Source organism: Oncorhynchus mykiss, chromosome 17 (genome assembly GCF_013265735.2).
Source record: "Oncorhynchus mykiss isolate Arlee chromosome 17, USDA_OmykA_1.1, whole genome shotgun sequence".
In the NCBI taxonomy this organism is placed as follows: Eukaryota; Metazoa; Chordata; class Actinopteri; order Salmoniformes; family Salmonidae; genus Oncorhynchus; species Oncorhynchus mykiss.
In genome coordinates this window covers 58,424,825-58,496,913 of record NC_048581.1, presented here as the reverse complement: position 1 = coordinate 58,496,913, position 72,089 = coordinate 58,424,825, and the positions used below count along the sequence as shown (strand labels likewise).

General features: G+C 38.6%; 5 protein-coding genes across 5 annotated transcripts; all 5 read left to right on the top strand.

The window, feature by feature from the left end:
* The first annotated feature begins 7,968 nt into the window (after nucleotides 1-7,968).
* On the top strand, nucleotides 7,969-11,306 carry LOC110494233 (homeobox protein Hox-C12a-like). The gene is made up of 2 exons (XM_021569140.2): nucleotides 7,969-8,748; nucleotides 9,834-11,306. The coding sequence occupies exons 1-2, from the start codon at nucleotides 8,154-8,156 to the stop codon at nucleotides 10,070-10,072; spliced, it is 834 nt and encodes a 277-aa protein (XP_021424815.1). The 5' UTR covers nucleotides 7,969-8,153; the 3' UTR covers nucleotides 10,073-11,306.
* A 12,848-nt stretch (nucleotides 11,307-24,154) lies between these two features.
* LOC110494232 (homeobox protein Hox-C11a) lies at nucleotides 24,155-27,491 on the top strand. Its single transcript, XM_021569139.2, has 2 exons — nucleotides 24,155-25,080; nucleotides 26,363-27,491. Exons 1-2 carry the CDS (start codon nucleotides 24,378-24,380, stop codon nucleotides 26,593-26,595), a joined length of 936 nt encoding a protein of 311 aa, XP_021424814.1. The 5' UTR covers nucleotides 24,155-24,377; the 3' UTR covers nucleotides 26,596-27,491.
* A 7,406-nt stretch (nucleotides 27,492-34,897) lies between these two features.
* LOC110494231 (homeobox protein Hox-C10) lies at nucleotides 34,898-39,722 on the top strand. Its single transcript, XM_021569138.2, has 2 exons — nucleotides 34,898-35,742; nucleotides 38,595-39,722. The coding sequence occupies exons 1-2, from the start codon at nucleotides 35,013-35,015 to the stop codon at nucleotides 38,867-38,869; spliced, it is 1,005 nt and encodes a 334-aa protein (XP_021424813.2). The 5' UTR covers nucleotides 34,898-35,012; the 3' UTR covers nucleotides 38,870-39,722.
* Nucleotides 39,723-54,293: 14,571 nt separating this feature from the next.
* LOC110494230 (homeobox protein Hox-C9a-like) lies at nucleotides 54,294-61,008 on the top strand. The gene is made up of 2 exons (XM_021569137.2): nucleotides 54,294-54,952; nucleotides 56,273-61,008. The coding sequence occupies exons 1-2, from the start codon at nucleotides 54,382-54,384 to the stop codon at nucleotides 56,515-56,517; spliced, it is 816 nt and encodes a 271-aa protein (XP_021424812.1). The 5' UTR covers nucleotides 54,294-54,381; the 3' UTR covers nucleotides 56,518-61,008.
* A 52-nt stretch (nucleotides 61,009-61,060) lies between these two features.
* Nucleotides 61,061-64,821, top strand: LOC110494229 (homeobox protein Hox-C8a). Its single transcript, XM_021569134.2, has 2 exons — nucleotides 61,061-61,820; nucleotides 62,398-64,821. The coding sequence occupies exons 1-2, from the start codon at nucleotides 61,385-61,387 to the stop codon at nucleotides 62,736-62,738; spliced, it is 777 nt and encodes a 258-aa protein (XP_021424809.2). The 5' UTR covers nucleotides 61,061-61,384; the 3' UTR covers nucleotides 62,739-64,821.
* Nucleotides 64,822-72,089: the final 7,268 nt, after the last annotated feature.

The window sequence follows — 72,089 nt, the reverse complement described above, 5'->3', positions numbered from 1 at the left end:
TGGGTTTAGTCAGTCTATAGGTTATTGAGAATATCTCCGTGAAACCTAAATTAACTGCATAACAGATTCTGAATATGATTTTCAAAACGCAATGATAGGCTAGATATTTTGTCGAAAGAAGAATTGTCTGTGTAGATTATTAGCAAAGAGTCATTTTAAGAGTAGCCTTTAAAAAATCTGATTATTTACGTGTTTAGTGTCTGCAGCAATTTCATTCACTCATTTGTGCTCCAAGGTGTGGCATGAACTAATTTATTCCGGAAGCCTTCATAAGCTCTCTGTGCATTATTTGGTCGAGAAATGTTTATTTTATTTGATCATTTAAAACAAGGTACACATACCGAATGACACACTTGATTAATAATCATCGAGGATAATCACAAAAAGGTCCATTGTGGTTGATTATACCGAAACATCAAATTTGACTCTCCAAACGAATTTCGAAAAGTGGTCTATTCAATCTTTTGTAACATATGTTGGTCAACTTGACGTTATTAACTACAGTGAGATTCTCATGACGCTTATAGTCTTCTAAACTATTGTCTAAAGGCTATTTGTAGCCTACATTTCCCTTTGATATAATTTTGATAATGGAAATAAGTCGCACAATAGCTTTTGAAACAATTGGTGAACAAATTACAAATGTACAGTATTAAGGAAATAACGCACGTGTTTAGTTGTGCATAAACTACTCACTCTATCTCTTGAATAGTGTGCATTTTACATGCTAGGCTATTCATTTTAAAATCTCAGCTAAATACTAAATTATATTGCTTTTGGCATGTTGGTGAGAATGCTTGTGAATGACGTATGATTAGAGTACACGTTTGAGGGATCAATCATTGGGTTATACTTCTCTTTAAATATGCTATCTAAAGTATCTTGAGTTCTAATTCAATCGAGCAAAACGTCTTGCTGACGTAGGCCTACACGAGTTTCCTTTTCAAATATCACGTTGACTAATGAATCTTTGTCTCGAAAAATGTGCTCATGGAAATTGTATAATGAGAACAGACCCATCGGCGTGACCACTTGTTTTCATATTGGTCAAAAAAGTAGCCTAAATTGGCATTTTGGTAAAAAAGACAAAAGCAAACCTACCCCGTTTCAATATTGAATCGTAGGCTGTATGATGTTGGTAACATGCCTTACAATCAGGAATATCGTTGGTTGGATTGTAGCCCAAATGCTCAAATAGTAACACAATCTGTGCCATCGTCGTGTTGCTTATTCGTGTAACGCAGCAAATTCGTCTTGTTTGAACCTTAAGCCTTAGCTAACTTGTAAAACGTGATCCGACCAAACGCATTTAGGAAATCTTAAAATTGGACAAACCTTTCTATAGCTCTATTGTCATAATTGTTGCTTGATATTTTGTTAAATTAACTTTAGGCCCAATCAAAAGTTGTTGGCCTAGTAGTAGGCTGGAATGTAGCTGCAGAGCTCCTCGTCTATTGTGTCTGTACGTCACTTCTTGACTACCCTTGACCATGACTATGCAGTCACTTTGACCTTGACATAACAACAGCTCGTGCATAGCTAGGGACATAACTAGGGAAGGGTGTGCTTCCTCTCTCTGGTGAGGTGGGGGTGGGTACCAGCCACGCGATTTGTTTGCAAGGCAATATAATAATTTTTTTCGAGTCTAGACAGTAGGTTATCACTATTTAGCATACCATAAACGAGGATACTGTCAGGGATTATGCCCCCCCCCCCCCCCCCCCCCCCTCCATGACTATTTGATATCACCCCCAAATTCCAAGCATTTTAATCTGTTCCTGTTTTTCATTTATATTTCTTACACTTTTTCCTTATGCTTTGCCTGACAGTCTTACAGAATTATCTCGCCCCGATCTCCAGACCTTAAATTATACAGCACACTTACACAGTCATCATTGGGAGTGTGTGGTATTTTGAGCGTGGATAACAGGTAGACAGACCATAGACGTCTTGCAAGTCCATCACGTTTGACACCGACAAGTTTGAGCTGTGTAGCGTTTTTTTTCAAGTCGAGATTTAAAGTGTGCTCCTTGCGATGAGCTGTGCATCTGCCTTAAAGGAAAACAGACGTGGCCCATAAAATCATTTTGAAGGTATGTAGGCTGTTTTTATACTACCTTGAGTTTAAATCGATGTGAAGAACTGTATCGCTATATATCAAGAGCTTACCTACCTACCCGTTTCAGATTTAGGACTGTAATAATGGCAAAGAGAACATTTAACCCTAGTGCCATGAGACTTGTCCCCTTACGATGTAACTGTATTTTTTGTTTGCATCCACCCCTATGGTCGTATTTTAGCATGTGGTGAGTGCAGTTGCCTAATGTTATGAATTATCACGATTTTTTCTTCCGCACTTTCATGAAGTAGGCTAACCTAGGTAAGGCACTGTTAGAAGACAACCTTAAAGGTTCTGTAGGAGTCGCCTTCTTTATTTAGTATTTTATGGCTTTGTATAATATTGTTGCAAGTAAAATGGGCAGCTTCGAAACTATTCCATTTGTTGTTTTTTTTTATTTTAAACAGCAAGCGAAAACTCTTTCATTTGGAAGATATTGGAGACAATCATACATGGGCATATATGGAGACGTTTAGCGCACACTTTTGATAGACTGGACATATTGAATAGCACGGCCTAATTCCTGCTTGATTTCGAATATAAGTCACACACACAAACATTTTAAACAATTGCTGAACAAATGGCAAACATTTTATGGAAATTAGTGAGCCTTTTACGCACTTGTTTAGTTGCGTAAAATAGTAACTTTCGTGTAGCATTTATCCAATGAAATATAATACACTATGGATTTATTTGTATGAAATATTGAAAACTTTCACGTGTATTTTCAATTTAAGTTTTTCTAATGTTTTTCAAATGCATTTTCTGAGCTGTGTAATCCGCTTTCCTTAGATCCTCTCTAGGTTAAATTGCACATTTCCGCATCGTTCCCAGAAATTTGAAATGGCTTTTATTTTTTATTTCCCGGTAAACCACGTAGTTGAGCTCCTTTCTTGTTTACCTTTCAAATCACAGGGCCTCTATACCTTAAAACTGTTGTTTTTGTCTCACTTCTAGAGTAGCCTCCCTACAATTGAACAGTGTTCCTTAAAACGTTCACAATATCGTTTTTGAATCATCAAATGTTATATTTCTTTGTTGAACATCTTGACATACTCGTTCATTGGTCACATGTCTTATCTGACATAATTTACATGATAGAAATTACATTAAAACAGGAATTTTATCCACTCGTGTGTTAGTGTCAATATCTTAACTTAGAACCGTGCTGACCGATCTAGGGAAATAACTCCCAGAAAGAGAAGGTGGCTGTCATTGTCAGTCAACCAGGGTTTAGGCCCAAGTATGAGTGAGTGAATGTGTGCTGTCCTGAATGGGAATGCTGAGCACCGAGAAGAAGGAATATAACAGCCTCTGGTGGTGGATAGATGGAAATAGCAGGAAGTTGGAGACGGGATTGTGGATTCACCCTTTTGCAGCATATAGCAGGTGAGCAGAATTTGAAGAAGAACAACGTTGTCTCGTGTTTTAGTTTTTTTTATCAAATGATTGTGCTAATGATGAGAGATTCCATCACATATTGCTTTACCCTAATCCAAACAACCACCTCACCCACCCATCCGGAAATGTTTCCTTTTTATCAACAGTAGTTGATAGTAGTAGCCTTACGAATAATATTTCAAGTGACATTCTTATAGCATGTGTCAGTGGTCATGTTGCGTGATTTAAAGCTGGTTTGTCAGCCAGAAGAACTGTTTTTATCCTGAACAGCTGAACTGTGCTCGAGTGGACGTTGTATCAGATATAGCTGCAGCCGTTCATTGCTGATGATGCATTCTCACGCAGGAGAATATAGGACATATTGTAAGATATTATGGCGGGTTAGAGTCTTTTTCAAGCAACATTGCTTGGCGACATAATATGACTAACAGATTTTATTGTAATAACTCATTCTGGATTAGTAAATTGGCAGGTAGTCGGCAGTCCTTACACACACACACACACACACACACACACACACACACACACACACACACACACACACACATGCGGAGAGAGATTTATGAGATTTGCATCACAGTGCCAAAACCGCATGTGGGTCCATATTATGCGGCTGTGCCTTACCAAACAAATAACACGGACTGTTGCAATAAAGTCCATAGCCTATCAAATAGAAAACAGAATTCCAAAAGTACATCACAGGTGATGTATTTAGGCTATGTATTCGTTGTGTGTATTCGGTTTAGCTTAGCAATAAAAAGTAGCCTACCAAATAATGTATTGACAGTAGTAAGGATGAAATTGATTCTATATTAATGTTTTCCAAGTCGATGCCATGAAGTAGACTAGGTATATGACTAGGTATATTTTGTGCCCATGAAGTAGCCTATATTGTGTGGTAATTTTGATCTTGCGTTTTGTTCTGTTTTTATTGAGTTGTAGACTAATCAAAGTTGATTGCATTTAAAATAGCATTATAATCTGTGTAAACGCAAATTAAAATTGCACAATATATCGATGCCATGTTGATTAAGTATGTTTAAATAATAAATAAACAACTAAATACAAACAAGTGTTGTGAAGGCGCCCGGAAACCCGTCAGTCAGCATTAAACATTATTAAGGAATTTAAGTTGCAGTCCTTAGCTTGAATTCTTTCACATTCCATTCCAGAACCAGTGTTGCCTCGACCAGTTTTGTTTATTTTAGATTGCCAATTTAACATTACGATTGGCCTTAGCTTGCCTGTAAGCTATAGACTGAGTTGGCTATAGACTGAATCATTCTATAATTAGTCTACTCAACAATTAGAAAACTCAAGTGCGATACTTTTTATATTCTACCACCTAAGTATGACCATGCTACCATCTAAGTATGAGGTATAGTGTCCTAATGTTAATAGGGTTGACATTGATATTTGGCTTCAGTGTGATTGTTTGGGGGACTTAAAAGAATCATTCATGAGTTTCACAACCGGGCTGTAACTCTGACAACATGTAACGAACTCAAAGGAAGGAAACGCTCTTTGTTTACGCTATTGCCCCTGTCTGGACATGGCGAGGGATTCCAAGACAGTTGTGTCAATGAGCCAGCAGACATCAATGCACTAGACAGTGACCTTGAACTGCCGAAGCGCCAATTGGTATAGCGTTCTTCACTAAAAAAGCGGAAAGAAAGAACTTGATAGAAGAGAAACGCGAAAGTTTCAGCATATTTTTTACAATTGCATGTTAAAGTGTTTAAAATGTGATTCCTGAGTCTTGTCTTCAATAGAAAATACCTGTGGTGTTTCTAAATTTTGCGTTTCTTCTATATACACAATCATGTTGTTTTTTTCTACCTCCTGTCGAGACGTCAGGGTTTGGAGTGATTTCTTTTTTTCAATGGCCGTCATTATGGGGCATGGTTATCTATCTTCTGTTTCACCAAGGTAACACATGTGATTGCCAAACGGACTGTTTTTTAACCTCATCATTTGTGATTAGCACTGTGTGCGCTGAGAAATGTATAGGCTAATTAGCATAACTTCAAAGATGTATTGGCCTGTGTGTTTGTGTTCCTAGATATCATAAACTGTTGTTGAGATTCCCCTTGCTACTTTGGTCAATATCATCCTAGTAAGAGTACACTAATCTGTGCAATGACTGAAGCCGTGGATGACTGGAGGTCGATGACTAGTGTTCTTTTCTGATAATGATTATAATATGCCTACAACATTTAGTGAACTTGTGCAGCACATAGGCAGGCCTACTCTGCTTAACTAATCCAAAAATTAGGCTATTGATCATGGAAAATCAACGGCAAATTTGTTTTTATACATATTCGTTTTGTGAAGCAGAACAAAACATGTAATAAGTACAAGACCACAAACAGACCTAAGAAATGCATGTTATGTGTTTCATTCATTTGCATTTGCAGTAATTTGTTTATGAAAAGGGTCCTTTTGGGTTGACTATTACGCACGATTTAAAAAAAACATACTGTATCTGATGGCAGTTCAGAACAATGGGCTCTAAAAAAAATCTCTCAACTCTAAAACTAACTGAGTATCAATTTTAGGATAGTGTTACATAATACGCAAATGCTCTACATATTAGGGCATTTTATTAACACGTTATGGAGATACACATACTGTAGACCTACTGTAGACCTACTGTAAACCTAGGCCTATATGTTTAAATATGTCTGTTTTCGTCGATTGTCTTGTCTCATTTGTAAAAAGGCAACATTGATTGACAGCTAAAACAGGCTATGCGTGCTCTTGGAATGACAGAATGTATGTCTCACATGCAGTTTCATTATTCCAGACCTGTGGCGCTTTTTCAACACGCATGTCCCAAATATTAAGGATTTCACGTATACTGAAGCCATATTTTAACTGCTTCTGTGGCCTTCCTTCCATAGCTCTAATGCGTAGCTTGTATTATCCCATTTCAAGTTTCAATGGGCCATAGACAATTAGTGTGAAATGCACTTGCAAATGCACTGCCAGCCTCCAAAGTTTACGTTAGGCCTAATTTACAATGCCATATTTATAACTGTCTTTCCATCCTTCTTGATGAATATGAATCCTTACAGACACTATTATTTCATTTTTGTCGCATAGCAGCAGCTGCCGCAGAAGCCAAGGCTTCTATTATTACACATTGATAAAATAGCAACTCCTCTCTGTCCTGTCCTATGCACACTATGGCACTGTAATAACAATGGTAAGTAATTTAGTAATTATATAATAAGCAATGTTTTGTTGACATCTTACGTAATTGCTATCGCCTGGCAAGTAGGCCAATGATTTGAACGCGGTGAAGGTTGTCAGGCATTTCGAGAATAACAACATTACACGAGGAATGTAAATAGTTAAAATGAGTACTGGGTATGCCTGTCTTAATCAAAAATCAAGTCTTAAATTCAATTTCCTTGTTATATTTAGAGGACCACTTTCCACAGTGGAACACTCCTTATGGGACCAGTCAGTCACCCATTAAATGTTATCATTCCTCTGTGAGCCCTTTTTTCGCAGTAGGCCTATCATACAGATACCTAAAAATTAGATACCTGATCATTTTTTCGATACAACTTTATTCAGTTAATTAAGAACAACTTCTTATTTTCAATGACGGCATAGGAACAGCCTTGTCCAGGGGCAGAACAGATGTGTACCTTTTTAGCTCGGGGATTCGAGCTTGCAACCTTTCAGTTACCAGTCCAACGCTCTAACCACTAGGCTACCTGCCGCCCTTCATCGCTCACTTTACTCAACTTGATTGTGACAGGGGTGCTCAGTTGAATATCAATTAATAAAAATGCACTGTGATTAATTTCGACTAATGAAGCGCATTTAAGCTCCTTCGACCTCCTTGTTAAAATGGTGAGTTTATACCGAGCTACACAGCGCATAGCCACGAACGTTTAATAGGGTATCTGTTTAAGTTTTTCCTCAGAGAAGCACGAGTATCAGTTGAAATATACGCTCTTAAAATAACCTTATTGCAGATCGTCTTATGTTTTACTGAGCCAACGGTTTCAACCTACTGACCCCGTTACTGTAAATACGAGAGGAGTGAGGCTGTGGGCATCAGTCGTTCCTTAAAACAGGCCCGTAAAGTGGAGCATCACAGCTTTATATGACACTCGATTCATCTGTAATTTGCTCTAAAATAAACTCGGACAAGCACACCCAACAATTGTAGATTTTTTTTGTGCGTCGGAAACAATAGAACACGTACAGACATTTTTGCAGCTGCCTTGTAACTGTTAAATGACATATTAAAAAGAAAAAGCAAGCGCTGGGAAAACTTTACTGAGATCAAGATGGCCTGTAATATTAATGGATTGGGGTATCACTTAAAAATGAAAGAGTAGAGTATTTTGAAGCACAAGCAATAAGGAGAAAACACAACCCAGATTTCCTTTTGCATAAAATGTTTATAAGTATTTTAAAAAGCATATAAAACCCGTAATACAGAAGCTAATGTTTTGTTTGGTCAGACATGGACATAGTGGGTGGTACCTTCTGTAAGGCAAATTGGTGGGGACATGTGACACTAGTTCGACCAATCAGGCCCGCCGCTCGGTTTAACTATGTTAAATGTCAGATTACTATAAACTAGAAGCTCTTGGTCGGGCCCGCCGAAATGGGCGAGCATAATCTTCTTAATCCCGGGTTTGTGGGACCGTTGGTAAACATCCACACGGGAGACACATTTTACCTCCCCAATTTTAGAGCGTCCGGGGGACAACTGGCGGGTCTACCCTCTCTCTCCTACCCAAGAAGGGACAATGTATGCTCCCTTCCTTGGACCGCGTCGGAGCCGTGCAATGGATATCCTCAACCCTACTTTAGCAGTGCCATGTCCATTAACCCCTCTTTCAACCGTGCATGCGAAATCACCAGGCAAGATGAAGGCAAATGTTTTTACAGCAACGGTGGCGGAAACAGGGAACCCTGCGCTGAAAGCGCGAACCTCAAACGTGAAGAGAGGGCAAGAGGAGACTCCTCTTCCTCCATAACGACGGAGCATGGACTGCACAACGGGATTGGCAACAACGGTACATATTCCAAGTACGACTATGGCGTGGAGCAGTTGACCCAAGATCCGCTATCCTGTCAATCCCTAGAATCTGACTCCAGTTCATCGCTGCTCAATGAAGGGAGCAAAGCCTCTACAGGCATCGCTCAGGCGTTGACATCCCCTGGCAATCACGCACCAAGCACAGCAGCGGGCGGAGGTGAGGGTATTTATTTATATACGACAATATATTGCCTTTTATTTGATGTTAACAATGGAATGTTATACGCTTGTTTTTCCATTAAAATCGTATTTCTTTATTTGTCTATATAAATGATTAGGATGCTGAATTGACACGAGGCTTGCATGTTGGGGTGAGCGCCGCTAGGGGAAGCATTCAAGAAAGGGTTCATATGTTCGTTTACACTCAGCCTTTACACACCAGGAAACCCTTACAGCACCATAAAAACTAGATATTGTTTGTGAAAAAATAAAATAAAATAATAATACGAGACAACAGTATTTGATTTTGAACCATTTCAACCTATGGAATTTCAGGATAAAGTCTGCAAATACAGACTCATGTTTTTTGAGAGTTTGTTGATAATTGCACCAAAATTTTAACAAAATCATACATCGAAACAATAAATGTTATTCACAAGAACTTTCGTTTGCATGCCTTTTGGCAATTTCATATGCTTGCAGGCTCGAGAGAGATTGGCGACCATAACTGCCACTGTAAACCTTGTGTGACACAGAGTATTGTGAATTATAGCTAGTGTCTCTCCACAATCAAATTACAAGAAAGATGTGATCTGTCCCCCTGTCGTCCCACACATTATTTAGTGAACTTCTAAATTGATAAACAGTAGACCTACTTGTAGAACGTAGCTAATTTGTTTGTGTCCATATTCTAATCTGCAATTTACATGTTGGTAATTGGTCTGCTATACGACTGGGTCAAGAACAGCTTACTTTAGTGACAATGTCGTTCAAAATACGTTTGTGCTTTGAAAAACGGGTAATCAGCTCTGTAGAACCAACCCATTGGTGCAGCGCAGGATTTTTACCTTAACTTGGCGATGCATGCTAAGTTATATAGCTACCCTCCTGTAGGTTTTCACTCCAAACCCAGTTGTATCTAACCTGGTTCCGTTTATGAAGCAGCTAATTATTAGAATCAGGTGTGCCAGATTAGGGTTTGAGTGAAAACCTACAGGACAGTTGCGCTCCGGGAACCGGTTTGGAGAGCCCTGCTATAGAGCCTCAGCCCATGCTCACCCATCCACTTCTCCCTCTCTCCAGGCGCCCCGTGGTACCCAATGCACACCCGAACCCGAAAGAAACGTAAACCCTACTCCAAACTCCAGCTGGCGGAGCTGGAAGGCGAGTTCATGCTCAATGAGTTCATCACCAGACAGCGGCGGAGGGAACTCTCTGACCGCCTGAACCTCAGCGACCAACAGGTTAAGATATGGTTCCAGAACCGGCGGATGAAGAAGAAGAGATTGATGCTTAGGGAGCAGGCCTTGTCCTTCTTCTAAGAGGGAGAGATATATTTTAAAGGGGAATATAGGCAGGCTGTATTCTCTATGAAACATACTGTTGATTATTTTGGTGTAATCAAATTCGATGGCCTATAGCATGCACAGTATGACGTCTCACGTCCTTTAGAAGAATGATATTTTCTGAAACAAAACGACCTCATCTGAGTTATCACTACATCTATCTCGAAAAACAAATCAAGAGACCAAATAATATCTTTATCTGACCTTATATCGCATAATACGTTTATCAATACAAGTAGTGACAGTGCAAGAGCTTCCCTATATTATATGTTCTTTGATATGGAACATTCGAAATAGTCAGCGCCCAGGAATGAAAGGCAGGCACAGTGCAGTCTAAAGCAACACAAAGTTTCAATTAACATTATTTGGGAAAATATAATTTGGTATTTGTAACTTTTTTCAAAGATTTCTTTGGCTATTTAGTTTCCCATCCTTTTACCAATGCACTAACACTTGTGACTCATTCGGTACAATCATTTCAAACATATTTAACTAATCAAATTATATATATATCGGATTTTTACAAATTGATTTGATTTAAGATATGAACAATTTCAGTAATAAGCATATGCCTGCTTGTTGAGAATATGAAGCTAATGGAAAGTTACGGAATCCATACTAATGGATATTCAATATTAAAGAATAACTCAATCAAATTTACGAATGCATAGCATGTATTTATAAACCTTTTTAGTCTCATGAGTGGAAATAAGATTGAACTGACCCAAGTTATGTTTCATAAGTTTGAGTTCACTTAGCTACTTCTATGTAGGCACGGTGCATCAATATGGCTATGGCCCATAATGGTTTACATCCAATCTACATTTCACCAGTATTAAATAAGTCATGACATGATCGACCCCAGAACTCCTAAAACAAGTGTTACAACGTTCATGGAAGGTTGAACTTGGGCTTTGGCATATTCAACCATTTTTTTATTTGTTTTTTATCTCAGTGGATCTTAAGATGGTTTTGGGGCATGCAATTAAAAGCCTACGTTATTCATTTTCAATCAATCATGTGCTGTAGGAGACGTGCATGGCCACGGTCAAGGACAACAACTGGCCATACAGCCTACTGCGTCTGTCAGAGCCATCCATTCTAGAGCCATTTTCATGAGTGCATTTCGATATTGTTTGTAAATTACAACACTTTGATTTACAAAAGTCGATTATCTGCTATTACATTTCTCATCCCGCTAAAACACACACACACACACACACACACACAAAGATTCCGAGTTGCGGTCTTAAAGGCTAGTGGGGGGATTGCGATAAGCTATTTGAGTTTGTTTTGGGGAGGGGTGGGCAAGTGTACATGCTGCTATTTCTGTGCTGAATGATCCGCGGATTCTCTTGTCGCTTGGGTGCAAAGTAATAGCCTATGTACCGTCATGACTATTTATGGACTGCGATCTGTTTACTGCAATAATAATTGGGGGCTTATGGAGACCAATATCTTTTTCGTAAACACTCGGATCCCTCTTTAAACCTGTATAAATAACTGAGCAGTTATCATGGAGTAGGTGAACGTGTTCTGATTTAAGTGCGTCCCCTAGCCCTACAAGGGCAGGAATGAGAGCAATGAATCTGGGAATTGCAATCAGTTTTACTCTATTGTACTGAAAGTTAATACAAAAAAGGCTAATACATGTTTTGAGAAGTAGGCCAAATTCCTCAAGGCTTGTATAGCATATCCATTGTGACATGTGAAAAAAGGCCTAGAAAGTGGTCAACAGGATTCATTCAATATTATTTGGGCTCATCCGTTCCAACACCAAATACTGAAACTCACTTACCTTCTATGCATTGATGATTATTGCTTGTTGTCTGTTATATATTTTCTATTACCGTTATAATAATTTTCATAATGAAAGCTATAAGTAGATTTTAATGTTATCAAAAGTAGTACCTATAGTCAGTAGCTGTATTATTGTCAACGTGACAGTGTTTGTAAATAATTGGGAATAAATTCTCCCCTAGGAATTTTGTTCATGAAAATATAATTGTCCTGAATGGCTTGTGCTGCTCTGTTTCCCTCTCTATCATCTCTCCAGTGTTATTCAATATGTTCCCCTTTTGTCTCAATGAAACCAACTCACGTATGCTATATTGTAAAATAAGAATGTTTACAATAACTGCATTTTAGAATGAGCAATATGATAGATTTTCGTTTTGTCTGTGTTATGTAACATCTATATCCACTTTATAGAATAAATGTGCCTATACCAATATGAATTACATGAATGTTTCATATGTGTACGGTTTACTATGTCTATTAAAATATGTTAACTTTTATATCATTATCATATTGTTGGTGTCATTATACTCATTGGTATTATTTAGTTGGGGTTATGAGTAGCATCAATATGGCAACAGTGGAGGGGTTGCAGACGTTGTGGTGTGCATGTAGGTCTAACTGCAGAGCGCATGTAAGCCTAGAGCACACGCCATTCTGTTAATCCTCACAACTAACAAAATAATGCAGAAGAATTCAACTTAGATACCCGAGGCAAACTCACAGAAGTAGCCTGGTGCCTTTTTTGATTCTCAGCCTCACATTTCAAGCAAATCATTTTATAATGTATAGTAGTACAAGAAATGCTAACAAGAAATCCAGTTATATTTCCTTTTTTGGTCAAGTTGGCCATCGCAAGCTACGCTTTTACAAGGTTGCGAAGAGGATGCAATAAAATAATATATTAACAATGAAACACTTTTCCGCTGCTTCCACCACCACATAACAATATGGTTCAGTGATATGGGCCGATGATTGGAAATTACAATATGGCGATATTTTTAGGAGGGATGCCTTTGTTTTGCTTTGCTCTTTAATCTGTAGGCCTAATTTAACTCCAACCATGTGTGTATGTATACACGTTGCTAAATACATAGACTTTTATGATAGGAACTTTAAGTTGTGAAAACATTGGTTTCTCAGCGCGGTGGTTATAGGTTTAGACCCATTGAATTGAGCTGTTACAGTTCCGGAGGCCAGAAACATTCAAAGCCACCATCACTTTGTGTTCAGAATGTTCACGCTTTTACGCAACTGGATTTCTCGCACTGAACTTCAGTTTACTTAAAACTTTATTTATAGAAATGCATTCAGATTTCCACATTCACACATAGGCTTACCTCTGATCACAGATATGTTCACCTTGACATCGGGTTTAGCAAAAAGTATATTCTAGTATTTATTTCAACCTCGTTTGACTTTAGTAATGTATGCTTACAATTCTTCTCAGGTCAGGTCATCGAGTAGGCGAAAGGCCATCAATAGGCTTTTCATTAATTTGGCAAATAATAGAATATAAACATTTCCCGAAGGTTTTGACCATATTTGCGTTCTACAAACATATTTAGTTAAAAGCCTTTTTGAGATGTAGTTAAATGTTTTGATTTCATGGTGAGCGGTTGTTCAAATCGAACCGACATATTTTGATGTCTCCAAAAAAGAAACGGGAAATAGACTGCAGTGACCTTCCAAAACAATTCGGTAGGCTATAGCGCTAGCTCTGACCGAACACAAGCCTATCTATCACGTCAAGGTCAAATGCACTAGTTTTAGCCATGCATGTTTAGCAGGGCGCACAAGTGGTACAAATGGCAGGAATTACTCTTTATTCAGAGCTAGGTGTGACTGCACGGTATAGTCTCCTGTTCCTGCCGTCAAACAAGTCGTGTGGAATTTAGATTTATTCTCAGGGTTACAATTCCTCAAGTATTCAAGCACCAATATCTTAATCTCATTATAAATTCAGAAATCCTATAACATATTGCTATATCCCCCTATACGCACTGAGACACTGAATGCGTCTTTTCACATTTCCATCAAATGAGTTTGTATTAACCTCCCTTTTGCATCTTCTACGTCCAAGTGGATCTGCTAAATGTATCATGTATAGAGAACGCAGACGTAAATGTATGACAGATATCATATTGGATAACCAACAGATAGTTTTGACTTTGAGACGGTCTCCAGGCTCTTTTATGGCAACTTGTCTGTGGGGATCAAAGGTCAGAGCTGTGTACGGCGTTGATGCAGACCTTGAATGTGGGACCAAAGCCTCCCTCTGTGGAGGGAGACGGGCTAGGGAGAAAGGGAATAATAAATAGCCTACTGTGTGTGTCTCTGCGCTACGTACCATTGCGTCACATGCTAAAGGACCTATTCTGAAAATTGGTCTGAAGAAACTATTTGTGAACGTTTCTGTTGTGTTTATAGGTTCAGTCTGCGTATCCACTGTCCTAAAACGAATACTCAATCAGTTTTTGAGTTGAGCCTACTGTTTTAAACTATCATGAGATATATTTACAAAAAATAGGACAGAGAAACCCAATAGTCTTTAAAAACGTCGTGCGTAATCGTGTACTCAAAATCTCTCTCACACACACACACACACACACACACACACACACACACACACACACACACACACACACACACAGCGACAAAGAGCATGAGGGACACTAAGTGCATGTCATTTCCGTCTTTGCATGCTCAGGATATTCTTCTTATTAACTATGACATGAGTGAGAAATGCATCACTTTTTTCCCATAGTTTCGGTTGATTTTAACTGATTTGTATGATATTTTTTGTGACCGTTTATGAAAGGAATGTCACATTAACTTTGTAGTTAGGAAATGCAATCTATTCCAAGCTTATTTCTTATATTTTCCACGTTAATGTTAGAATTGACTGATTGGGTGAAACGTAAGCCTAACATATTAAACAGACCATGGTCTAGGGATGGACAAATTAACAAGAGAAAATACATAGATAGCCTAGTTCTACAATAAGTGAATATAAACCATGTCCGTTTTTACGCGTAAGGTTTGTGCGTAAAACATGATTTTCTGTTGGGCTTTTTGAACTGTGCTGTAAGCAAAAACATGAATGGGTTTGCCTAAAAGTGTTATTCTGTTAATTCAGCATATTGATCGAAAAAATAGAGACTTAACATTTGCGTGCTTCAGTATTGGCCTGATCACTAACTAGTATTTAGAATTATCAAACGTCTGACATTTCAGGATGAAAGGCCGTCATTGTAAATAAGAATTTGTTCTTATCTGACTTGCCTGGGTAAATAAAGGTTAAATGAAAAAATGAAAAAAATGAAACTGCAAATGGCATAGGCTACGTTAATTTTAAGAAAATGCGTTTAGTTTTTTGTTGTTGTTGCTGTTAACGTTGCTGTAGTATAATTTCCCAACCGATAATAACGACTGTTTAATAGGCTATTTATGAAATTATTGTTCGACGGATTGTGTGTAGTCGTTATCCATGCTACATGCTAATAAAAAGTATTTGAGAAAATAAAAAAATACCCGACATAATACAAACAGTACAAGTAAGAAAAATACAATGTTTATGCCAATAATGTTTGCTATATTCAGTAGGCTATACAAACATTTTAGTTGCTAATTAAACACAATAGTTTAATTAATGAAAAATAGCCTAATCTTTAAATTTTTATGAAAAACAAGGACTGATTATAGATCCATGTGCCTTTATATTGCTTGAAATAATGTACATTTATTGATACGTGGTATTTTTAAAGAAGAAGTTGTCTTCATTCTTACGCATTTCCCACCATTTGCTTTTCACTTCCAAAGCCATTTGCCAAGTTCAGACACCATTGTTTGTTTGTGTCTGAGTGTGTGCGAGAGAGAGAGATAGAAAGAGAGAGAGAGAGTGCGTGCATGTAAAAAATAAAATTAAGAGAAAGATGATAGGTCACGATTTAGCCTGGCGAATTCACTGTGTCTTTTGTTGTCATATCAATATTTAACGAGTGTCTGTGTCAAACCATGAAGTTGTAGCCTACATAGCTAAAGTCTTCAGATTTTCACCACTAAAGTCGGTAACTCAGTGTCGAGGTCATATTTGGAACATGTGCTGCTTATATATAGACATGGAAACACAACTCTCTTTCGAGCAACCAATAGATCTCCAAATGTGGCTTTGTGAACAATATATCAGACAGTGATATCTGAACCACGAATCTGACATGATATTGGATTACACATGTCCAAACCTCACGCGCAGGTGTTATCCCACCTTTTGCAGTGACAACAAATGAACTGATGCAAGCATTTTTTGCGGTTTTTGTTTCATCACCCATATGGGCGTTGTCATTTTGCAATGAAGATGGAAAAAGTGCTTAAACACAATGAAAACAAACAATGGAAGGAATTTACATTTTCGAATTTTCTGAGGTGGCCTAGACCTATTTCTTAGCTGTTTTTATTTGTATTTTCACAGATAAAATGCAAACAACAACTGAATTAGAATAGGCATGTGAATGTCTACACCCCAATATAATATGGGAGCATAGTAAAACTAAAAGGTTGCCTATGCCAAATTAAGATTGGACCTATTCTTTAAAAATGGGTTTTCATTTAATTTGCGTGCTTTGTTTGACATCCTCGTTCTTTTAGGTAGTTTTCATTCAGATTTTGCTTAGATTTTTCCAAAGATTTTTCTAAATACATCGTCCAATATAAGGCCTACGCCTAAACCACGGTGCATTCATTTCAGTAAGACCAACCGCGCATTGGTTCGGCATAGATTCAACTATATTAAACAATTTAAGCTAAGTTTAAGGTGATGATGTTGTGACATAATGGCTGTGTTTATATGTTTAGATAAAAAAAGGTTTTATACACACCTTTTGTCCATTTTTTTTACTATATTGCAAGCTTATCTGAAAGGCCTATGTGTAACGAGCACCATTTCTCTATTCTTAAATTCAAAGTAGGTATGTTGTTATTATTATTAAATAGTATATGTCTATGTTGGTATGTTTGATATGTTCAGATTCAGTAGGTTTTACGCACGACCTTTCTCTAATCTTTTTTGCGATATCGCTGTTTAGACATCCCATATCATGTGCATCTCCTCATAGAATATCGACCTTTATGCACGCTGAGAATTTGGACTTTTACGCACGTTTATCAGATAGGTTTTACGCACACCTTATGTCTATTTTTACATTCAAAATAGACCTGCTATTAAATTGCCTATAGTTAATGTCTATAATGTCTTGATGAACTAAAACCCATCACCTGAGTTTTTTTGAGTAACTACTGTCACTTGATGTGGAATCTTATTTGCATTTTATTAGAAGCCTATTTGCCAAATAAAGTTACTGTCGGTTGTTCCGTGTGCTTGTGGGGCTCATGGCTTAGCTTTGCGACATAATCCTTCGTCATATTTGCCATTAGGCTATAGGCCTATATCTACCTACTACATGCCAAAAACGAATTCAGAGGCGTAAATCTGAGAAACTTTTAAAACTTTCCACATGAGTGCGCCATACATATGGCTGTGCATTGTTTTGATGTTAAAGATTTCCACACAGCTGCGCTTGCGGACGGTGTGGCACATTGTTCGTGTTTTTCCTGCGGTCTATGTGGGCGGAAACCCCCCGACAAATTGAAGGTCAAGTTAGTAAGCTCCTTATATGGGGCTCCATTGTCCATCGTCAATGTTTTGGGAAAAGGGCAAGAATGACCGGTAAAAAAGAGGGGGAAAACTGCTCCTATAAGTCGTATAGTGGTTGTATTTTATAATACATTTCTCGTTGAGTGTAAAGTAAGACTTACAACTTAGGTGGATAGAGAGGGACAGGAGAGGAAAGGTTCTAGGGCGCGTTTTTGAGAGAATAAATTGTTTCTCAATAAGAATAGGAGGTGTAATATATCCAATGTGATCGGGATGCCAACTTCAAAAGCGGCAGTCTCCGCTAGATCTGAAGGGAGCAGTGTCTAGAGTTGGAGAGGAAATTAAACGTCATAAAGAGAGAGGCTTAATTAGGGGCCCAATGCTTATGCGCTACCGAATCCTGTAGGAAACAAAGACGGATATTTGGTAAGAAAATACAGATTCTATTTCCTTTCTCATAAATCTACTTTACCTTTCAGATACTTAAGAAAAAAGTTTTACTGCGTTTTTTGTCTGATCTCAGATAGTCAAATGCCAAATGTCTCAGATCAGCTAAAGTTCATTGGGTATTTTGGACATGTCGTGATTTTTGACCTAGGCTATAAGCAATTTGATCCCAGTTTAGAGGATAAAATAGCCTACGATTGTAGATACACTAGCCTAGTAGCAGGCATAATCTGAGCAACGCAAATTTGCATCTTTTTTTGAAGAAATTCACACGTTGATTATTTTCAGAATAGTAGCAGGTGATTTTATAAACCCTATCCAAGTAAATAATGGATCACCTGAATTACCGTGAAGGCCTGCTTGTGGTCATCCGAAGTCATGCATTGGTACCCATTGAAACCTCTGGTTGATATTCTATCAGTTGATTTGAGGGTATGCCATGCAAAATGGAGACATTGCTGATCGTGGGATATCGACCACATGGCTTATCATCTGAACACCACACAAATATGTGACGAATAATACTCAATTCGTAAGCTTACATGACGTCTGCCATCAAATATTGGACCAAAAAATAAACACGATTTGGGGCCAATTCCAGTTCCACTCAGGCAGTTCAGTAAATTCAATGATTTTATGGAAACCATCCTTCAAAAAATATGTATATATGTAAATATGTGTATATGCATGTATGATGTATATGCATTTGTCCAAAGCGATGTACTGAATATCCATTCGTATGTTTCCAATGCGGGAATCAAATATAGTTTACACAATCCTGGTGTTGCAGATACCCTGTTCCAACCAACTGAGGCCTCATAGCCCTAATATTTGACAATTTCCAGTTGAATCTCAACTCATTACCTGAATTGGTGTAACCATCGCTTACTTGTATGCTCATATTGCGTTTGAGAGCTCCAGGGCACATGGCACATCTAGGTTATACCAGTTTATTATTTTTGGCTCATTTACGAATTTTTGTTTTTTTTGTTCAGTCGTAGTATAGTGCCGTATAATATAAAAGTGTATAGTACTTTTATATTAGGTGGTTATCTAGTTTGTTGTTTTGATGCGCTGTGCTTTCCACTGGATGTCAGTTTTATATCCAATTTGATCAATATGTGTTTGTTGTGTCATTGGCCTAAACTGCATGGCATTGTATGGCCTGGCCTAAGCTCTCATAGTCTTACGTCAGAATTAGACCTTCATCCACGTTTCTCAAAAATCACATTTCGAAGTTGTTCCAAAGTGTGATTACTTCTCTGTATTAATCCAAGGATAAGTTAAAACAAAAATATCTATCTCTGGATTCGAACATGCAACCTTTTTACCATCCACGAAGCCCTGGCAAAACCAAAGCCTACTTGAAGGTAACAGCGCTCACTGTTGCCTCTAGTGGCCGGTTTCCACGTCATCTCCCGACGTCCTCCAAAATGGATTGAAATTAATACTGACTTGTATCATGGGTGACCTGCCTGGTTGTATTTTGTTTTGAAACAAGGCAACATGTGTATTGTGCTAGTCGATTAATTTGTAATCCTCTAATTAGTTTTCAACTTTGATGCGACCTTATCACGTTGATGATTTGTTGATGAAATAATGTAGAACTAGCTACGATTAGAGTTTTTGACGAGTTGATTAATTCTCATTACCGCACAGACATGTTGCATTTATTCCCGTACATGGATGTGCAAACGAAATCGTGACACTTTAATGAATGTTTAACCCTTTCCAAATACTAACCATTTCCAAAAATAGGCTATATTGGAATTGAACACATTGCCCAAATTCGGTTTATTCCTGCTCCAATTGTTATTTTGATAATCTATCAGTTTACAGATATGGATTGGTTTTATAATCGTCAACATTTGATAAGCCTATATCATAGCTTCCTCGAACAGTGTCATCACTCAATGGACCCACTTTATCCAAGTATTTGTAATGTTCTGAGGTGTCTTTTTTAACGAAATAAGATGTGCCTACTCAAAATGAATTCATCAGTTTGTATGCATCCTATTTCAGACAGGTAACGAAATGAACCACAGCTTGATAATATTAACTTGTTGTTGCTTTTTTTTTTTGCATGTTTGGGATTCAAATTAGTATTTGGTAACGACTATAAACCAGCTTCCAATTTTATTTTTAAAAACAAGTGTACAAATCCCACACTCGAAAAGAAAGGCGAGTTTAGTTATAACGTTGAGTATAGTTATAACGTTTTCAGTGTTCGTGGATACTAGCTGTTCCTGTCAGCACCTGGAAACCGATTACTGTGCAGAAGGTTTTCTTAATTGTTTCCTTATTTTTTTTGCCTAGGCTGTCCACGCAAGTCGTGCAGATTCACCCCACAAATTACAGACAAATCTCGCAAATGCATCGGTAAATGTGTAGCCTGTAATATTTTGTCTTCTTCATATAATGCAAAAGTGCACAAAGTGAAATGACACTATAAATTCGACTCTATATGCCTACACACGACTCTACCACACACGTGGAGAAAATAGTCCTCAACACGCGCAATCCAACCACTTCACTGGGTTTGTAGGCTACATTAGGCCCTATTGTAAGTGACAGATGGCAGCCATGATTAAAAACAAGAAATGAAAAAAAAACTTTACTATATGAAATTAGCATTTTAAATGCCCTCAAAATTGTTTGTGGAATGTATGCTGTTGCAGTTTTGGTTTTCATTTCCCACACATAAGCATAAAGCAAATATAGCTTGTTCGAGGAGCGTGTTCTGTCAACGCTGGGCTAGACCACACCTCAGTTAACCCTCCAAAATATTTTTTCATAGCACATTTGGGTTTGTTATATCCATGAGGTAGGCTACCCTCGCCACAAATTATCCCCAAAACAAGACGGCAAAATCAACACATTTAACGTTACGAACTTTATCGTTAAGTGTTTTATTCATGGTTTATTATTGTGTTAAGCTATATGGTATAGGCAAGTTATAGTATCGTTTATAGTATGGCTAATTTCCACAATAAATTGGCTAGCACGTGATATTTGTTAGCATATTTAGAAGCTATTTATTTCTAATGAATAGTAGCTTTATGTAACCTTCAACCTTTCAAAATGCTATATCCTGAAACTGACTTACCAAAAAGTAAGTTATAGCCTATACCTAACTCACCTGCAGTCCTTGTATTTTAATTAGGTTATTTATTGATAAATCCACTTTCCCACTTTAGTGGTTTGCAAAACAAAACTTGCACAATGAAATGCGTAAGGTTGTGTGCTTACTGCACAATGAACTCCTGATATTTTCACCTAAGGGCATATGTGTTAAAACCTGCTTGCCATTCTCAGTTGCTGCGGCTCGTTGCTGCAGCCAGGACCTCGGTGTAACCATGGCCTTTTTTTGTCGATGCTTGAAACTGTTCACAGCTCATACAACCGGATTTAATAGGTTGGCTTACATCCAATTAAAATGATCTAGGCCATGAGGGGACAATAATATTATTTCACACGCTTGCCACATTGAGCGATTGTTTCTGCTCTATTTTTTGAGGGTATAGACATTCACGGAGCTAACTTGACCACTGTCTTGAGAGAACATTTCGCCTATCCTGGTCTCCGTTTGGTCTCTATTTTCATGATTTCTCTTTATGTTAAAAATAGGTCAGTAGTCTTGTTGGATTACTATAAGGGGTGGCGATGCGTTGCCAGGATTCCGCAGTCAAACACATGTCGTAAAGTCTTCTCCCGAACAGTGATGTTTTCAAGCAGAGAATGGCAAATATTTACAACACCGCTTTCATTCAAGTCTCAAGACGCAAGAGACCATTGGCACTTTTGGGGATATTAGGCTACCCGCATAAATATTATATTTCCTATGCACAATATTAAACCGTCGGATGCAGTCTTAGGAAATACCAAACTCAGCAGAACTGTATAGGACAAAAATCTATTTTCAAATCGAACTAATACCTAGATTGTTTTATGTGCAGGGTCCTATTGCGAGCAGATTTGCGCCAACCTAGCCATAGCTCTTCAAGTGCATGCATACGCAATCGTTACATTCTGTCAGCCTTCATGAAAGCAATATCACTCACATTCAGATGCTATAGGCTACATGTAAGCGACTATAGAAAGGATCTGTATTGTGCCTAAAAGAAACAGTATATAGCCAGTATGTTCAAATGAACACTGAATAGTGCACTTGGCATCCCTGCAGCATGGAAGAGAGCATTTAATGGTCATACACGGCCGACGGTCCCAGGAAGAGGATACCATTTTTATGGCAGGCTATTTGTTTATTAGTTCTACTGCTCTCCGGGTGCAGTTTCTGTGCCGACATTCAATCTAATCTTTTGCTGAATTTGACAAGAGATATACAGAAATCTTTAAAAGCTAACACTATGACTAACATTACACTCAATTAAATTATAGTGTGCACACCTCACCTTTCTTTTCTTGAAGTTCAACAGCTTTGGAATGGCATGCAATGAGCCTATGATATATTTAACACAGTAAACACAATGATGTAGTCTTCTTGTAAATGTCTGTTTCGGATATGCCACATGTTGTGTTAGTGGTCTAAATGTAAGGAATTAAAATGGCACAATTGTATGTAAACTTCGCTCCTTTTAACAAAAGCCTAGTTGCCAAAGAGGTGAAGAAAAGTCTGTTTACTGCAGCTATTCGGCCTTTTATGGTGGTTGCTTACAGGATTTTGGTGGTCAAATTCAAGTGCTGTGTCTGGAAAGCTGTCTGGTTTCTTTGTACTTGATTGCAGGCGTCTTGTGCCTCGACCTTAATTCTGTTGAAATTTGGGCTTTTGAACAAACTGCCCCCCCAAAAAAACAGCCACCACATTTAGAAAGTGATGCAGACCTCAACTATTTGAGTAAAGTCTAGGGGAGTAGGACCAAGGTCTTGGTCAATTCTCCGATTACAATTAATATAATTTCAAAACACGAAATGATTTGAATTCCAATGGAATGGACCGAGGTCATGAACATGTTCCTGCATGAATCTCAAACTATGCACTATTTATTAGTCCACAGCATAACTCTGAAATATATGTTTTGTACACTTGGCCCTTTTCCTTTCGGAAAATTCAATGAAACCATTTGGTTTTGGTAGGACTGGCATGTCTTATGTCTTGGTATTATGGAATGGTCATCGCGGATTCTCGTTGATGCAAAAATGCAGGGAAGAAAATATATGTGAAACCGGGTTAATGTCTAAACATAATCATGCAGGGGCAAGCATGGGGGCACACACACGCGCTCGCACACACAGGTTATAAAATCGAAAGCTGTGTTTTTTCTCTCTGAATTCCTAGTTTCCACGTCGCCAAACACTGGGCTGTGTTGCAGCCATATATGTAAAAAATAATAATAATAATAATAATGTATATTAGTTTCTTTCTTTGAGTGATCTTGGTGCTGGGGATAGAGCAATGAACTGCGTTAAAATTGGGTCCCTTAACGAGATCTTTATACCAGTTATTACAACAGGTTTACTTGCAATTCATAACTTATAATACTTTCACGAGAAACTAAACCGTATGATAATGAATATTTTAATCTTCTTTAATCTTCTATGTCCTGAAATCTCAGGTTATATTTAAATTGGGCCTTCATGCATTTTCATTCACTAAAGAAGACTGGAATAAATTGTATGTCTTATTATAACGTATTTGTAATAATTCAAGAGTTTATAGAATATGTTCAATTTGCACTTCAAGGGTTTTTGGGATAATGGATTAAAAGAGGCTTTTCATTGCTAGGAAAATACATTGGGGAAATGGGTGAAAATCTCAAACACTGCAATCTCATATGGTCGAAATTTAGTGAAGGTTGGCAAAATAACTTTTATAGGCTACTAGTAGTAGTAGTAGTAGTAGTAGTAGCCTAGTAACTATCAAGATATAGGCTATAGTAGCCTACATTTGCATGGCCCAATACTACTACTAATACTACTACTATTACTACTACCTATACTACTACTACTAATAATAATAATAATAATAACAATAATAATAATTTGAATTATTATTAATTATTATTATCATTAAAAACCCTTAGCATACCTGTCAGGGTTATATGCTATATTGCATTGCGCATGTGCTATAAGGTATTCATATTTTGATTACATGGTTATAGGCTACGTAGCTAAGATACCTGATATAGATTTTTATAATGCTCATGCGGTGTTGGAAAACCAATCGTTTGAACCTCCTATATCTTACCAAAGTGAACCACTCCTACGCATGTAAGTGTTTCAAATTGATATATGACAATATCTACTTTCGATCACGTGTCTTGGGGTGACTTAGATGGATAGCGCGTCATCTCGCCTTCCCAAATGTTCTCCTTCTGCAGTTCAATCCAAAAAATCTATCTATAGTGCACGAGAACGGGAAGAACGATGTTTAACTCGGTTAATCTGGGAAACTTCTGCTCACAGACGCGAAAAGACAGGACTTCTGAGTTCGGCGACAGAGCAAGCTGTGGGTCCAACCTTTACCTCCCCAGCTGCACCTATTATGTCCCCGAATTTTCTGCCGTCTCTTCCTTCCTGCCACAGGCCCCTTCTCGGCAAATCACCTACCCTTACTCCACGAACCTCTCCCAAGTGCAACCGGTTCGAGACGTTTCTTACAGTTTGGAGCCTTCAAGTAAGTGGCACCATAGAGGAAACTATGCATCCTGCTACTCAGGGGAGGAACTGGTACACAGGGACTGCCTTCCGCCATCGTCCACCATGACAGAAATGCTGATGAAAAACGAAAGTGTCTACAGCCATCACCATCACCACCACCACCACCCAAGCTCCAACCACCCTTCCACGGGCTTTTACTCGGGTGTAGGGAAAAACAACGTTCTTCCGCAGGGCTTTGACCGCTTTTTCGAAAGCACACACAGCGGGGCGGATAACAGCTCGCAAGAGAACTGTTCTCAGAAGGGCGACTCCAGTAAACTGGATTCAGCGTCTCAACCGCCTGCCGCCCTCCACAGCGCCGCCGACCCGGAGAAAGACCCAGAAGATGAAGAGGAAAACACTAATTCGGGTTCTTGTGCCTCTTCATCGGTCACGAAAGACGACAGCGCCAGCAAAACCAGCCACTCGAGTAGGTACCGAAGCTGTAAATGGGAAAAAGGTTAAGGGACTAGCCCTGTGTTTTGTCGGTCAGATTTTATGTGGAGTTTTATAAGCATTCAAAGGATTTTATTATAACCTACAAAGCTCTTTCTTCCAGCAAGAATAATTTTTACGATGGGAAAGCGCTTTCAAAAAACGATACGTTACACACAGGCAGCAGCTATCCCAGAGTCTGTGAAATTTTAAGAGCGCGCTATTGTGACAAATGCTAACTTTGATCATGAACTTGCGCTGGGCTTTTTAAGGCATGTTTCGCCAGGCTGTCGAGGGTAAAAAGCAATTGGGCAGAACACTGCTTTTGGGCGTCCTGTGATGTTTCCCTTCTCAGCAGCCTCCTATAAAAGTAAAAATTATATTGTGTTGCTTCTGTCGACGTGTTGCTTTACGCTATAACAGCAGATGTTAACTGTTTTATCGAGATTTTATGTAAATGTTTATGTAAAATTGTTCGGAAAATATTGGTTGTGATAATAATAACGTTTGAGTTTCTTTGGGATCCATGCTCTTCTCAAAAAGGCTATCTTAGTATTTCAGTTTGTAGACTAAGCAGTGATTTAAATATTTCAAGCGTTGAGATATTCTGTAAATCACCAACAAACTCGTTCTGCTTCGTTATAGTCCATGTGATAAACCAATGAGCATCGGTAAGTTGGTCAAAATAGATATAATTATCTCAAATGTATTCGTAGACTATGAAACGGTGGTTCCCACTTCGCAGGCCAAAGCGCCCGCATAGTGTCATGTGGAAGAATTTGTCTCTAGCCTTTAATAATATCCCACCCATTGGTTATCCTATCTAGCTATCCAGTGTTAATTTGCCATAGATATGATCGCAATATGAAAGTAAATATGTTCCTTGATAGGCATATATTGCCATTTTTGCAGTGTATTGAGAGAGGGAAATAATGAGGTAGTGAGGGTGTAAAAGTGCAATGTCTTGTGAATAGCGTTAGACAACTAGTCAGAGGTTTTATAGAGGAGAAGGCTGATTATACTTTTGCATCAAAAGTTATCCATGTCACAATGGGATGGCACTGGGGGATGTATTTAAGGATACAGAGAAATAAAATGTATGCGCAAACTTAAGGGTACATGTTTAGCAAACTTACGTTTTATAAAACTTAACAAACCTACGTTTTGAATCTCCACAAGATTCAACGAGTCTCTAAATGCTTATTTTACTTAAAGTGTACATGTTGGATACATTTGACCTTACATTCTTCTGCGTATTTGTTTTATATTGCTCTAAGGTACACCACGCACGAGGAAGAAGAGGTGTCCTTACACGAAGTTCCAGATTCGAGAACTGGAAAGAGAGTTCTTCTTTAATGTTTATATCAACAAGGAGAAACGGCTGCAGCTCTCCAGAATGCTAAACCTCACTGACCGTCAAGTCAAAATCTGGTTCCAGAACCGCCGAATGAAAGAAAAGAAATTAAGCCGAGATCGCCTGCAGTATTTTTCTGGCAACCCCTTATTGTGAACTCTAAACTGATAGCTTTGGTGAGAAATAATCATTAATATTATCACCTCTAAAACTGAATTGCCTTTGGAGGACAAAGCCAGAGTCGACTTCAGCTAATAACAAGTGTTAGGTCATGGAAACGCTGGGACTGAAAAGAAAGATAAGCAATTATTCATCTTTTTTTATGTTTCCTTGTTTTGTTGAACCAATAACAAGAACCAGCAAAAAGCAAGACCTCAGAGAACTGTATCTCTGACAATAGCAGAGAAATTAAGGTAACATTTTCATTTTTGTGTACAACATTTTTGCCAATTAAAGATTTTTTATTCACACGTTTGCCACATTAAGCCAAATATGTCAAACATTATAATCGCAAGTACGACAGTTCTCAGTATTTTTTGTTTGATTATATAGCCTATTTCGATTCACTTGTGAAATGCTGTCTTTCCAGTGACATTTCTCTCTTTTACCTCTGCATTTCAACATTATCCTTTCTTTGTGAAATGATTTCGCTACAAACTGAACCGACTTGAGGACAGCCGCACAGATTCTTCATAGGTACCTTGCAGATACAGACACATTTTTGCCGCAACCAAGAACTTGGACACGAATCATTGGTCCCAAATGAATAATGTCCTTTAAGAGACTATACAATATGACTGACTGTATATATGAATTTCATTTGTTTATCAAATTTGATCCCTTAAACGAATTACTATCTTTGAAAGATTTCAAACAAATAACTTAAAAACTCTATGGCTTACAAGCTCTTTGATTCTATAGTGAGCTTTTTGTTAATTGCTTGCCGTTTGCTTGCCGATTTTGAGTTTATGCAGTATGAAGAGATGTCGTCGCAAATATGCATCGAGTGAAATAATGTAACAAAAATAAACGAATAGTGATTCTTAAATCAAGCCATTATTTGAGAGTGTTTATGTTATTATTTCCACTGGGTCTGTATTTCAAAGATCATCCACCAAGAACATGCGTTATAGTCTATTTGTCTATTCATACAGAATGCTTGGGTTTTAGTTATCAGTAGGGCTATAGTCCTCAACGCTTGTAGAAGAGCAATGTAATGTTACCTGCCACGTGACTTCTTAAGTAGGCCCTTACTAGCACAGTATACTAAGCTATTTAAACTGGTCACAACGGCCTATAAAAAGTTGTGAAACCCTATGCATGTCCCCGACAAGTCGTTGAAATTTCATGTGAAGAGTAACGGGAAATATGTATAGGCTCTATCGCAGAACTAGGTATCTAGGCTAATTGATACAAATCAAGACTCCATGTCTACCCACAAATCAATAGGCTAAGGGTAAGATGTCAGATTAGAATATTGGGAATGCTTGTAAAATAGTTAAAAATTAGGCGGACTTCGTGCGCAATTTGTCAGGAGTATGGGGGCGCTATATTTGTCTTCATTGTCCAGTGCTCTTGTTTTCACGAAAAAGTCTGCAAGTAATTAGGGGTGCTATAATGTTGAATTGGTTTTCATCCATGTATGACCTATGTAGGCTAAATGAAAACACATTTGCGTGTGCGTGCATGTTTGCCCGTGTTACTGATGTTGGTGAGTGAATGTGTCAATAAGAGAGTGAGAGAGAGAGGTTGATATGTGCACTAAAATAAATATCCAATGGTCATTTTGAAAACTAGACCAGTCCAGTCTAGACACTGTCATAAAGACCAGGGGCACTAAATAGCTAGTTTTCTCTTAATTGCACCGTCTGCCCAGTGGAGTGAGATACCTTCCGTCGTAAATGGGGAACTCGAATAGAAGGCCTTTTACTCTAAAACATACAAAAATCTCATGTTAATATCATCACTAGTGCACAATATTCACGTCATCCTTATCCATTTCTTCTCGTGATAACAAAACGAACCCAAGGATATCTCTTGAGAGGCTTTCTGGCGTGAAAAAAACCCTCAAGTTTATTGACCATGTGGTGGTGTATAGGCCCTCCCCATCGATGTCCTGCGGCTGTGGCATGTGTTTTACTCTGTAGCTGTGCATATATCGAATGTAATTCACACCGATGCCCACCAATTTACAGATATGGAGTCCTTGGGACGTTTAGGTGTATTTTGATGTCTTGCAAGAAAGAAAGAGATATTGTCTTTGAACTTCCGGGAAGTCAAGGCCATCACCTTTAACCCGACGCAATAAAGTTGAATCAGAGAGTGGCTTTGCTCCCGGAAATGCGGGTACCAACAGCCAGCCAATGAGGTTTGCGAAGGAGAGAAGGTCGGGGGGAAAGGGGGATGGGGTTTAGAAGGGGATGTTTAGAGAACCTAGCACTGACCTCTTGAAAACTGATGCATATAACGTGTTTTTTAACAGCTTTGATTGTTTTATAATTTTGGAAAACAATTTTCCATTTTTTTCATTCTATTGTTTAATATCTGTTTCATTTTAGGCGTGTGTGCACCCAAAATAAGCAAAACAGTTCGTGTGTATTGGATACACTACGGCGAAGAGCATATGTGTAACCGGGTCATAAAACTATATCATTAATTTTCTGTAATTGAAATGGAAAAGCACTTGGAAACTAGCAAAACTGTCTCATGCCCAGAATAACCTTAACGTTTGGCATTTACTTATTTTCATGTGCCATCTCAAAAGTTTCATACATGCAGGATTAAATAATAGGTATATACCGGCCTACATATTTATAATACGCCTTTTAATTGTATATTTTTACTAGCAAAAACAAAATAGATAATGACCGAAAATGTATCGATTTGTCTTAGCTCAACTAACATGGAACCCGCGCCCCAAACTAATTTCACAGCCTACCGAAAAAATAAACGAAATCTGGCCGAGGGATGTGGGTTTTGGATCAATGTTGGAGATCAAGACTCTCACACTGCTGCTTTCACACCCTGCCGAGGGACCTTGGACCTGGACTGCCGAGTTTCACAAATCCGGGCCCCTCTCACGGCATCAGATTGCTTGCTCTTCTTTGACTCCCGCCTGTTCCCCATTTTCTCTTGTGTGCATGTGCGTATGAGACCAGTGCATTGAGATGGATATAGAGCACTCATCATGGATATAACTCGTTTTAATATGGGCATTGCCATTGAGGGCTTCCACCATTTAAAAGTTGTCCAGTTGGTGGGGCTTCCTGTGAATTGGGAGAAATCAGCCAATGCATAAGATTAAAATGTATATTACTTTAAAATGGAGATGGTCTCAACGGCGCTGCCCATGCTGTCACTGACGCCATAATGGCACAGATACAAGATGAGTCGTCTATCTATCTCTATGAACCAGTGGGATCTGGAGTATGATGCGATAAGCTGTTCTGTCTGGTGGTGTCCAACGTCACTCAAAGGTGGCAGGTCTCGGCTTACAATATTAACGTAATCAAGACACCCTCTCAATATTGATCTGGGAGGAGTCTTGGCTATGGTACAATCAAATAAATGTTAATCCAGGGCTCCACAAAATCCTGTCCTGCGCTTCGATTTGGTGTTATGTCAATGTTGTTATGTTCACGAGGCTACGCTTCCGCACTTGATAGACAATTGTGTAACAAGGCCCAAATGGCTCTATAGCCGTCCTCTAAGGAGAAGAGAACCACAGGGAGGAGAAAGATGAATTCTTCGAATATAGCCTACATCGCTTGGAACCTATGTGTAGAGGTTTGAACAGGAGCAATAGTGATATGAGCTTGCTCTCTTGAAGACTTTCTTTGTTTTGCTACGGTTAATTTACTTTTCTGAAATATTTAGCCTATAAGCTAGCTAGTATAAACTAGCTACGTATATGGTATGAAGGCATGCGAGAGGACGAGAGGATGGAATAATGAAAATCTTTTAGAAATCAAGGTCAGGTTTTGAAAAATTGTCTTTGTGTGTAAAGGTCCATATGTAGTCTATGGTGTGCGTAAAGGCTTGTATGGAATAATGTGTACGTGTGCATATGTGTGTGCTTGCACATTATATCAGAAATAATTACATTGCCTACGCATCACCAGCCCGGTGTGGTGTGGTCATTTTTTAAAGCTTTTTGACGATATTCACATTTGAATATAATGCTTACTGCTCTTGTATATCACACCTGAACGATGAATAATAGGATTTAATACAGAGAACATGCACCAAGCGTAAATTTACCATTAGTGTGTTGGTAAAATGGCTCAACGTTACTTCAAATTGAATATTATTTTTCGGTCATTTTGATGGCTTGGCATGGAGGTGGACTCCATTTTATTGTGTGTTTTGTGGCGACAGGAGGATTTGCTGTGTGAGTAATAATGTTACCCCATCAAGGCTTTAGGTTTTATTGAATATGTTTGCCTCTTCTCACATGTTCGAAAAAAGTAATTCACATTCCCCGTAAGAAAAGCCACGTGAGGCATGAAATACCAATAAGTAAAACACATATATAATATGCCCATATAGTAATCATATTAAGCTAAAAGTAATTACGAATGTGAATGTGTATAATAAGAACATGGACACAATTAATAATAGTCCGTTTAATGTCGGCAATGGGTATTGAACCACTTGAAAGATTGATTTTGAACCGTTAAGATTAATATTTTCATTCTATATTTCAATTCAGGCGGATGTTTTGACGTGCTCATGTTTATTCCAACTCGTAAACCCCTCTTATGCATTACCCCGGGTTGGTTTAGCGCACACCGCCAAGTTGGCTATCTGTGTGCATGGCTGTGTGCATATTTGAGTGTACATATTTGATGGTCTTTCACCTCGGTGGATTGGCATTCATAAGTTGTTTAGGAATGGCACAGGATTTGAACACACGTGTCTGTCTAATACAACTATATATTTTAAGGTTGTGGGGTTTAGGACAGTGGGGCGGACCTAAAATCAAATCAATAAACAAACGTTGATTCCATGGGTTCATTCTTTTAGCCATAGTTTGTCAGACATGTGTGGAATTGCATTGCAATTCCAATCAAATTATTGGATTTAGAAATATTTTTAGGCTGCCTTATTACCCGAAAACCCCTTATAGAAAACTGTGATAAATACAATAAAAAGTAGAGACTGCACCATCAACTCTACGGATCTTATATTTAAAAAAAAACATGGCTTCATATTATATTATCGGCCTATGATATGCAGATTATGAAACTATATGATCCAAGGCGTTTTATGAAAAATAATTACATTCTATCCTCCAAATAATGTAATGGGTATAAACACCAACGTTTCGGCACAACAACCAATCACAGTATCTTGGATCAGTTCTATCAAAACACATCCTTATAAACAAACTCGTTTTGTTCCAAATGTTATAGGCCTACTGATCATATATTGTTGATATTCAAAGAAGGGTGGAAGTTAATAATCGAATTAATAGCAACAACACAGTTTGCATTGAGAGTATCCACCACATTCATTGGTGGTGCTTAGAGTTCCAGAATTGTCATATTTGCATGCCAAGTCAATGACTAAGACAGGTCGACCAGGTGCTACGGATAATTGGACACGCAGTCAGTCACATATTACAATTCCTATTGCTCCTCACGATCAGTCACCCTGTTTAAAATGGTATTGATATTATGTAGGCCTATGATGCAAAAATAGGCTACATGTGACTTTTTTGTTGTGTTCTTATTAAGAAGCAACATCTGAGTGCAAGACAGTTAGGCTATGGCATATATTGAACTCACATAGCCTATAGGCCACCACACCGAATAAAGCGCGATCTCTTAACAATCATTTAAGTTTGAAAATAAAAGCTCTGTGAGCTATAGTTGTTTTGTTTGTTTCATAGAAAATAACTTGGCGATATTATCAATATCAAAACGGATAGCCTTTTTGATTTGACTGGAAATCAACCCAACCTCCATAAAGACTGAATGAATTCTTATTTCAGATACGGCCAATTTCTCGATGGTTCGCACAAATCATGTAAGCTATTGATATAAATGCGAGCTTTTCGCGGAAGTTCAGGATGCGCACACAAATAGTCTAGTCCTACAGTTATAGGATTCGCCCAACAGCCTATATTCACTTTCTCTCTCCCCTGAAAATGTAAAAACGAGATCAATGGTTTAAATCGTTAGGCTACACCATAACATGTTCAACGAAATATGCCCTTGCAAAAAGATATGCCTTTAAAAAATAAAAGTAGTAACGGTGACAGAGAGAGCAGGTAAAGCTGATCTCTTGCTGTGGACAGGCCGGGTCATTGTCAGTGACCTCTGTCGGCGCCATTGAAGGCAAAACTAGACTACAGTTCCACCGTCACATAACAGATAAGATCAGAACCAACTAACAAAACAGTCGCTGCACAACAAACCTGTTTTTGTATTTACTTGTATGTCTAGATGGTATAGCTTGTTCATTTGTCGATTGCGTTTACTTTTAATTGCAAGGCTCTCTGACAGATTATGACAGCGAAACGTTAACTGAGTAATTATATCAAAACATATATACATCCTTTATCTGGTAAAAGAGGATGCCTGTGAGTAGGAATGTATGTTATGTTGCATTTGTTAAATCACCATAGATTATGTAGGTCTACAGGAATATAAATGAATGAAATAACATATAAAGAAATCGGGTGCACTGGAGAATAGTTCAATAAACGTGAAATAAAATACAACAAATAGTTCCCCGTATATAATGCATGTCAATTGCAGAATTTATCCAAAGTGATTTAGAAAACTAAATAAAGTGGGTGCATACTCTACATTTTGTTTGTGTAAGTGATCCCTGCAGGAATTGAACCCACGACCATAGCGTTTCTAGCGACACGCTCTTACCGTATACGAACTAAGCAACACAACACAATTAACACCAAAACGTGATGATGATTGAATCCACTTTGCAATGATAAAGAATCAACTAAGAAAACTCAGCACTTCATTGGCACTAGCCTATATTAATAGCTTTGGAATTGTTCCCAAGTATTTTCTGTAATTGCTCATACTGTGGGCAAACAGAGGATTCGCTAGGAAATTGCCTCTCACACAATTAAAAAATAAAAAATCTAATAAAATTTAGCAGGTTATTGCGGGTGTAGCGACATGTGTTCTTAGCTCCGACAGTGCAATAATATTTAACAATATACAACAATACACAAGAATCTAAAAAGTAAAGGATGGAATTAAGAAATATAGAAATATTAGGACAAGCAATGTCGGAGTTATAGCCAATATCCAGGCCTAGAATCCCAAAACAACATATGGCAGTAAGGTTTACAAGAATTGGAAATAGATTAACCATGATAAAATGGGTTTATTGAAAAGTAATTCAATAAAATCATTATGCACATATTTGCAACACTATTGCGTAGTCTAACAAATGTTGTTCAATTAGCTATATTAATCAATGATCAGCACAATAAAATGGCCAAAGACAATTCAAACCATAGACAAATCAATGGCGAAAATAATTTTAATGATAGACAGGCAAACAGAAAGGGTAGACTATTGCCTACGTTTTAATTGCTTGTCATACCAACGACTGTTTAAATGCATTTCTATTATTGAAAGGTTTGCACAAAAATAGGCGTTTCAATAAAAAAAAATAGTAGTGCATTGTAATGCAAATTCACGAAATTGTGCCCCTAAAACACATTCAAAAAGCTTAGAAGTGAACTAATTCATTTTGGGCTATCGATAGTAGTGCCACAATGTTTATAAACCTTGCGTCCTTATTACACTCTCTCTTTGTCCTCAATTCACTCCTTTTTTTTTAAACTTAGGCCTATGCCACTCTTTTTTTAACTCTATAAAAATCTGCTACAGCCTATAACTAAAGCTACTGCGTTCGTCCCAATTTGAAGGAACTATAGGCTAAATGATATTTAAACAAGCAAACAATTTTCGTTATCACCTTTAGAAAACATCAAATCAGTCAACTATTTGGCAGTTGAATTTTCAAGAATCATTGCCGAAATGTTTGTTTTTGCTTTTGTTTCCTCTAAATAAAATATATATATATCATTTTGTGGAGAAGTTGTACACAAAAAGCAGACCACACGCATCATGATGGAATCTAGCCTACATGTTATCCAATTTACATAACCAACATCTAGTTGCTACTTTAGGTTTATTATCTTTTTTTTTTTTTGCCAGCTCGGTCGCTCACGTTTGTTTTCTAGAACACAAAATTAAAAGAACACTATTTTAATTATAGTGACTTTGTGTTCTAGAACTTGTGTCTGTACCCTATCTGTCCTACTAGATGGCGCCCTTACTCTGTCCTAGAGCTGAGAATTCGACAACTTGACCCCAGTGTCGTCATGGTAATCTGGTGCGTCAAGGCCACTTTCAAACCCCCATTGGTCTGAAATTCACGTGGCATGCCTCGTACAATCATAATTGTGTTGCTGATATTTTTTTATGCTCCATGCCCCCAACTCAAATATGTCAGCTTCCTACCCCTCTATAATCCTTTAGGGGGGCACTGAAGAGTGGTATCAAAATAAGAAAGATAACAATAAAATGGAATGTCCAAATAGAATCCCAGCTTCTATCTTCCATGTGGAACAGTTGGTAGGAGGATCCTCTGTGTCCAGAGATGAGGGCTATTTCGGCAGTTCCGGAATGTATGCTCAAAGAGTTGCGACCGAGTATGACTGTTCGACAGCGAGAAATTATGGAATCGCTTCTTCGCCTCTCTCCAAAACGGGAGCACAATCTCCGACAAACACGGATCTCAGCGTCTACCATCAACATCATTACCTTTCGCAACTAAATGCTTTTGGGCCTGAATATAAAAATTCATCCCAGGTAGCACAGCCTGTTATCCGACCCCTGTTTCCATGTTCTTTCCCATCGGACAGTGTGAAGGAGGACTCAATGTTCTGCCTATATAGCGGAGATCCAAACGGACGCACGGATACAGTTGTTGGAACTTGTTCCTACACGCGGATGGCTGAGAGACGCCATCCCAGTCAAACGCACGAACATTCTTGTCCGGAATCCTCGACAGCTAATCTAAGGAAAGAGAAGGCGCATGGCTTCGGATCAGAAAGTAACTTCTCTGTGTCCGGAATTGAGACAGATAATCCAGAACTATTTAACGACACCTGCGAAACCAATCAGGAGGCGCATCTGGCAGTGGCAGACAGTAAACTCGAGGAGAATCACAGTCCCACGAAAAAACTGCCTGAGAAAGAGAACGTCCTTAAAACGGACGGTAGCACAGACAACTCAGACAGTGAGGTTAAAGGTAACACACACAAACACACACACACACGCACACAGGGTATATAACACGTAAACAAGCATATTGAGAGAGAGAGCACACACACGCATGGGTTATAACACATCAACAAGCATATTATCAGTGCGAGCACACACAGCCACAGTTTATAAGACATAAGCAAGCTTATCATCACACTCAGAGGAAGCGCACAGTTGGACAAGCCAATATCATATGAGAAGAGGAACTGAGAAGAGGAACTGTTTTTTGTGTTTTTTGATGTTATTGCGATGTTTAAACTTTTGATTTGAGATATAAATAAAATCAACTAATACTTCAAACGATTATGCAACGCTGAGCCTTGGCATAGGCTTACATGCTATTTTTCATCATTGGTACAGTTTGTAGTAGGCTACAATTTTCAGCACTTGCAAACTTGATTCGATTGGTAGGCAATGTTTTTTGTTACACTCTTGGGAAAAAAAGGTTCAGAATAGAACAAAAAAGGTTCCACATGGACCCTTTTGTAGGGTTCTTTGATCAGAATCCCAGGGGTTCTTCTTCCAAAATTGTTTCCATATGGAACCCTTGGGTTCTATATAGGTTTCTATATCGAACCTATTTCCATATATGAAGCAAGCAACCTTTTTTTTCTAGGAGTGTAAGCACATAGGCTACACTTCCCTCCCAACACTATCTTTATAATTAGGATCTCCTAGTTCCTAATCTCTTTCCTTTTATTTGTAAATACAGCAACACAATAACAGTTAACGCGCATGCCTTAATAGACTTCAAGGGTGAACACCAAAGGCGAGGCTGCGTGTACTCTTGACATTGCTTATTTAAGCAACTTTATTTCATACACTCAGCTGCCAGTCCATTACCAATTTGCTACGACCGACATTATCTGTTTAGCATTGAACTAATTGCAAGTTTGCATTGGTAAACCTTTGCAATGTTACTTGATAGTCTGCGTTTTTGGTTTTGATCAATTAAACTGCACAGTCGCAAATATATTTTGCAGTTGAGATGACGCTCATTCATTCTTATTAGTCGCTACATCTCTCTTGGATATTTAATAATAAAGAAGCATTCTAGGCTACTAGTAAATTGTTCCTATCCAAAGGAATACGCACGCACTAATTACAGCAATGAAGACTTCAAAACAAAACACGATTCACTTTATGTGCGTCTAGCGTAGCCTGGTTTATATCTAATTGGATTTATAACCGGAGGGGCCGCTTTCCCAGAAACAGATTAAGATTATTCCTAGACAAAAAACCTCGTGTTCAATGGATATTCACCATTGAAAGTGCTTAGTCCAAAACTATGTTAAAACTGTGCACTAGAAACCGTCCCGGGAAGACATAGGCCTACAGACAAACTGACAAAAAAACACATCACAAGGCATTAGCGTAGGAAAGTTTCTTGGAAGGTGAAGGGCAACGAAATGGCTGCTACATGATCGCTAATGTTTTTCAGTTTGTCCACCTTTGAAACGACATTTTGAAGCTAAATTCTCGATAAACTATTTTTGTACGTGTAAAACAACACGTATTATGTACATAGGCTTCCTCATGTTCATTGCATTTCATTTTGTAAGTTATGTGAACTTTAGGGTAATGGTGAATCGATTAGTATTATTAGGCATATTATTATTATTATTATTTATTCTACTTAGGCCTGTTATTGAGCATATGTTGCCACACCGCGTGCATCCGAAATTCACGCCAATGCTTACACAATGGTACTTTATCGAGTAACTCATGTTAAAATCAGGCAGATATGGGGCCTCTATGTACGTGTTGTTGAAAACAACTTGTGATTTAGGTCGAAATAGAATAAGTTGCTTCAGTCCCTAATTTCTCTCTACATTAAAATGAACATCAGATTCGTTACAATATTAATAACTTTCTATTAAAATATTACACTTTTATCCCAAATGTTTAAATAATAATTGATCAGTGATTCACTGAAAAATGAAGCGATGACTAGGCTACATAAAAACACTGGTCTGGAATAGTCTGAATGTGTAGGTTATAGGGCTATTCCTTTGCGCAGTTCAATTACTAGGCCTATGTGATTTCCAGATTGTGTGAATAGTTGCATTTTTCGTGCCCGTTGAGCCATGTAATCAAGACGGAAGTCAATAACATTTAGATTTGAAACCCCTCCGGACTCCTTTGTCGGTAGACTAGACAAGTCCGTCATATCCATCCCACTTACCAAGAGCTGTACTGTGGCATTAACTAATATAGGCTACATTTTATTTCTCTCTTGTAGGCTATTTATGAAGGGATTGAAGAACATAATGTAATTCTTATCGCCAAAAGGACCCAAATTACCCAGATGAATTATCCATTGATTTCCTTTATTTGCCTGATGAGATCTAGACAAGTGTTTTTCTATAGGCCCTGTCTTTGTACTTAATTACTTCAATTGAACTTGAGTGAGCGTAGACTACCGAAGATTCGCAGATAATGCAACATTATTTGTAGGTCTACCTCTAAGAAGCGGTCATGTATCATCTCACTAAAAGCTAGAGTAGACAAATTATATCGTCCGTGCATGAAGACATCGAAGTCAACGACAAGTTGTATAACAATTGGAGTAGAAATTAGAACGTTTTCCTTGCATCTCAGATTAGTGGGCCTACTCCTTTCAGCTAAAAAGGGAAGTTGCAAATATAATGGTCGAATAGATTAAAAACGTGCAATGATATGAAATGGCAGGCAGAATACAAAAGCTATAGTTTTGTCGTCAAGACGTGGCCTTTGTAACCTGATTAAGTCAGTGCATTATTGTTTTCTATCACAAATAAGCCTATGGTTAGACTGTACACTGAGAATTACGTTAATTTAACTCATTCCTTTTTACAGGGGACAGATTGGAGAATGTCTTTGGAAACTGGCTCACAGCGAAAAGTAGACGGAAAAAGCGTTGTCCTTACACCAAACATCAAATACTGGAACTGGAGAAGGAGTTCTTGTTCAACATGTATCTGACGCGAGAGCGCCGCTTGGAGATCAGCAAGAGTATTGACTTATCTGACAGACAGGTCAAAATATGGTTCCAAAACCGACGTATGAAGCTCAAGAAATTCAACAGGGAGAGTCGAGTGAGAGAGCTAACCTCTGCTTATGACTATACTTAAACCTTAAATCTTATTTGGAGAGAAATACTTTTACGCGTAAGCTGCACATACAGGCTAGGCATGCACACATACAGGAGAAAACATCTAGAGCAGGATAGGAATTGTAAGCCTTTCAAACATCTTCACGTTTTTTTCCGAGTCCATGCATGGTTTTATGAAAAATGTAAGTTTCATGATCTGAAACAGTGAAATACTATGATGCTCTAAAGATCCACATTGTTTATAAGGCTGGATATTAAAGTGGCACTCCAGACTCCTTTTCACCTCATTTAACACCTGATGTAGTTAACAAAAGGCACATCTCAATAGGTGGTTCAGGTATGTCATGAAATACATAGCAAAAGTGGTGATGTGGGGGGGTGGGGGCTTTCCTCTTTTCTTCTCTATTGCTCCTCTATTGTTCCTCAAGCAGGGGGATGCCGATGACATCACGAATTTCCATCAGACCAACTCCTTGAATGCCCTACTTCTTGAAGTTCGCGGTTATGTCTAGAAAACATTATTTTGCTCAAAAGTTGATGTTTTTTAACCTGGGGTGTACTTTGCTGTATTTATACTTGGGATACATGTTACAAAAATCACGAAAGGAAGTCTTTAATTGTTTGTGAAATGTGTCTTAAAGTGACAGTCCTGTGTCTGAAATGGTTTCCATGCACTTTTAATGAAAACGTGTCATTACTTGGTCTCTTCCTTTTCATCATTTCTGTTCTTAATGTTTTGTGTTTGATTATTTTGTCATTTCTGTGAACTTGTGCATTACAGCATCAAAGTGCATTAACTTCTAAAGCATTATCCCGAGAATTATGTTGCTGGACATTTGTAAAGATATCAAATAAATGGGTTTGGAGCATCATTTACCCTGGTTATCCTTCCCTTTCGTGTCTTTTATGGCTTGCTTTGAGAAAGAGAGGGGCGAGAAAGGAGTCGAAAGACCGACCATATAGCGGTGATTTAAATATTAGCCAGGTGACCAATAAGTCAAGGTCATAAAATAGCAATGTCAGGATGGTCGGAGTACAGCGCCAGAGGTGGGTTTAATGATCTGCAAATATAATGTGCGCCGCGGCAGTAAAGATGCGTTTAAAGGTGAGGAGGAGGAACTCTATACCCACAGAGCCGCACTACGATGGGGCTGGTTTGCACGGGCATACGCCACTGCTTTCACCGGATGAGGGAAATGCGACATTCTCCAACGGGTGATGGAGGATAAAGAGACCGGGTGATTAAGGGAATGTATATAATGGCACAAAGTCCGCAACGAGACATGGCTGCAGGAGCATGGAAACGGATCCCCGCATGCAGCCAGGTTTGAAGGTAGGACTATAGCCGCTGGCATTTCTCTTCTTTGCTTTGGACTCGATCACGTCTGGCTCTGCTCATTTGGCACATTTGCAACTGGCAGCACATAACATTTCTTTACACCGATGGTATTTCGTGTTTTTCTGTTGCTGTATTTTCATTTATTTTTACATCCTAAAGACATTCGAAATCCGTCCTGCGATGTTTATGGGGGGTTTGTATGTTTGCAAGTGGATTTTGGATTATGATGTGTGCTGTGATAATTTTGTTGAATGTACCTCTCTACCTTGGATGGACAACGATGTTTTTTCATATAATGAACAGACGATTGTGCACCTGCATGTGTTCATGGAGTATGCTATGTATTTGACTATTAAACATTTTGTGTTACAAAATATCTTCCAAAATATGTTCGCTCCTTGGTGGATGTCCACTCAGATCGTGGACATCATAGGCTGTATTACCTTAATCTTTTCAAACTGGATTTAGATGCAAAACAAGACACATGCATGAATCATATAAAATTATTATTGGGTCCAGTATCCCGTTGTTGAAGTTTAACAGGTAGCTTTAGTTGATGAACATGGAAACGTAGACTAATAGCCTAGGATCGTTCGTCCTTGTCTAGAAATACATCACGTTGTTATTCGTATTTTTTCTATTGATTTTCTTTCCCATCGGTCAAAAGAAAAGCGTTTCACAGTATGCGAGACGTTTGATATTGCGTCTAATTCTCAATGGATTGCCCTTTCACGCTTAGCTGATCCGTGGTTTAGGTAGTTTCATGTTGTTGGGATTGACTTCCTGGCTCGGCAACAAAAAACTGCCTTGATTACGTCAGTTCGCCTTCATCAAGGGCGTCCATTTCCGACAGATTATACTCTCTGCTCTGGAGTCGCCGCAAATGGCATTGTAAATGAACCGAGCCACCAATATCCACGACGAGACCTTTTTTCTTCGCTCTTTGGCTTTATGTGGTGGACACTAAAGGTCTTTTGGCTGCAGTGGGAGAATTGGGGTTGTAAACATCACGGGGTAAAATCCTTTCAGCTTTGTGTTGTGGCGCAGACTTTTGAGGTCTAGCCTTGCAGACGGGATTATTGACCGGAGGTGTTTTAAGGATGGTAATCAGCATTCCAAGACCGTCTCCAGGTGCTTATATGGGACATCTGCCAAGTAGTGAAAATCCAAGTATCATCTCTAGACTAATTTAGATATGCTTTTGTTGGAATAGATAGACTTGATCATGATAGTGTCTTTATCTATCATATTTTATCATATGATATTAGTGTCCTTATCACATAATTTGTATGATCATTAAATAATAATAAAAGTACATGTCTATTAAAATTACTCTCAAGATTATTAGGGCTTGTTTTATATTAACTGAATTCGTCATTTAGGTGGGCTTGCTTTCTCTTTTGCACTTCATCTCAGCTGAAATAGCCTAAGCAAAATTGTAATTAGGCCTAAACATGGTTTTGCTACATAAACCATTCTGAATCATTAAATTAACATTACATCCCAACGGTCTTATGTTTATCGAATGGTCACGGAACAGAAATGTGACACACGCTCAAATGTGCAGCACGCTCTTGTGTCCACTTGAACCGATTTAGTAGACTAGATCTGGTCCTTTTTGCTTTCTTGAATTTGCCGTTATGAATTTCTCTCAACGTTTTTGCTACATAAAGTGACTGATCTCCGTTTGTTATGACACTAAATTGAGTGACGGAAGCAAACAAATAAATCATTTTTTCTTAAAATGAGACATACATCATTTATTCAATAAGCGTTGCCTATAATTCACTAACAATTACAATTGGCCTATGTTACATTGTAACAAATATAGGCTTATGTGTGTTTGTATATTGTCGCCTATTGTAGGCCTATTGTATTATATAAGACCTGGATTCAAAATCTGGTATTTTATAATATTTTTCTGTGTATTTGAGTATTTTGAAATGGGCCTACCCAGGCCAAAACAAATAATTTTTCTTAATTTTTATTTGTAAAAATCAAATAGTCTACCAAATTGTATTTGACAGTATTTTCCCGCGTTAAATGCATGAGAGTGTATTTGAGTCAGAGTATTTGAGTATTTTCAAATACTTTCCAAGTGTATTTCCAAATTGGCCTACATTAAAATATTGTACTTGTCTTTTAAAAAAAAAAAAACATCTTAATATTTACTTCTAATGTATGTGAACGTAATTGAGCTATTTGAAATCGTATTTGAACCCAGGTTTGATGTACAATGACTGTATTTTGGATATTACAAGTTTAATGGGTTGAAAGAACTACACCCTTTCTAAGGCCGGTAACAGTAAACATTCACCATCTGCATGATATCAGGTTTCATAATGCAGAATGAAGGTGTTGACCTATTAGGCTACTAGCTCTTTTGTCTTAATCACCACGAAGATTTGACAAAATGTAATTGAAATCATCCATGAACGACAAACATTGACATTTACCACAAACATGGGCCAGAGCAAATGTTGGCCCCGTGAGCACATATATTGATTGGCTCTTCCCTGGTCTGTATATTTAGTATTTAGTACATTAAGTATGTTGTGTATGTCATGGCTCACTTGTAAAACAGACATGGGTATTAATGTGACTCCCTATATAAAATAGGTATATGTATATATATATATTGGCTGATATTGTTGTTTGCCAGATGCTTGCGTTCACTTTTACGCACGGACCACAATCACACATAGGCCTATACAGACGGAACGTGTTTCAATGACAGCGTGATCTGGCTTAGTGTCTGCCTGCAGGGATGCAATACCAACGCGAGGACTCAATATGACTTATTGGAATATTATTAGGCCCTTTATTAAACTGCCGTGCGGCGCCCGTCTCCGTGACCAAATACATTTCTACCATTTATATATAGTCTTCAAAAGTAACCCTCGTAAGAGAAAGAGGGCCTAGCAATGCTTTAACGCCGAATTGCTGCCCCAATATGAATGTCTTTACTATATGATAGCTTTTATTCAAACGTTTCCTTTCAGTAAGGCCTTTAAGTGGTGGCTTTAAATGCGTTTACGAGTTCGCAATGTTACTCCAACTCCACCAAATGAACGTCTGTAATAAACAGCATTCTTCCAATCCCGACGGCTCTAATTTCGTATCCCACGGCAGAGGTATAGGCCTAAATGTATGTGATGCATGTATTGATAATATCAATACATACACACATAGACTCTCTATCGCCAGCAACATTAAATTGTCATATAATTCCAGAATTTAATAAACAACAACTGAAAAAATATTTCTGGGTTCATACTGAATATTAGTTTATAGGATTATTCCCGGGAGCATTGCTGTTCAAGAAATAGCTTGAGCGAATGTGACTGTGTTGAACTAGGATGTGGTTGTCTCATCTAGCTATTTGTTTATTTATTTGACCTTTATTTAACTAGGCAAGTCAGTTAAGAACAAATTCTTATTTACAATGACGGCCTACCAGGGAACAGTGGGTTAACTGCCTTGTTCAGGGGCAGAACGACAGATCTTTACCTTGTCAGCTCTGGGATTCGATCCAGCAACCATTCGGTTACTGGCACAACGCTCTAACTACTAGACTATCTGCCGCGCCTATCTTATGAGGAAAGCATTAACTGCGTCTGCTAAATGACTAAAATGTAGGCTAACTGTAATTTATGTGGAAATACTTTTTTCTTATTTTTACTTCTTCTCCTACACACACAGAGAAAGAGAGAGAGAGAGAGAGAGAGAGAGAGAGAGAGAGAGAGAGAGAGAGAGAGAGAGAGAGACAGACAGACAGACAGACACGTTACCTTCAAGATTAATTCTAATACCACCTGCTTGCACGCACTGAGCTGTCACAGTTTTGTATTCTTGTTCTTAATGTTATCATTAATCAAGGATCATTCTTTTTTTATTGGAAATAACAAAAGTACTGAAGATGTTATTAACATAAATATAATTATTTCAATCCTCTTATACAATGATGAAAGTTTTGTGGGCTGAAGGTCAAAGAAAGTAAACATCAGGTTATGATGAACGATAGTCCCACCATCTTTGCTAATATGCTACCTTTCTAATACCTACTAATGACTAAATGGGTATGTTGTTGAATGTTTTCAATAACGTTGTTAATGTACTCAAATGGATGATTTAATAAAAAATAGGCTACATTATGGGCATTAGTCAGTAAACATACACAACATACTTCATGTACTAAATACTAAATATACATTACAGATTTGTTGAAATGAAATTACCTCACATCTTAAAATACAGTTTCAATTTAAATGTTTTGCCTTCCCAGAAGAGTGGAGGCATATTATTGCCATTCCTTAAAAAAAATAGATGTCGAATAGCAGGCGTCCACATACATTTGGTAATGTGGTACATGTAATGAATACTTCAACACTTGGATCCATATTAAATAGGCAGTGATTTCACCTTAAACTAGGCCTACTAGGCAAATGCTGACCGTAGATTGCCTGATTCGCATTGATTATCCGTCACTCAATATTCGTATCTACGTGCACATTCATATGATTCCAGTTGTAATTCCTCTTAGCACGTTGTTGAGTGTTTCAACACTCCCATGTGACTGAATAATATAGCCAATATAGCTGTAGCGGTGGTAGAAGTCAAGACCCCATGTGTTCATGCCTTGCACTAGACTGTGGAGTTGACCAATGCTGCATGCGGTGTGGCCATGTCATTTTCTTAGCAACCGCATGGTGCTCAAATGCACTGAAATGCGTGATGAACCAAAGTACAGCATCCTATGTATTTTAAGTATATTCGGCTGTAGGTAATAATGCAAGAAACTTACGAAATAACACACAAAAAAAATACTGTGTGTGTGTGTGTGTGTGTTGGTTCGATTGCATCTTCCCAATATTATATAAAGGTTGTTTATGTCAATTTGATTTCAGTTTATGTCATTTGATTTTTTGATATTTTATTTAAGGAACTTGAAATGGAAAATATCCATCCCTGAATCTTTTTTTAAGAGGATCTAAGGCTACCTTTAGACAAACACACCAATTCAGATCTTTTTTTCTCACTAATTGATCTTTTGACCAATCAGATCAGCTCTGAAAAAAATCTGATTGGATGTGTTTGGTCAAAGTGGATATAATATCAGAATTAGGTTGCCTGTCTAAATGCGTCCTTATATCTCTAATAATGCTGAGGTCATTGAAATGGAGTCGACACCTATCCTGGTTAGTTTCAAGAAATCACACTGGACACAAATGCTCAACGTTCACTGTTTATTTGTTCAGTTTAAGGTCACAAAAAGGGAAGAAAGGCTGACATGGATAATGTTACAAAAAACATGTGAAGGCTTACATGGGTGTAGATCTGTAAATAAATAGAATATGAATTACGTATTAATAAGAGTGCAAACTAGTCCTACACCGACACAACTCAATAAAGCGCTAACTAGAACCTAGTATTTACATTTCTCCAAATGCGCTAGCGCGGCATGCATAAATGTGGGATAGGCCTACACACAAACATCTGGAATTATATATCCTATAAAACAACATTTGCATTCTAACATATTCCGTATGGCTGATTAACCGACTTAAAGAACATATAATTCTAATTATAAATGTTGCATTATCAATCATGTAAGCGACTGTATACTTACCACTGAGATGGTAATCACACTGATTCCTCATAAGAAATAATATTTGATTTCTACGGGAGTTCTTTGCTATAGTTGGTACTAAAATGCAGAAAATGCACCATATAACCTTATATAGTTTATTACAACAACAACATAAAACATTTTACTAGGTTTTTTTTCTCAACCTTCCAGGCAAGAAAGCACACTATCTGAGTGATACCCTGTTGTATTTACAAATTAAACTATAGAATATACACCGAGTTTACAAAACATTAAGAACACCTGTTCTTTCCATGACATAGCCTGACCAGGTGAATCCAGGTGAAAGCTATGATCCCTTATTGATGTCACTTGTTAAATCCACTTCAATCAGTGTAGATGAAGGGGAGGAGACATGATTAAATAAGGATTTTTAAGCCTTGATATAATTGAGACATGGATTGTGCATGAGTGCCATTCAGAAAGGGCAAGACAAAAGATGTAAGTGCTTTTGAACGGGGTATGGTAGTAGCAGCCAGGCAAACCTGTTTGTATCAAGAACTGCAATGCTGCTGGGTTTTTCACGCTCAACAGTTTCCTGTGTGTATCAAGAATAGTTCACCACCCAAAGGACATCCAGCCTACTTGACACAACTGTAGGAAGCATTGGAGTCCACATGGACCAGCATCCCTGTGAAACGCTTTTGCCAGCTTGTTGAGTCCATGCCCCAATGAATTGAGGCTGTTCTGAAGGCAAAAGGGGGTGCAACACAATATTAGGAAGGTGTTTCTAATGCCTTGTACACTCAACGTGTTTAACTTATGAAAATCTACCTCTTTAAAGAATATCTTAAAACATCCCCATGCCAATGACACCTACTACCATACCTCGTTCAAAGGCACTTCATCTTTTGTTTTGCCCATTCACCCTTTGAATTTCACACATACACAATCCATGTCTCAATTATCGTAATGCTTAAAATGTATTCTTTAACCTGTCTCCTACCCTTCATCTACACTGAAGAAAAATGCACTTGTTTTTTCCTACCAGCACTAACTTTGCTGATAAGTACTTTGTTGAGGGAAAATGTACTTGCTACGATTGTGATATGTTGTCTCACCTTGCTATCTTAAGATGAATGCCTATGAGCAGATGCTAAATTACAAAAACTGTCAATTGAAAATTAATGTCCATTCACAGGAACACAAAGTATTGCTTTTGCAAATCAGGATTTAGTTTTTTACTAGTAGGCTAGTATTAGCCTATAATTACTAGAACCCCACTATAGTAGCAGTACTTGTATTAATAGTCGTATAGGTCTATAGTGGTTGGCTCCTTGTAATATATTATTTGAGAGGGGGCTCATTTGTCCATGAAGCTGTAATGTACAGCATCTATGTGTAACTAGACCATAGGCCTACAGGTCACAATCAAAGAGCAGTCGTGGAGATATTTTTCACTATTTTGTTGCATTTTGCTGATACAGAGGAACATATGGATACTTTGCATGATATGCAGGCTATTTGCCTACCACCTATTCATATTTTGAGACATACGTTTACAGAATCTCTGCAATATCCCGACCACCAAGATCATGAGACAATGAAGATCATAATAATAGAAATTGAGATATAGACAAGGTTTAGGCTTATAGGAAATGCAAATGACTTTTTTCCATCTACTTTTACGCATAACATACAGCATTTATGCACACGAATAGTGGCCAAAAGCAATGCTCATGGTAAATGTTTGGCTTTGAGATACATTCTTGTTTATATATACAGTCGTGGCCAAAAGTTTTGAGAATGACACAAATATTAATTTCCACAAAGTTTGCTGCTTCAGTGTCTTTACATATTTTTGTCAGATGTTACTATGGAATACTGAAGTATAATTACAAGCATTTCATACGTTTCAAAGGCTTTTATTGACAATTACATGAGGTTGATGCAAAGAGTCAATATTTGCAGTGTCGACCCTTCTTTTTCAAGACCTCTGAAATCTGCCCTGGCATGCTGTCAATTAACTTCTGGACCACACCCTGACTTATGACAGCCAATTCTTGCATAATCAATGGTTGGAGTTTGTCAGAATTTGTGGTGTTTTGTTTGTCCACCCACCTCTTGAGGATTGACCTCAAGTTCTCAATGGAACTAAGGTCTGGGGAGTTTCCTGGCCATGGACCCAAAATATCGATGTTTTGTTTACCGAGCCACTTAGTTATCACTTTTTCCTTATGGCAAGTTGCTCCATCATGCTGGAAAAGGCATTGTTCGTCACCAAACTGTTCCTGGATGGTTGGGAGAAGTTGCACTCGGAGGATGTGTTGGTACCATTCTTTATTCTCAGCTGTGTTCTTAGGCAAAATTGTGAGTGATCCCACTCCCTTGGCTGAGAAGCAACTTCACACATGAATGATGCTTTACTGTTGGCATGACACAGGACTGATGGTAGAGCTCACCTTGTCTTCTCCGGACAAACTTTTTTTCTGGATGCCCCAAACAATCAGAAAGGGGATTCATCAGAGAAAATAGTTTACCACAATCCTCAGCAGTCCAATCCCTGTACATTTTGCACAATATCAGTCTGTCCCTGATGTTTTTCCTGGAGAGAAGTGGCTTCTTTGCTGCCGTTCTTGACACCAGGCCATCCTCCAAAAGTCTTTGCCTCACTGTGTGTGCAGATGCACTCACACCTGCCTGCTGCCATTCCTGAGCAAGCTCTGTACTTGTGGTGCCCCGATCCCGCAGCTGAATCAAATTTAGGAGACGGTCCTGGCGCTTGCTGGACTTTCTTAGGCACCCTGAGCCTTCTTCACAACAATTGAACCGCTCTGTCACGTTCTGACCTTAGTTCTTTTGTTATGTCTTTGTTTTAGTATGGTCAGGCCGTGAGTTGGGTGGGTTGTCTATGTTAGTTTTTCTATGATTTGGTATTTCTGTGTTTGGCCTGGTATGGTTCTCAATCAGAGGCATCTGTCAATCATTGTCCCTGATTGAGAACCATACTTAGCTAGCCTGTTTTTCACCCTTGAGTTGTGGGTGATTGTTTCCTGTGTCTGTGTTTGCACCACACTGTTTCGATTTCGTTTGTTATTTCACTTTGTTATTTTGTATATTTTTAGTGTTCAGTTTTACATGTTAAAATGGACACTTACCACGCTGCACATTGGTCCGACATCTCTTACTCCTCGTCAGAAGAAGACAACAATCGTTACACGCTCTCCTTGAAGTTCTTGATGATCCGATTAATGGATGATTTAGGTGCAGCCTTACTGGCAGCAATATCCTTGCCTGTGAAGCCCTTTTTGTGCAAAGCAATGATGACAGCACGTGTTTCCTGGCAGGTAACCATGGTTGACAGAGGAAGAACAATGATTCCAAGCACCACCCTCCTTTTTTATTTTTTATTTTATTTCACCTTTATTTAACCAGGTAAGCTAGTTGAGAACAAGTTATCATTTGCAACTGCGACCTGGCCAAGATAAAGCATAGCAGTTCGACACATACAACAACACAGTTACACATGGAATGAACAAAACATACAGTCAATAATATAGTATAAAAAAATAGAAAAAAAAGGTCTATATACAGTGAGTGCAAATAAGGTCAAATAAGGGAGTTAAGGCAATAAATAGGCCATGGTGGCGAAGTAATTACAATATGGCAATTAAACACTGGAATGGTAGATGTGCAAAAGATGGATGTGCAAGTAGAGATACTGTGGTGCAAAAGGAGCAAAATAAATAAATATACTATGGGAATGAGGTAGGTAGATGGGCTGTATACAGATGGGCTATGAACAGGTGCAGTGATCTGTGAGCTGCTCTGACAGCTGGTTCTTAAAGCTAGTGAGGGAGATGGGAATCTCCAACTTCAGTGATTTTTGCAGTTCGTTCCAGTCAGTGGCAGCAGAGAACTGGAAGGAAAGGCGACCAAAGGAGGAATTGGCTTTGGGGGTGACCAGTGAGATATACCTGCTGGAGCGTGTGCTGCGAGTGGGTGCTGCTATGGTGACCAGCGAGCTGAGATAGGGCGGGGCTTTACCTAGCAGAGACTTGTAGATAACCTGTAGCCAGTGGGTTTGGCGACGAGTATGAAGCGAGGGCCAGCCAACGAGAGCATACAGGTCGCAGTGGTGGGTAGTACATGGGGCTTTGGTGACAAAACGGATGGCACTGTGATAGACTACTTCCAGTTTGCTGAGTAGAGTGTCGGAGGCTATTTTATAGATGACATCACTGAAGTCAAGGATCGGTAGGATGGTCAGTTTTACGAGGGTATGTTTGGCAGCATGAGTGAAGGAAGCTTTGTTGCGAAATAGATTACATTTTTGATTGGAGATGCTTAATGTGAGTCTGGAAGGAGAGTTTACAATCTAGCCAGACACCTAGGTATTTGTAGTTATCCACGTATTCTAAGTCAGAGCCGTCCAGAGTAGTGATGCTGGATGGGCGGGCAGGTGCGGGCAATGATCGGTTGAATAGCATGCATTTGGTTTTATTTGCGTTTAAGAGCAGTTGGAGGCCACGGAAGGAGAGTTGTATGGCATTGAAGCTCGTCTGGAGGTTAGTTAACACAGTGTCCAAAGAAGGGCCAGAAGTATACAGAATGGTGTTGTTTTAAAGCTTCCAGTCTTTTATTCGAACTCAATCAGCATGACAGAGTGATCTCCAGCCTTGTCCTCATCCTTTGTTAACGAGAGAATCACTGACATGTTGTCAGCTGGTCCTTTTGTGGCAGGGCTGAAATGCAGTGGAAATGTTTTTGGGGATTCAGTTCATTTGCATGGCAAATAGGGACTTTGCAATTAATTAGAATTAATCTGATCACTCTTCATAACATTCTGGAGTATATGCAAATTGCCATCATACAAACTGAGGCAGCAGACTTTGTGAAAATTAATATTTGTGTCATTCTCAAAACTTTTGGCCACGACTGTACACTACCGTTCAAAAGTTTGGAGTCACTTAGAAATGTCCTTGTTTTTTAAAGAAAAGCACAACTTTTGTCCATGAAAATAACATCAAATTGGTCAGAAATACACTGTAGACATTGTTAATGTTGTAAATGACTATTGTAGCTGGAAACGGCTGATTTTTAATGGAATATCTACATAGGCTTACAGAGGCCCATAATCAGCAACCATCACTCCTCTGTTCCAATGTCACGCTGTGTTAGCTAATCCAAGTTTATAATTTCATTTTAAAAGGCTAATTGATCATTAGAAAACTCTTTTGCAATTATGTTAGCACAGAAGAAAACTGTTGTCCTGATTAAAGAAGCAATAAAACTGGTCTTCTTTAGACTAGTTGAGGATCTGGAGCATCAGCATTTGTCTAGAAGGCCAGCATCCCGGAGTCGCCTCTTCACTGTTGGCGTTGAGACTGGTGTTTTGTGGGTACTATTTAATGAAGCTGCCAGTTGAGGACTTGTGAGGCATCTGTTTCTCAAACTAGACACTCTAATATACTTGCCCTCTTGCTCAGTTGTGCACCGGGGCCTCCCACTCCTCTTTCTATTCTGGTTAGAGACAGTTTGCGCTGTTCTGTGAAGGGAGTAGTACACAGCGTTGTACGAGATCTTGAGTCTCTTGGCAATTTCTCACATGGAATAGCCTTCATTTCTCAGAACTTTCAGAAGAAAGTTATTTGTTTCTGCCCATTTTTAGCATGTAATCGAACCCACAAATGCTGATGCTCCAGATACTCAAATAGTCTAAAGAATGACAGTTTTATTGCTTCTTTCTTAATCAGGACAACAGTTTTCTGCTGTGCTAACATAATTGCAAAATGTTTTTCTCATGATCAATTAGACTTTTAAAATTATAAACTTGGATTAGCTAGCACAATGTGCCATTGGAACATAGGATTGATGGTTCCATATTCCATAAAAAATCTACCGTTTTCAGCTACAATAGTCATTTACAACATTAACAATGTCTACACTGCATTTCTGATCAGTTTAATGTTAATTTAATGGACAAAAAAAATTGTTTTTCTTTCAAAAACAAGAACATTTCTAAGTGACCCCAAACTTTTGAACGGTAGTGTAGGTTAACAGTTAATCCAGATATTAGGCCTAGGCCTAAAATAATCAAAGGGGAGCAATTATCGCTAATAACATAATATTTTGTATAGGCCTAGTCTTTCCAAAGTTGCATTTTGATTGGCTATTGACAGTTGCATTGAGAATAATATCGATATGATCTTATTCATAAAAAATAGTGCTACACAGTAATTTCTCGTCTGTGTTAGTTGTTGTGTGTGTACTTCATATCCGCTAATCATCATTGTTAACTTTGGTTCGCAGATGCCTGTAATAGATAGCAAGACAATCGATTATCTGGGCTATAACAGACTCACCCTATCGCCTGTCTTTATAACCATTTCCATCTACTCATCAATTTTTGCAGATGAAGTCATGACCACCTCAGTCCATGACCTACAGTATATACCTATATTCGTGCCCCTGTAGGCTACAAGTATAATGTCGATAGGAACCTACCAAATACTAATGTGTACATTTGAGTGTGATTGATAGGTCCACCAAATAAAACATAAGCCTAGACCTACTTTTTCCAACATTTGGTGTTTGATATACCACTTAATATATATAGCCTTTTGATTATCAGCATGGCACAAGGCTACATCGTGTCCAGCAAATTATATTTTAACATTTTAGGCTGATCAATTAACAATGGCGATTGATTCAGTTTCAGATTGGAGAAGACGTCAATGTTTGTTATTTCTTTTGTCTACAACAGTCACAGAGTCATAGCAAGTCTGGAGGCCTAGTTGTTAGGTTTATTGAATTGATTAATCGAAATGGCTTAATCCAGTTGGCCATCTTTTCCGTGAGGTTTCAAAAGACAGCATTGTAAAAATACAGGTGTTATTGCATTTGTAGTTTATTGCATTTCTGAATAGAAGGTGATTTGAGCCTTGGTATCCTATGTTCCGTGAAAAGAGAGAAACGCAGACACGTGTTGAGCCAAAAGGAATATTAGGCCTAGCCCAGACTGAATTACAATGACTGGTCCTCCGACGCCCAGACACCGCACTGCGGAGTGTCCTAGAACATCATGCATGCCTCCTTGGCTTAAGAGAAGTTATCTGGCCAACCATGATATGGCCTATCATCTCCCCCAATTGATCATCATGAATAGTAGCCAATGTTACTAACACACGTATATAGATTTCCAGATGTAGGCTACCCATTCCAAAGGTTTCTTAAAGAGATCAGGTGGCAATTGCAGGTTTGCTATTTTTGCAAGGTTATTCAATTGACTTATTATGCTTTATTTTCCCTGATGACCACAACTTAAAGTGTGAGGTTGGAAGGTGCATGTGTAGTAGAGCATGCACACAAACTGGTGGGCGAGAAATAGCAAAGTCAACACCCAAGAGACGAGAACAGTGTCACCCTTAACTGCACACCAGATATACCGCAATATTACCACTTAAACCGAATTTAAACTGGACTTACTCCACAAGGCGCTCAGTCATTATATACATAGGGACTGACTAGCCTACATGATCACAAATACACTATGTTGTGGTAGGTCTAGGCTATTTGCTGTTGTCGACACACCATCCAACCAACATTTTATTTTATGGATCGGCCTATGTCTAGGCCTACTCCGAATTGTCCCTCAGACCAGGGATTCCCAACTCCTTTCAGATGCATAGGTTTAGCATGTTATTTGTTTTCCTGCATTAAATTGTTGTGGAATGTTGTTTTTATATTGTCATTCGTGCAATAGTTGTAATTTGCTTCTTGTTCTTCGTCTATGTTGGATTTATGTTTATGCGATAATATGAATTAATCAGTTGTGTTTTTTTGATTAACGACACATTTATGAACAATCAAATGGTCCTCATAAACATTTATTGAGGGACATAAAAACACGAGCGGCCTCTATCCGAATTAGGCAGCAGTGGTGGGCAAGAGTTCCGAATCTACACAGACACAAAGTTTTAGACTCCATTAACTACAAAGCCTCATGTGAATCAAACATGTGTTGTATATTATTGTATTATTGGATCTTTAATCTCTTTTCGCTATTGTGCATGTTACAGCAATGTTATGACCATTGAAGTCCACGGTGCTTTCAGATTGGAACAACTCTAAAGGAAAAAGGCATTCGTATTTTCCTAAATTGTTTTACTTTTAAAATATCCCTCAAATTTCAAATGTATCATTCAGATTATGGTCGATAAAAATATAAATTACGTCGAGAAATAGGGTATCGTGCTCTGCGATCAATGTACCTCATGCTCCAACACGAGGGGATATAGCCTACCGTTCTCCATTTTTTATAGACAAGGAAAAACGAAAAAAAATGATAGGTGGTGAATCCGTCTTAATGATTGCTCATACAATATAAATCCTATACATAAATAGCATTCAAATGTCTGAGGTACATCACAGTCCTAGGAGTGCATGCGCATTAATCGACTGTATAATTTTGGGGTAAATATAATCACGTGTTCAGTGGTGGCCAATGAGAGTCGAAGAACCCCAGAATAAATAATTACCTGGCTTGATTGTTCTACGGGTAAGATTTGTTTTAAAGTACACATACAGTCCATATAATAATCGGATGCATGTTAAAGAGACGAGAGGCATCGTCATGTCGACCACTGGTCCCATAAACAATTATTATGTAGATTCTTTGATAAACCATGAGAGCGAGGATGTGCTGACATCGCGTTTCTCAGCCCCAGAGCTTCTCCCCACCGGTTCTCGACCGACGACACTAGCACCAGAGTGCTCCGAATACCCCTCCTGCAGTTTTGCGCCGAAACCTCCTGTCTTTACCTCCTCCTGGGGCCCAGTTCACCCCCAGTCTTCAGTGGTATACCACCCATACACCCACCAACCTCACATTGGAACGGACTCGAGGTATGTTCGCTCATGGCTAGAGCCCATATCTGGAACAATATCCTTCCCAGGCTATCCTGCGAACGGCAGACACTACGGACTCAAAACAGATGGTTTTCCTCAGTCCGGGGCCGGAGACTCCATCGCCTTTAACCGCCACGGATACCCGGATTATTTCTACAACACCTCGGTGGACATCCGAGACAAGACACAGCAGATCATCCCTTCTCCAGAGACAGAGGTTTTGGCTTCTGGAAAGCACAAAGACGGCAAGCCAGAATTTGACCCAAGTAAGTAGAAGCCATGGCAGTTTACGCTGTTTTACAACCGGCTATTGGAGTCGTTTGTTTGTGGGTGAGTTGGGGGTATTTGTCTTCCATGGGGTTTTCGCTCCTTGTCTGTTGTCCTACTATAAAACGAAATCTATTTTCCCTTCCCTTTGAACGCGAGGGGAACTGGGGGCTGTTAGACAGTGTTAGACAGGACAAACGCCAATCCCCTTAAGGTTGTAAAATAGGAAGAAGCTATAAAACGGCTATAAAATGGGGAACTCTGGAATCAAGCTTTTCATTGACGAGATTAGTAGTACTAGTAAACTCCACCGTCTTACATGGCTTAAACTTGTACGTAAACGCATTTATTTTGTGCGTAAAAGCATATTTTATTTTACTTAGATACATTTGATGTGGTATGCAGGATTCATACACAAGAGGTGTGGCCCTATTAATCATAGAATTTGATTTACAGTGGATTATTTATGAATGTATTATTATTACTGGAATTATTATTATTATTTGCATTCTGGGTTAATAGCCTACTATTGGAATGCACATCCAAAGGCCTAAAAGGCTTATACAGCTTGTAGAAACGATCAAAAGTCACCATAGATTTGATCTGCAGTATGATTATAATAGCTCGTTTTTTAAAAATGTATTGTAAATCTATACTGGTTTATTGTCACGTATTATTTAGTCAGTAATGGCTTATTTCTCACGTGAATATTCATAGTTCTGGTACAACCGAAGCAGAGTAGCCTAAGTCACAAAACATAACGTTGAGATGCAACCTATTAAGCGAGGACCACAACCATTGATATTGAAAGTTCCTCATATCAGTACTTAGAAAAACATGACAACAGCGAGCAAACTCCCTGCAATAAACACAGAACGTAATATTTGAGGCCACAACAGGAATGCCAGGGTGAAATGCATCTAGCTGTATCTGTTGCAGACCTGCCGAGACTTGAAGCTAAAGGCTTTTAAAATCATTTATGGGCCAATAAAACAAACGGGCGCACTCACAGTTTTACGACTCGGTACTTTTCTAGCACTGTTGACGCTCTTAAAATATGGATGTCTATAAGAGAGATACTTACTTATAATTATTAAGGAAAACATTGATGACACACTTGACAATGTACGTGGATTATATTGAACCAGGCTTATTGTAGTTTTAGAAAATCAAGAGAGGTATGATGCTCTCTGTTTGGTTTATTGTGTGTTGAAGTGTTTATGATAATGCTCTTAAAGTAACTTGTAGTTTATACACTGTAAAAGTTCATCAGAAGTGTTCAATTTATTTACTTTTTTATCTGTCCTATCATTTTACAGGCAACCCGGTGGCGAATTGGATACACGCTCGTTCAACAAGGAAGAAACGGTGTCCATATACAAAATATCAGACTCTCGAACTCGAAAAGGAGTTTTTGTTCAATATGTACCTTACCAGGGACCGTCGTTATGAGGTCGCTCTGGTTCTTAATTTGACCGAGAGACAGGTCAAAATTTGGTTCCAGAATCGGCGGATGAAGATGAAGAAAATGAATAAAGAGAAGACAGAAACCAATGAGCAGTAACGTGCCCTATGGACACATTGACAAGTACACATTCAGAAAAATGCCACTCATGAACTGTGGGCGATGGTCTCTCCTCTTGATAGATACTACTTTCCTTTTTTATCTGATATAATTAAGCCATAGGCCTATTATTGGCAAGGTAGCACAGCGCAATTTAGGCCCACGTCTCAATATGAATGTATGCAGCTTGTTTAGACTATTTATTCGTTAGTAGGCCTACTGTTTCATGTCAAGACCCACAAATGGGATTTTGGTAAAGAAAGGTAGCCTGTAAGGGGAAGTTGGATAACTATGCGTGAATGGTGTTTCATCTGTTCACGTGTATAACAAAACCTGTGTATTTTTGTACATGTTGCATCTTATTCAAGTGTAAATTAGTGTTTTGTACACGAAAATGCATCAAGGTACATGGAACGTTTGTCTGTGTTTTCGTCTGTGAATATATATTTAGTTGTAGCCTGTATGTCTTTAAATCTTATTTTTCTCTCGACACTTGAACTTTATACTGTATACTGTAGATTTTGGTCATCTTTAAATATAACCCAAATAGTCTAATTTTCTGTATTTGTTATGTCATTCTTATTAAAACGTTTAAAAAACTCTTACATTGATCAGAAATATTAACATATGCAAAAAATGACATTGGGAGATGGCAGTGTTCAAGACGCAGTAAATTCTTGTTATGAGATTAGTAATTCAACAATTCAAATAGGCTACATTCTACAGTTAGATATACGGGCCACTTCTTATTGAAAGCAGCTGTGACTTTTAACTCATTATTCTTCATTTTCTATTTCCTTTCATAATGCACGTTTCCTGACCACTTCCTGCCTCCACTTTTTTTCTGCAATCTGAATGGTTCTGGGAGAAACATTAGGTGACATTTGAGGCACTGTGTAAACTCATTGCTCAGAAAACATCACGTTGCTTCCTTTATACGTGTTATCCTTTCATAATCATTTCAGATTATTGCAAAAATTTCAACGAATAGCTTTTAGGTTGACATTCTGGCATTGAAATGTTTTCTGTAGTACAAACGTCCGCATCAGTCTAAACCTGGCTATATTTCTAATTGGTGATCAGTTAACAAAACTTGCCACACGGTGTAACTTCATTATTGTGACTCGGGTATAATAAAGGCCTATTTTCTAGGTCAGACTGCATTTCATGCAACCACGTTGTATGGACCTATCTCAATGTAGGGCTTTAGCCCGTGCTTAATTTTAAACAAGGTGTAGGCTAGATTACGACAAAAGGTTGTTAGATCTTGGACCACGTGAGTTGTTTTATTGTTTTTTTTCTCAGCCTTCTTGTGCCTATGGACTCCACAATATTTTAATCAAAATGTTGGCTATATGAGTCTTGTTGTCACATCACAAATCTTGAACATAGGGCCTACACATTGATGACATTACGAAGTAACTTTCAATAGGGCAATGTGTCATGCAAACTATCGGTCTTTGATTCGAGGCTATTGTGGCTGAGTTGGCGCTCTATGTTGCAGTTTAGATGGGTAACAATGGTCATGTGTCGTGGGTATGTGAGACATATAACCCACAACAAACGTCGACAGATTTGCTCACACCCTTTGTCATGATGTTATTTTTGAACATCTTGGACACCACACTAATTTGCCAGTCATATTTTGCGTTCTATCAATTCATTTGAGAGGATGTGTGAAGTATCTTGTCTGGCGTTTATTTTTCCTTCTTGCTCGCTTTACTAAATTAGCTTTCCTTTTAAAAAAGTGCCACAAACAATACTGACAGCATGCAGAGATTATAGAGCCTAGTATAGTTGGACATTTCCCTCGTGTAGCGCTGTTTGTCTCGAATGTAAAATAACAAAGCAAATAACAAAGCAACCCTGGCAGAGCTGGCTAGACGTCTGGAGTAAATTACTTTATTGTTCTTATTTGAGGATATGGTGTGCTCGTTTTACAGGGGGCTTATTGCACTTGTTTTTGTCTACTGCAAACGTGACTCCCGCCCGCTTTATTTTTCCACTCTGCATGTGGCGGAGGGGGAAAGAGCAACACATGAAAGGGCCCAAATTCCACTTCCTTTATTCCAAATCTAGCACAGTGCACCAATATTCTGTTTGAACGCTGACACTGTCCCCGGTCTAATGGACATTTCCGTAAATCTGAAATAGCCTCGATTGAATTCAACCCATACCCATCTATTTATGACTTTGGCCTGTCTATGGCTTCTGTATAGCCTTTAAATGTCCACCATGCCATAATTTCTAGTTTGCTATGACTATATGCCAACAATTATGAAGACCGCTATGACTGATAAAAATGTTTTGCTCATTATTAAATGGTTATTGTTTCTACTTTCACTATTAGGCTATAGGATTTGTATCTTTAGAAGAAGTTATCAAATAGCAAGCTACCAGTCGTAGCAATAGGCCCATTTGTGGTAGAAGCATTCTATTGATATGATTCATACTGGCATATACTTTAATTATATCCAATCTTCCGCTATCATTATATAGCCTACCATACAACACCACCAATAGTATTATAGCCTAATAAATAATAATAATGATGATGATGATGATGATGATGATGATGATGATGATGATGATGATGGTGAAGTTTATAATAATAAAAATAATAAAAAATGAAAAATACATTTTTAAAAATAATTTTCAGCAAAGATTTCGTTTTTCTATCTTAGTTTTTTTTTGTCTAAATGTCAATTCAATTGTATTCCCTAAATACAATATTATTGTGTCCATTCCCATTTTGTTTTCATTCGGATGAAGGCCATTGACTTTCGAAATGTCATGATTTTAACCTAGATTAGTAAAATAAAGCATAAATAAAGAATTAGATAAATAAAGCATCAATATTTTAATTGTGAGCGAGAGTTGCACCTATTCCTTCCAAATTGTCTAAATGTCAATAAATTATTGTGGATCATAGTGTAATCATGCCAGATTGAAATAGAATTGCAATGCACTACTACTACACAGTCTCAACATTAATCCCAACCCAAACATTGAAGAAAGAGTAGGCCTATAATTATAAAAGTTGAGGACACGAAATAAAATGTGTACTTTTCAAGAACCGAAGAGACTGAATCTTCTACCAAATGTGTAGGCCTAGCCTATATTTCCCGAAATCACACTCTCATGGCTACGTGAAGTACTGTAGGTCTATCACTAGTCCAGTTGGTGTAGTACCACACACCAAAATGCCACTAGATGTCGCTGTTGACTAAATATTGAAAACGTCCGAGCCCGTGTAGCCTGTTCCCCTATATATAACCTGTATCGGAAGCCTGTGGGGGACTTCGAGGTAGATGGTGTCCTTACAGACTAGACCAATGATTAGGTCTACTGGTCATAAATGTAGAGATGAACAACCAATTAATACAACTGAACAACCAACAGGGCCCGTTTTTTTTGTCAATAGCCTACCTCTTATTAATAGTCTACGCGTAACTTTTACGGAGAATAAGTATCTTTCTTCACTCTACTATGGGCAGTAGTTATCTGAGATATGCCAATCTTTTTTTTCTTCTTCTTAAAAAAAAAAGATCGATAGCGCAATTTATCTCGCCTATGTCTTACGACACTCATGTATCTGTCTGCCTCTATCTCCTTTTTTCTTGTTGTATTATTATAAAGAACACTTCGTTGAGTTATAACTGATTAATACTATTGTATCGATGTGTTTTATGGATAGCCGATAGGTGTAGTGCTGAGTAGCCTAAGATACACCTGCTACGTCCTCAAAAGAACATCAGAACATCTCGGCCAAACTTAATGTCTAATGTCTCGTCTTTGTTATTGTAAACATATTGTAATATTTGTATGATGTTTGCTTTAATGAAAGACAAAATAATTCAACCAACCACATTTATTACAGTTTTATTTTCATTCATAATTGTGTAAGTCATGTACAATTATAATAATAATACATCAATGGCATCAACAACTATTTAAGCATTATAAAATCATGCTGGCAATAGAAAAACAATATAAACAAAATGTTTATGATTTGTTATTAGCAAATACAATTTTTTTACATGTTAACCATTTCAACTCAAATATTTTACTTTCAATAGGCTATAGGCTACAATACCTTTTCTGAATTCCACTGCCACTGGGTGTGCGGATGTAAACTGTGTGCGCGCACGTGTGTGCGTGAATGTAAATTCTTTACGCAATGCATAAACCCTGCCTTAGCAGTCAGAATAGTTTTTTTAATCACTTTCTTAAGAGCAATAAAGGTAGGCCTATAAACTAGAGAGAAATGTCTAGATTTCCATTTGTTGTGCTTAGAAATGTACCACTACTCATTCAAGTAGACAATGCATAGCCTATAAGACCAAACAAAAGGATAGTTTACATATAGGCCTAGTCTAGGCTACAGAAAAAGTTTTTTTCTTGTTCTTATAAGCAAAATGCACAATCCCTTCCTGCTAGTCCGCTTCAAGGTATAGACATTCGAGAGCGCCGTGAGAATGGGAGGGGGTTGACGGTTGGTGCGGAGAGAGGTAGGGGGGGGGGGGGGGGGTGGGGGGGGGGGTCAAAAACGCTTGTGACTGTGTGTGGAAGGGGCTAGCCAACTTTAGCTATAGCACACATCAACCATTCACGACATAAGAAGCTGATTTGAAGCTGCAAAAGGAAAAAGCAAGAAAAAGCAAAGGACTGCCATTGGTAGCAGGGCAGTGCTGGAACAGAACGGTGGTGAATAAGGAAACAGGAGTTATTATCTTATTCGTTAAACCTGTCTCTATGATTTTGTGGTTTCGTTCGTTTTATGTATTGGGTTTGGAACAGGACTAAGGCAGTAATTGGAATGGTCGTAAACCAAGTTCTTCAGCTGTAACATTGTGAATAGAAAAACATGAGCTCCTATTTTGTGAACCCTCTCTTTTCCAAGTACAAAGGCGGTGAAACGTTGGAACCAACTTACTATGACTGCAGGTTCCCTCAAAGCGTCACCCGGAGCCACGCGCTGGTGTACGGTGCAGGATCGGCGGCGCCAAGCTTTCAGCACCCGCCCCATCACGTCCAAGACTTCTTCCACAGTGGGACGCCGGGGATCTCCACACCAGGCTACCAGCAGAATCCATGCGCCTTGGCATGCCATGGAGATGCCACAAAATTTTATGGATACGAAGCCCTTCCGAGACAAACGCTTTATGGCACCCAACAAGAGGCGAGCGTGGCGCAATACCCAGACTGTAAATCGTCAAATGGCACTAACCTCGGAGAAGGACAAGGCCACCTAAATCAAAACCCGTCTCCTAGTCTCATGTTTCCATGGATGAGACCGCACGGTTAGTAGGCTACGTTTTAATATGCTCTTGTGTGGTTATGTTGTTGTACTTTTCATGGCATGTAGCCTACATCTGCTAATTTATGATTACGTTTTCGGATCATCACTTATCACTCAGTAGGACTTTATCCGTTAACCGTGGCGCAATGATTCAAAAATGCCAGTTAATCTGAGTCAGTGCTGTGCCATTCACCGCGGCTCAGTTGATCGCTAGTAGTAGATAAGAAAATGAGCAGAGATGAATAACAACAGTAAAAACGAATTCAGTGAAAGTTCACCAGAAGCCCTTGGCATGGCGTTTATCTTCACATGAATCCCTACAGCTATCCAACGGTAGAGGCTTGGCTACAGTCTTGGAATATACTGTAAACAAAATGTGGATGTCACCAACCTCTAGCAGATTTCAAACAAGTTCTAGTTCTCCGAACTACCTCCGGCACACACACATACACCAATCAATCTTTTGTAAAAAAAAAAAAATAGATATATATATATATATATAATAGCAGTGTAAACTAATAGCATACAGGTCTTGCAACGATACCTGCTTAATTGTAAGTGCTATTTCCATTCTATAGCCCCCGGAAGACGCAGTGGCCGACAGACCTACAGTCGATACCAAACACTGGAGTTGGAGAAGGAATTTCTCTTCAACCCTTACCTCACCCGTAAGCGTCGGATCGAGGTGTCTCATGCTTTAGGGCTGACGGAGCGGCAGGTTAAGATTTGGTTCCAAAACCGACGGATGAAATGGAAAAAGGAGAACAACAAAGACAAATTTCCGGGCCAAAGAGGAGAGATGGAGGTGGAGGGAGAGGCAGAGGGCGAGGGTGAGTGCGAAGATGAAGGCAACGATGACGGTGAAGGGGAAGAAGGAGACAAAAAGGAAACGGGAGAGGAAGAGAACACAAAAGAGTGATTTGAATTGCTATTTTTTATGATTACATGGCTTAAAGTTGAAGATGGTAGAGAGATAGAGAGGCCCGGTAAATTGAATTGAGAGAGAGAGAGAGGGAGAGAGAGAGAGAGAGAGATCACATTTCATGACCACCGTTTTATTGGGTTAACAAGTAAGACAAATCCTTTAAAGACACATTTAAAACACAAAAACAAATATTCCACAATACTGACGACGGATCAGCTTCTATAGAGATATTGCAATTTATGCCTGCACATAGGCTATTGTAGGCAGCATATTATCCTTACCCAATCATAATGCACTAACTCACAAATTGGGCACATCATTGCGCACATGTTGTCACACATCATGAAACACATAGAGGCAAAAATTACAGACATTAGCCTAGTCGCAAAATAGAACTCAATTGATTCAACATTACATTGATTTCAGTAAGATTGAAATAGCCTATATAGGCTAATCTAGCCTATTGATATTTAATGCAGTCATCTCAGTTTTATTTTTAAGCGAAATGTTATCCTTCACTTGTTTGTAACAATTGTAAATACTTTGGCAACTTTGTATTTGTAGTCAACTTGTAGTCAACTTCATTCTGAAGTTAACGGCAGTTACAGTCAGACATCTTGATTTCATGTTTATCGGAGATCTTCTGTGAATAAAGTCACACGGAAGGGCAAAAAAAGCGTTTAAGGATGCACTTCGGCTGCTCTACGAGTGGTCTGGATCACTTCTACATGTACGAAGGTTGTTAAGAGCCACGATACTAACGAAGGCTCTGGGAAACACCTCGGCTACTAAAGATACATCGTATGAAGGTTCTAATGATGATCTTAACGCTACGAAGGCTCTGGGAAACGATGCCCAGCTCTGTTTTGCAGAAAATAGCTATCTTTAGGAGGATAATCACTGCTTATAATATCTAGCTTAAAACGATGCAAATGCCCACATACCACAGAGACAAAGCACTAGCAAAACACTCATATGGTCCACAGAATGTACAAGCGGAGGATGGATGTTGTCATTCGAGGAAAAGGGTTGATTATTAATACACATTATTTGTACTTTTTGTGTTTTGTTTTTCCTCCGAAGTATTATTTATGTGGATTTGTATGTTTATTGGGGTGATGGGAGTTTTTTTTATTGGCCACTGTCAATTTCACATTTGGAGTCATGAGTAGTCTCTATAATGTGGGAAATTGCAATATGGATTATTGCTTAGGAGGTACATTTCATAACGGATATTTCATATTATTGTCTCAAATATACTAGTGTGTGTATTGTAATGTATTTTTTGGATTGCAACTGCTCGGACATATTCAATCCGATAAGCCTATCAAAAACAAAACAAATAAGAAATTCTCCATATATTGAATATTTATTGATTCTTGACCTAATTTAGATAAATCAAAGATTCTAACCATATGGGAAGGCAGCAATAACTTAGGCTTATGTGATTATTAGCCTACTGCTGATTTGAATATCGGGAAATAAGCCTTTACTGCCTAAATAGGACTCCCTTGGAGGTAATGTTAACTCTACCAACAAAGCTGTATTGTCATTAACAATGTTGATCTATACATTTTTACGAAAGTGACAAGGCAGTCCAAGGACAGGCCTATAGCTATAACACATTTATTGCATTTGATTGCATGATACTTATGGTGCTACTTGTGGCGGTACAGTTCTATGCCTATATTGATATATCTTTGAAACAAGTGTCTCTGCGTCACGTCATACTAGCTAGTCAGCCATTGGACTTTGTCACAAACATTGGTGTCCCAACAACTTAAACTGCCTAAAGTAGCCTAATGCACATTTATTTAACCAACAGCCTATGTTATAATTGAAAGAGGAATTGCACTTCTTCGAATATTTCATCAACTTTTAAACATTATTACATTATTGTGATGATCCAATAGACTCGTTTTTGTATTGCACTGATGATGACCTCTACGTATCTCTTCGTATATCTTGTTGTATTGATAAGCTTGATTTCTTATGTTTTAAGTTAAAGGAGGGGATGTTGGTTCTGAATGCACACACCCTTGACATTGACTTGTTGAAATAAATGGCAAAACCTGAATTTCTCTTCCTCATTATTGAGCCCATAATCCACCCAACACACACACACACGCACACACACGCACACACACACACACACACACACACACACACACACACACACACACACACACACACACACACACACACACACACACACACGCACACACACACACACACACACACACACAACAGTGAATTATAAGAAAGATAACATTTAAACATCACAATTGGGGAGAGCGGGTTAAATTTAGCTATATTTTAATTTCAGCATCACGCTGTCAAGGTAAACATAGTACTCTTTCTAACAAAGATATCTACAAATATTTCAGGATGTTGTGCATCACTGGAAATAATCAGAATTCATGTAAACATTACAGTTTTGAAAACAAAAAAAATACAGTTTTGTCCCCAGAAAAGTTGTCCCCAGAAAAGTGGCACAACTAACCCTGGGTATGGGGTAAGTTGAGCTGTGGGTTAGGGTAAGTTAAGCCTCCCACACATTTCTGTACTGAATGAAATATTACTACTACGTTTTTTAAACCCATGTCTATCTTTATTTCCCAAAGACAATTCAGCATATTCACAATCAAACCAGTTGCGCGCGTGAGCCATCGTCCGCCATCGTGCATACATTTATTTTCTCCCCCCACACCAAACACGATCACGACTCGCAGGTTAAAATATCAAAACAAACTCTGAACCAATTACATTAATTTTGGGACAGGTCGAAAAGCATTAAACATTGTGTCAATTTAGCTAGCTAGCTTGCACTTGCTAGCTAATTTGTCCTATTTAGCTAGCTTGCAGCTAGCTAATTTGTCCTGGGATATAAACATTGAGTTGTTATTTTGAAATGCACAAGGTCCTCCACTCCGACAATTAATCCACGCATAAAACGGTCAACCACATCGTTTCTAGTCATCTCTCCTCCTTCCAGGCTGTTTCAACTTTGAACTTATATGGCGATTGGCATCTAAACTTTCATAGTATTACCATGATGACCGACAGCGCAGTTTGTCTTTCAGTCACCCATGTGGGAATAACCAATGAGGAGAAGGCACGTGGGTATCTACTTGTATAAACCAATGAGGAGATGGGAGAGGCAGGACTTGCAGCGCGATCTGCGTCACAAATAGAACTGACTCTATTTTAGCCCATGGCAACACAGACGCTCGTTGGCGCGCACGAGCAGTGTGGGTACAATAACTGAATAATATAGATTTCTAAATTTATTTTGCAACGCTCGCGCACGCAACGCGAGCGGTGTAGTCAGGGTGTAACAAACACTTATTACTTTTTAAAAACACTTTTAACATAGGCCCAAGCCTTGTTGTTACCTCATATTCCAGCGATAATGCATTGAATTATGCCTGGGAAGAAAATACTTCAATTCTCTCAACTTGCCCATTGGCTCAACCATTGGCTCAATTTACTCCAAGGCAACCAATTTGACAAATTAGCCCCCACAGCTACAATGATGCACTTTCATGCTAGGTTTAGGACCTCATATTGAAGCTAAGAGAGACCCTAACTCATGTATAAAACAATCTTAAAATGATCTACTTTGGTTTAGATAGAAGCACCATGAAAACTCTATAAATTCATTTGACTTGGTGAAAATCCGTTTTTCGGACCTAACTTGCTTACCACTTTTTCCGTGGGGTTTCTTCCTCCACAGACTCCACGAAATTATGACCTCTTCCTAAATATTTGGTCAAATTATACATTTTGTGTATGGTTTCCTAGAAACAAGGGTGGCTCAATTTACTCCTTTAGGTCAATTTACCCCACTCTCCCCTATCTTAAATATAGCGAAGATATGTTTTTATCACAACCTTGTTTTCATTCAGCTCAATGTACGAAGGTGTGGATACGGGATACACCCGCTAGCCTGTACTGCTAGTGGGTAAGAGAAAATGTTTGTTTGAGACACAATTCATGTAAGGAGTTATTTGACCAATCAACAGAGACTGTTTTGGTACATAGAAAGTGTTTGCTCACCTAAACTCTTGCCTAGGCCTTCATTTCCAATGCATGTAGATGCGTAAATATGGAATATCCATTTGGGTACTTCCTACCAAGGTACTAGGTGCCAAAAATATAATTGTTTGTGTGCACGTTCGTGCTTGCGCACAGAGCTATTCTTGTTTGAGGCCTGCCTGTATAGAGGTTGGTGACATTATATACAGACTGGCATCTGCCTGGGGCCTCCAAATCTCTGTCTGCCCCGTGTAGGGAAAACAATCGGTGCTGACGTTGGTTACCGAATTTGCACCTTTTTCAAACGCAATCTTCTTGTTTTCTGCATGTTTAAAGTCCATTGCAAAACTAAATTTAAGAAAAGTACATGTCTAAAGATGTATTTTCAACAGTACCTGCTCCCAAGCGTTCTCATTTCTATCGTTAGCCAAGTGAGTGAGTGCTAGCAAACTACCAACTAGAACATTAAGGGTGCGTTCATAAATTGATTCTGGCTATCTACTCCGATTTCAGAATACTCTCGTCTGAGTGTGCCAGAGCGCAGTATAGCTGATTAATTTACGAACGCGCAACATCTGTTGTATATGACCGGTGTCAGTAAATGTTGGCATTTAAAAAATATGTTGCCAGCAGCATAGTTAGTCACCAACACTAGACAACATGAAAACAGCCTAAACAGGTCTGCTAGGGCGAGTAAAATGGTCAGAGGTGTTCTCTCATTTGTGTCTGGAAGGCCAACATGAGCCAATTAGCTTGGGTGCTTGACTGCCGTTGTGAGGTCAGAACACTCGAATCAACCCTACTCCTCGACCAGAGCATCCTGTGTGCGCTCTGAACTCTCTGAGAGCGAAGCATTATGAGTGTTCATAAATTCAATCTGGAGTTTCAGAGTGCGCTCTGGGGGTTTGTCAATTCAGAGCCTTGTCAAATTGTCCGTATGTAAATTCAGAGCGTTTCACTCTAGTCAGAGCGCACACTGGACGCTCTGGCGGGTTGATCCGAGAGTTCTGACCTCAAAACGGCAGTCAAGCACCCAAGCTAATTGGCTAATGTTGGCTAGCTTGCTAGCTACTTCTAGACACAAATGAGAGAACACCTCACTCTGACCATTTTACTCTCCCTAGCGGAGCTGGTTAGGCTGTTTTCATGTTATCCAGAGTGTTGGTGACTGTAACTGTGTTGCTGGCAACAATTAGCTTTTTGCCGACGTTTACTGACACAGGCCATATTCAACTGGCGTTGAGCATTGTAAATTCATAAATTATGCTGCGCTCTGGTACACTCCAACGAGAGTGCTCTGAAATCAGAGTAGATAGCCAGAGTGAATTTACAAATGCACCCTATGAATGTATGAATGGACAATCTGACAATGCTCTGAATTTACCAATATCCAGAGCCAATCTGAGCACACTCTGGCACTCCAGAGTGAATTTACAAAATAACTATAAAGCTACAAGTAGTGAGTGGAGTTACAAACGGACTACACTAAATTAGTTAAATATCTTACCAGTGTTGAAATATGTTCAACACATATCTGCTTGTAGCCTACTTAGTTGGACACCTGGTCCCCACAAATTCCCACTCTCCACACCAAATTGTCTGAAGCCACAGGGCTTTTCTCTTAGGTTCTATTTCCCAACCTGGGAGCATTGCCAACCGTAGGTCGGGATTTTTTAAACCTGTTTTTAAACCTGTACATGTACAACACAGTTGCTTTTTGGCCTTTTTTTGTTTGTTATTTCTGTATAACTAAATACCAACTACGAAGTTGGCTCTTTTACAATGTGGGTCAATGGGACATCATATTTGTTTTCCCCAATTTGTGGGCGTGGTCAAGGGTAATTTCTCTTTATGGCTTAAATACCGACTCGGTGTATAGCTGTCCGGATGCATGGAAAGATTAACAACATGCATGTGTTTTGAGGGGACATTTTCCATGTATTTTGGAGTCAAAAGTCTACATCGCGCCTACCTCTTCACCACATCATCACCACTATACAATTTAGAGGTATACAATCACCAGATAGATAGTTTAGCTGTATTTTATCTCAATCTCAATTATCTCAGTTATAAAAGGACAGTCGGCTAGAATATTAGAGTATTGGGCCAACAATACTTTAGGTTTCGGATAAACTGTATTATGTAAATAGTTATAATTAGACTATATTACTGTAGTGTATTGTTTGAAATAGGTTGGCCTGTTGTTTTTTGACCAGTAACGGAAATGCAAGTGCAAATGTCTCTTTTTTTATGGAAAGATAAATATCTGTGTGGGCTTTTATGTGTATGTTTTATTCCCTTGTATTCAATACGTCATTATAAAACCATTGGAGTAGGCTACAATGCAAGATGTTTGCAATGTGTTACCTATTTAAATTCAATCAAAACATATAACCTACTCAGAGTAGATGATGTAAGAAATCATATAGTCTACACATAGGCCTACTTGTTTTCAGAAATAAACTGCAGTCTACAGGAAAAAATACATATTCATTTAAATGTTTAGTTATTTTAGGCCTATAGGTCTTGTCTAACAATTTCCTAATATCTTTTTAGGTTTTTGTTGTTTTATCGAGCTTAAACAAAATATATTTGTAACCAGCGCAGTGTGACAATTGGAATAGGGTGCATAGCCTATGCATATTTTTACATCATATTTTATTTAACCTTTATTTAACTAGGAAAGTCAGTTAAGAACAAATTCTTATTTACAATCACGTCCTACTCAGGCCAATCCCTAACCCGGACGACGCTGGACCAATTGTGCGCCGCCCAATTGTGCGCCGCCCTATGGGACTCCCAACCACGGCCGGTTGTGATACAGCCTGGAATCGAACCAGGGTCTGTAGTGACGTCCCAAGCACTGAGATGCAGCTGCGCCACTCGGGGCCCCCACTGTGTTCATTTGTACAGATGTGATGTTTATTTTTTATAAGCCTCAATATATTTTTTCAAACCATCTCTTCGATTAAGATAAAAAGGACACATAGCCATAGCCTGCAACAACAACTCAAGAACAGCTTCTGAGAAGTCCATATGTTCTTGTTTTATCCATAATTTGATTTACTTTTAAGAATAAAAAGACTCACCATGTCAATCAACGCCGCCACAGTCAGATGTTCATATGGCTTCTTAACTAAACAAGGCTCCTAACTTATAGTAAAACTCTCTTGACTTGAGGTTCTCAGGCTAGATTTAGCCAATTCTATACGTTTACTGCTGTTTACTGCCGAAATTCCGGAAGTTTTCTGTAGAGTGACAATTGTCAATGAGCATTGTCTACCCGTCTCCCTTTGTACTTTATATTGCCGTGAGGGAAGACCACTTCCATAATAAGGTCGTAACCACCTGAAAACTTTATAGACGACATAAACTCGCCAGTGTCTCTGTGTTAACTTCTGACCCACTCCTGGCGCTTTCAGTGTTGGCCTCCACAAGCAATATGATTGTCTGGTTTTCTCTATTTTAAGCAGCGGAGGAAAACTTAATACACAGTTATATAGACAATTAAGACTCATATTAGCTATTTAATTTTTTTAAAGTCCGCCCTACCCCAACTTTGATGTATTTATTTTGCTGACTTATTTCACGTGGGCTGAAATGTATTTACAATGTGAATAAATAAATCGAGAATCACCAACACACATAGCCTATTCATTGTTTTCAGTGTTATCAATGATGGCCAACCTTGAGTTATCCTCCATTGCTAATTCACTATGCACACAAAGAATGTTCTCCAAATGTCGTTCAGTAACAAAAATGGACTCGCAAATGTCAGAAATAATAATGTAGGTGGAAAGAGGAATATGCTTAATGTGAAGGCCGCATGCGTCTTTAATCCTTCGAGGTCAAGTGAACACCTTCATTACAAAAGGCTTAATAATAATGGTTAACAATATAGACTTATATCGTTAATTATATGATAGCTATACAGACGTACGAGTTACCAGACCCGGTCTCAAATATGCATAGTGAAACTGTGTTCCTTTGTACAGATGAGAAGTTTATTATTAAATGGGTGTGGTGCAACATGTTTCTCCCTCATTTAAGACACATATCCCAATGTGCTCACAGAGCCAACAAAATGTATTGGATGAACGCATGAATAAATATCAGGGCTGGTCTCACTGTGGTTGTTATAATACAATGTTATACAGACCAACTTGCAATATAGGCTACCCAATATGATTATAATCAAATCAATTAGGCTATTTCGATTCGAAGAGTTAGACAATATTGTCGTCAAATCAAATGGTCACATGCATTTGTTACTGTTCCGGAGAATAATGTTTTCATGCAAATATATACAATATTTGTATTAATAAATATTTTAACTGGTCTCCATAATTTACAGAATGAACTGCTCCTAATGACCTGGGATGAGGGTACAGCATGCGCGCGCAGTTTGTCGCAGCTATGTTTATGCGCATGTGTGCGCATGTGGAGGGGTGTTTGGTGCGTCTGCTGGATACAACAGCGGTGTAAATGCAGTATTATGCTGTGTCTTAAATAATTGTCAACACATAGTATCGCCATAGGTCTTGGCTACCGCAATGTAGTGGTTGTTTGAGTACTAGGCTATCAGCATCTCGGACCGATATTCGACTGGAGTTTGATGTTCTGCACATGTAGGATATGTGACTGTTACTGTTTCAGAGGTAGGAGCAAAGAAAAACAGAACCAAATTAAAGTATATAGGACTAGACTGGCTGTACAATTGCGTAAAGGGTGGGACAACAGTAAGGAACGAACGAGGAAATGGAGAAGGCTAGCTTTCATCACCACAATGCATGAGATGTGAGTTTCTGGAGTTGCTGAGTTTATTCCAAAGATAGTGAAGTGTCTTTATGAAGAAGGAAATATATAGAGAAATGGGTCGGGGACGAAGGGGGCGCAGCGCATTTCTGGTTGTTCGGTGGGAAATTTGCAGCTAATAAAAGTTTACGACTGAATCGGAACTTGGATTGGCTGTAGATTGTCATGTGACTCCCCTCGATGAACATGAACTTTGATTACTAGCATCCTCAATCGATACACGACCTGCCCGTCTAAGCAACAGCATTTTTCGCGTGCTATACATGAATATGTTTTATTTTGCAGCACACTTACATGTTTAGCCATCCTATTTCACTGCTACCCGTTCTCCCCCCCTCTCTGACTTTATGGCTTCCCGTCCCTATTCAGTTCTCTCTCTCTCTCTCTCTCTCTCTCTCTCTCTATCTCTCTCTCTTTTTCTCTCTCTCTCTCTCTCTCTCTCATCGCTGTTAAGTCAGAAGTGGAGCAAGAGTAGTCTACTCGGTTCCCGAT

What these genes read in the sequence shown, in the direction of transcription:
- LOC110494231 (XM_021569138.2), top strand. Translation starts at nt 35,013, where the DNA reads ATGGAATGTCCAAATAGAATCCCAGCTTCTATCTTCCATGTGGAACAG. An exon ending in CTCAGACAGTGAGGTTAAAG is followed by an intron (nt 35,743 to 38,594) that starts GTAACACACACA and finishes TCCTTTTTACAG; the next exon opens with GGGACAGATTGGAGAATGTC.
- LOC110494230 (XM_021569137.2), top strand. Translation starts at nt 54,382, where the DNA reads ATGCATGTTAAAGAGACGAGAGGCATCGTCATGTCGACCACTGGTCCC. An exon ending in CAAGCCAGAATTTGACCCAA is followed by an intron (nt 54,953 to 56,272) that starts GTAAGTAGAAGC and finishes ATCATTTTACAG; the next exon opens with GCAACCCGGTGGCGAATTGG.
- LOC110494232 (XM_021569139.2), top strand. Translation starts at nt 24,378, where the DNA reads ATGTTTAACTCGGTTAATCTGGGAAACTTCTGCTCACAGACGCGAAAA. An exon ending in CAGCAAAACCAGCCACTCGA is followed by an intron (nt 25,081 to 26,362) that starts GTAGGTACCGAA and finishes TATTGCTCTAAG; the next exon opens with GTACACCACGCACGAGGAAG.
- LOC110494229 (XM_021569134.2), top strand. Translation starts at nt 61,385, where the DNA reads ATGAGCTCCTATTTTGTGAACCCTCTCTTTTCCAAGTACAAAGGCGGT. An exon ending in TCCATGGATGAGACCGCACG is followed by an intron (nt 61,821 to 62,397) that starts GTTAGTAGGCTA and finishes TCCATTCTATAG; the next exon opens with CCCCCGGAAGACGCAGTGGC.
- LOC110494233 (XM_021569140.2), top strand. Translation starts at nt 8,154, where the DNA reads ATGGGCGAGCATAATCTTCTTAATCCCGGGTTTGTGGGACCGTTGGTA. An exon ending in AAGCACAGCAGCGGGCGGAG is followed by an intron (nt 8,749 to 9,833) that starts GTGAGGGTATTT and finishes CCCTCTCTCCAG; the next exon opens with GCGCCCCGTGGTACCCAATG.